Source organism: Mytilus trossulus, chromosome 5 (assembly GCF_036588685.1).
Source record: "Mytilus trossulus isolate FHL-02 chromosome 5, PNRI_Mtr1.1.1.hap1, whole genome shotgun sequence".
Classification (NCBI taxonomy): domain Eukaryota; kingdom Metazoa; phylum Mollusca; class Bivalvia; order Mytilida; family Mytilidae; genus Mytilus; species Mytilus trossulus.
The window spans coordinates 7,588,560-7,660,648 of record NC_086377.1 but is presented as its reverse complement, the minus strand read 5'-3'; the positions used below and the strand labels follow the sequence as shown (position 1 = coordinate 7,660,648).

At 32.5% G+C, this 72,089-nt stretch overlaps 3 protein-coding genes across 3 annotated transcripts; all 3 read right to left on the bottom strand.

Annotated features, from left to right (window-relative positions):
• Positions 1 to 11,103: 11,103 nt before the first annotated feature.
• Positions 11,104 to 16,617, bottom strand: LOC134719383 (putative inhibitor of apoptosis). The gene is made up of 4 exons (XM_063582389.1): positions 16,080 to 16,617; positions 14,958 to 15,142; positions 14,435 to 14,450; positions 11,104 to 11,617 (listed from the first exon to the last, which is right to left on the bottom strand). The coding sequence occupies exons 1-4, from the start codon at positions 16,558 to 16,560 to the stop codon at positions 11,376 to 11,378; spliced, it is 924 nt and encodes a 307-aa protein (XP_063438459.1). The 5' UTR covers positions 16,561 to 16,617; the 3' UTR covers positions 11,104 to 11,375.
• A 14,476-nt stretch (positions 16,618 to 31,093) lies between these two features.
• On the bottom strand, positions 31,094 to 44,965 carry LOC134717550 (uncharacterized). Its single transcript, XM_063580040.1, has 6 exons — positions 44,828 to 44,965; positions 44,211 to 44,345; positions 43,393 to 43,443; positions 34,576 to 34,710; positions 32,436 to 32,750; positions 31,094 to 31,221 (listed from the first exon to the last, which is right to left on the bottom strand). The coding sequence occupies exons 1-6, from the start codon at positions 44,853 to 44,855 to the stop codon at positions 31,094 to 31,096; spliced, it is 792 nt and encodes a 263-aa protein (XP_063436110.1). The 5' UTR covers positions 44,856 to 44,965.
• A 256-nt stretch (positions 44,966 to 45,221) lies between these two features.
• Positions 45,222 to 56,626, bottom strand: LOC134717549 (cell death abnormality protein 1-like). The gene is made up of 8 exons (XM_063580039.1): positions 56,506 to 56,626; positions 54,221 to 54,292; positions 53,644 to 53,679; positions 53,098 to 53,244; positions 52,590 to 52,718; positions 48,535 to 48,681; positions 47,419 to 47,565; positions 45,222 to 45,292 (listed from the first exon to the last, which is right to left on the bottom strand). Exons 1-8 carry the CDS (start codon positions 56,624 to 56,626, stop codon positions 45,222 to 45,224), a joined length of 870 nt encoding a protein of 289 aa, XP_063436109.1.
• Between the last annotated feature and the right edge of the window lie 15,463 nt (positions 56,627 to 72,089).

Below are 72,089 nucleotides of genomic sequence, written 5' to 3'. Positions count from 1 at the left end.
ACTACATGCCTGAATCTTTGTTTATATTGAAATATGTGAACGTAAGCTAAGAAAATATTTAATCGACCCCTACCTCCTATTTGGATTGCCAGACGCCAATATTGACCATACCTACCCCGGATCTTTTAACCCTAGAGACAAAACTGAGCATGCCATTGGTCCATACAAGGTGTCATTTTTATCGTAAAGGCCTTGGCTAACTTTAACATGTGTTTTCCAACATAAATAGGTGCCTCATTAAGCGGAAAAGACGAAAAACCATCATAAAAACCAAGAAAACCAACATAAAGGCAAATGTCAATTATAGTGAAAATCTTCCCCCAGCACCGCCCAGACATGCCATTGAGGTATTCTATAGCTCAAACTAATGCTTAGGGTGTCTACTACATGCCTGAATCTTTGTTTATATTGAAATATGTGAACGTAAGCCAAGAAAATATTTAATCGATCCCTACCTCCTATTTGGATTGCCAGACGCCAATATTGACCATACCTACCCCGGATCTTTTCACCCTAGAGACAAAACTGAGCATGCCATTGGTCCATACAAGGTGTCATTTTTATCGTAAAGGCCTTGGCTAACTTTAACATGTGTTTACCAACATAAATAGGTTCCTCATTAAGCGGAAAACTCGAAAAAACATCATCAAAATCAAGAAAACCAACATAAAGGCAAATGTCAATTATAGTGGAAATCTTCCCTCAGCACCGCCCAGACATGCCATTGAGGTATTTTATAGCTCAAACTAATGCTTAGGGTGTCTACTACATGCCTGAATCTTTATTTATAGTGAAATATGTGAACGTAAGCCAAGAAAATATTTAATCGACCCCTACCCCCTATTTGGATCGCCAGATGCCAATATTGACCATACCTACCCAGGATCTTTTCACCGTAGAGACAAAACTGAGCATGGCATTGGTCCATACAAGGTGTCATTTTTACCGTAAAGGCCTTGGCTAACTTTAACATGTGTTTTCCAACATAAATAGGTGCCTCATTAAGCGAAAAACACGAAAAACCATCATAAAAATCAAGAAAACCAACATAAAGGCAAATGTCAATTATAGTGGAAATCTTCCCCCAGCACCGCCCAGACATGCCATTGAGGTATTTTATAGCTCAAACTAATGCTTAGGGTGTCTACTACATGCCTGAATCTTTATTTATAGTGAAATATGTGAACGTAAGCCAAGAAAATATTTAATCGACCCCTACCCCCTATTTGGATCGCCAGACGCCAATATTGACCATACCTACCCCGGATCTTTTCACCGTAGAGACAAAACTGAGCATGGCATTGGTCCATACAAGGTGTCATTTTTGCCGTAAAGGCCTTGGCTAACTTTAACATGTGTTTTCCAACACAAATAGGTGCCTCATTAAGCGAAAAACACGAAAAACCATCATAAAAACCAAGAAAACCAACATAAAGGCAAATGTCATTATAGTGAAAATCTTCCCCCAGCACCGCCCAGACATGCCATTGAGGTATTTTATAGCTCAAACTAATGCTTAGGGTGTCTACTACATGCCTGAATCTTTGTTTATATTGAAATATGTGAACGTAAGCCAAGAAAATATGTAATCGACCCCTACCTCCTATTTGGATTGCCAGACGCCAATATTGACCATACCTACCCAGGATCTTTTCACCCTAGAGACAAAACTGAGCATGCCATTGGTCCATACAAGGTGTCATTTTTATCGTAAAGGCCTTGGCTAACTTTAACATGTGTTTACCAACATAAATAGGTTCCTCATTAAGCGGAAAACTCGAAAAACCATCATAAAAATCAAGAAAACCAACATAAAGGCAAATGTCAATTATAGTGGAAATCTTCCCCCAGCACCGCCCAGACATGCCATTGAGGTATTTTATAGCTCAAACTAATGCTTAGGGTGTCTACTACATGCCTGAATCTTTATTTATAGTGAAATATGTGAACGTAAGCCAAGAAAATATTTAATCGACCCCTACCCCCTATTTGGATCGCCAGACGCCAAAATTGACCATACCTACCCCGGATCTTTTCACCCTAGAGACAAAACTGAGCATGCCATTGGTCCATACAAGGTGTCATTTTTATCGTAAAGGCTTTGGCTAACTTTAACATGTGTTTACCAACATAAATAGGTGCCTCATTAAGCGGAAAACTCGAAAAACCATCATAAAAATCAAGAAAACCAACATAAAGGCAAATGTCAATTATAGTGGAAATCTTCCCCCAGCACCGCCCAGACATGCCATTGAGGTATTTTATAGCTCAAACTAATGCTTAGGGTGTCTACTACATGCCTGAATCTTTATTTATAGTGAAATATGTGAACGTAAGCCAAGAAAATATTTAATCGACCCCTACCCCCTATTTGGATCGCCAGACGCCAAAATTGACCATACCTACCCCGGATCTTTTCACCGTAGAGACAAAACTAAGCATGCCATTGGTCCATACAAGGTGTCATTTTTACCGTAAAGGCCTTGGCTAACTTTAACATGTGTTTTCCAACATAAATAGGTGCCTCATTAAGCGAAAAACACGAAAAACCATCATAAAAACCAAGAAAACCAACATAAAGGCAAATGTCAATTATAGTGAAAATCTTCCCCCAGCACCGCCCAGACATGCCATTGAGGTATTTTATAGCTCAAACTAATGCTTAGGGTGTCTACTACATGCCTGAATCTTTATTCATACTGAATTATGTGAACGTAAGCCAAGAAAATATTTAATCGACCCCTACCCCCAATTTGGATCGTCAGACGCCAATATTGACCATACCTACCCCGGATCTTTTCACCCTAGAGACAAAACTAAGCATACCATTGGTCCATACAAGGTGTCATTTTTACCGTTAAGGCCTTGGCTAACTTTAACATTTTTTTCTAACATAAATAGGCGTCTCATTAGGGGGAAAACACGAAAAACCATCATAAAAACCAAGAAAACCAACATAAAGACAAATATCAATTATAGTGAAAATCTTCCCCCAGCACCGCCCAGACATGCCATTGAGGTATTTTATAGCTCAAACTAATGCTTAGGGTGTCTACTACATGCCTGAATCTTTATTTATACTGAAATATGTGAACGTAAGACAAGAAAATATTTAATCGACCCCTACATCCAAATTGGATCGCCAGACGCCAATATTGACCATTCCTACCCCGGATCTTTTCACCGTAGAGACAAAACTGAGCATGGCATTTGTCCATACAAGGTGTCATTTTTACCGTAAAGGCCTTGGCTAACTTTAACATGTGTTTTCAAACATATATAGGTGCCCCATTAAGCGGAAAACACGAAAAACCATCATAAAAGCCAAGAAAACCAACATAAAGGCAAATATCAATTATAGTGAAAATCTTCCCCCAGCACCGCCCAGACATGCTATTAAGGTATTTTATAGCTCAAAATAATGCTTAGGGTGTCTACTACATGCCTGAATCTTTATTTATACTGAAATATGTGAACGTAAGACAAGAAAATATTTAATCGACCCCTACCCCCAAATTGGATCGCCAGACGCCAATATTGAACATACCTACCCCGGATCTTTTCACCCTAGAGACAAAACTGAGCATGCCATTTGTCCATACAAGGTGTCATTTTTACCGTAAAGGCCTTGGCTAACTTTAACATGTGTTTTCAAACATATATAGGTGCCCCATTAAGCGGAAAACACGAAAAACCATCATAAAAGCCAAGAAACCCAACATAAAGGCAAATATCAATTATAGTGAAAATCTTCCCCCAGCACCGCCCAGACATGCCATTAAGATATTTTATAGCTCAAAATAATGCTTAGGGTGTCTACTACATGCCTGAATCTTTATTTATACTGAAATATGTGAACGTAAGCCAAGAAAATATTTAATCGACCCCTACCCCAAATTTGGATCGCCAGACGCCAATATTGACCATACCTACCCCGGATCTTTTCACCCAAGAGACAAAACTGAGCATGCCATTGGTCTATACAAGGTGTCATTTTCACCGTAAAGGCCTTGGCTAACTTTAACATGTGTTTTCCAACATATATAGGTGCCCCATTAAGCGGAAAACACGAAAAACCATCATAAAAACCAAGAAAACCAACATAAAGGCAAATATCAATTATAGTGAAAATCTTCCCCCAGCACCGCCCAGACATGCCATTAAGGTATTTTATAGCTCAAACTAATGCTTAGGGTGTCTACTACATGCCTGAATCTTTATTTATACTGAAATATGTGAACGTAAGCCAAGAAAATATTTAATCGACCCCTACCCCCAAATTGGATCGCCAGACGCCAATATTGAACATACCTACCCCGGATCTTTTCACCCTAGAGACAAAACTGAGCATGCCATTTGTCCATACAAGGTGTCATTTTTACCGTAAAGGCCTTGGCTAACTTTAACATGTGTTTTCAAACATATATAGGTGCCCCATTAAGCGGAAAACACGAAAAACCATCATAAAAGCCAAGAAACCCAACATAAAGGCAAATATCAATTATAGTGAAAATCTTCCCCCAGCACCGCCCAGACATGCCATTAAGATATTTTATAGCTCAAAATAATGCTTAGGGTGTCTACTACATGCCTGAATCTTTATTTATACTGAAATATGTGAACGTAAGCCAAGAAAATATTTAATCGACCCCTACCCCAAATTTGGATCGCCAGACGCCAATATTGACCATACCTACCCCGGATCTTTTCACCCAAGAGACAAAACTGAGCATGCCATTGGTCTATACAAGGTGTCATTTTCACCGTAAAGGCCTTGGCTAACTTTAACATGTGTTTTCCAACATATATAGGTGCCCCATTAAGCGGAAAACACGAAAAACCATCATAAAAACCAAGAAAACCAACATAAAGGCAAATATCAATTATAGTGAAAATCTTCCCCCAGCACCGCCCAGACATGCCATTAAGGTATTTTATAGCTCAAACTAATGCTTAGGGTGTCTACTACATGCCTGAATCTTTATTCATACTGAAATATGTGAACGTAAGCCAAGAAAATATTTTATCGACCCCTACCCCAAATTTGGATCGCCAGACGCCAATATTGACCATACCTACCCCGGATCTTTTCACCATAGAGACAAAACTGAGCATGTCATTGGTCCATACAAGCTGTCATTTTTACCGTTAAGGTCTTGGCTAACTTTAACATGTGTTTTCCAACTTAAATAGGTGCCTCATTAAGCGGAAAACACGAAAAACCATCATAAAAGCCTAGAAAATCAACATTAAGGCAAATATCTATTAGAGTGAAATTCTTCCTCAGCTATAAAATCGAGTGGGTTGTAACAACTGATCAATGTTTTTTGGTTTTATGGTAGCATATTGATAACCCTCAGAATAAAACATCATTTTTCCGATATATTCAACATGATTATAAAAATAAGAAGATTTTAGGTGCCCTTTTTTTGATAATTTCTCAATCAGTCCGGAATTTTCCGGAGTGTATTTTTTTGTAAATGTTTGATAATACATTTTGTCAATTTGTATTCAATTATTGAGGAAAAACTAATTGTTTCCTAACAAACAATACATAATATATCATAAACGCTTGAATAAATACAGTTATAACAGCTAAATAGACAAAAAAATGTATTTGTGTATGGCCATATGTAAGCAAAATCAAAATCCCAAAATATCAAAATATGAAACTAATTTGTTTTACCTTATAAATCGAGTGGGTTATGACAACTGATTGATGGGTTTTTGATTTTATGGTAGTATATTGATTGCCCCTAATGACAAGTATCGTTATTCCGATATATATCACGTTGTTAAAAAAATTAGAAGCTTTTTATGTGTCCTTTTTTTCTAATTTCTCATTCAGTCCGGAATTTTCCGGAGTGTATTTTTTTGTAAATTTTTGATATTACATTTCTGCAATTTGTATTCATTTTTTCAGGGAAAACTAATTGTTTCCTAACAAACAATATATAATATATCACAAACGCTTGAAGAAATACAGTTATAACAGCTAAATAGACAAAAAAAATGTATTTGTGTATGGCCATATGTAAGCAAAATCAAAATCCCAAAATGTCAAAATATGACACTAACTTATGAACCTTAAAAATCGAGTGGGTTGGTGAAATAAATCAATGGGTTCTATTTCGGTCATTCATATATATCCATATGTAAGTGATTGGCCTTGAATGTTCTGTTTATTTTGCACAGTAAAAAAAATAAAGCATATTTTTAAATGAGGTGTATATCCGGCGAGCGGGAATCCAATTCTGAATAGGGTTCATAAAATATAATCCTTTTTTCCTCAAATACCAAAGAATGAGCAGTTATCGGCGAATGATCAATGGAAAGCAACATATTAAGAGTTTACAAAAAATGTAAGAATGGTTAGTCTAAGTGATAAATTATTGAAATAATGACGATTTTATTTTTTGGGTCCGGACCCGGTCGGAGGGAATCCGGATTCGCTCGGTCGGAGGGAGGATATGGGGGTATCTACACGTCTCAATCTTCAAAATCGGTTATCTAAAAATACTACCATCGCTAACATTTTTAACAATAAAAATCGTGGTTACCCTTCTATCGATAAGTGTCATGCCAAAAAAAAACTTACATGTCCCCGTCTTTCCACCAACAATACGGTAAGGTCCACGTTTAATGGTCGCACATTTTCTTTAAATTTTGAAACTGATATTACTTGAAAAACCAACAGTATTATTTATTTACTCACATGGAACAAACCGGGGTGTGGTATTCAGTACGTAGGAGAAACTGGACGATATTTATTTAAACGCACTTAAGAACATCTATATCGTTTTAAAAGACCAAATAAATTCAAAAGTATCATTTACCAACACCTTAAGAAGCACAACCATCCTTTAAATATGTAGCAGTTCAACCTTTAGAAGTAGTAAATAAGCAGCCTGGTGAATCGCATTCAAAGTTTGTACGATCACGGAAAATAATTGAATTAAATTGGATTAAAAAATTACAGACAGTTTACCCTCTCGGTCTAAATGATAATATCATGGGAATTGGTAATATATCAAGAACCAATTCCGTTAACATTTTGGATATAGTTTCTGAAAAACGTTCTCACGGTCGTAGAACAAATCGCAATCAAAGAAAATTTCGGTCCAGTCATACCAATATTTCGGACCTAATTTCTATTTCTAAAAACAACGACAGACATTATCTGTTAACTAAACTCTGTTCATTACCGGTTTATAAGTTAAATAAAATTTTGGAGGATTGCAACACAATTTCATATAGCAGTCCTAAGTATGAAATTGTTCAAATTATTATGGCATATTGTTATTCTAAATTATTTCCCAAAATTGATCGCCCTGAAGATCATAAAAAACATTTTATAAAAATTAAGTATGTCAATAAAGGCTTAGATTTTGTAAATATTGCCGGTATATTTAACGACAATTCTGTTAAAGAACAAATTCCTGGATATTTTGACAATACTGAGCTACCTCTTATTTGTTATATTTACAAGAAATCTATCCGGAAATTTGTCTTTAATTATAGTCAATTGTGTAAAGATGTTAATATCAGTGAAAATACACCTACTTCATGTAATTGCAGTAATTCCGAATATATTTTCGGACCCATTTCCCATGTTATAACAGGAGATCTTAACATCGTTCAAGACCGAGAGTTAAAATCATTCCTCAGTAAAGGACCTAAATATCGTCCCCCGTCAATTATTAATTGAAGTGAGTGTCGTAATATCATCCACGACTCACTCCATACTTACTGTATGAAATGGATAAAACGGGAAAAAGCTGACAAAAAATCTTTGGACTCTTTTTTTAATTCAGTAATGAAGATAGTTGATATACGTATTCAAATTTTAAAGAACATTTTACTATTAACAATAACCACAATAAACCTATTTCTCGTATCAAACATAAACTAAAAGAACTAGCCAAGGAATTTGTTATTGTCCCGGCCGATAAAGCTGCTAATAATATTATTATTGTTTGACGTAAATTTTACATTGAGGTTCTGAAAAAGGAAATCACCAATTCACCAACATTCCAACTGACTCCATTTTCAGAAAACGAAATCTGTAACAAACATATACTTTTGACCACCGCTTTACACGCAGAGCCAAATACAATGAAAGTCCCAACTATGTATTGGCTTCCGAAGCTACACAAAACCCCTTACAAATATAGATTTATTTCGTCGTCAAGCCATTGTTCAACTACTAAATTGTCTATTCTTCTTACCAGCACACTTGGTACTATTAAAAACCTTATAATAAATTGTTCAAATAAGGCCTTCGAAAATAGTGAAATAAATTACTTTTGGAGTGTCAAGAACTCGTTGGAAGTACTTGATAAATTGCATGCTTATATTGGAGATTTTGAATCTGTTCAAAGTTTTGATTTTTCTACCCTGTATACCACATTGCCTCACATTCTCATTAGGAAAAAAATTACACACCTAATTAAATGGGCATTCAAAAAATCAGAATGTGAATATATATGTTCAAACTCTTTTAGGTCATTTTTTAGTAGCAATAAACAAAAAAACTATGTTAATTGGACATGCTTTGATACTATATATGCCCTTGATTTTTTACTAGATAACATTTTTGTTCGCTTTGGGGATTCCGTATATCGTCAGATTATCGGAATTCCAATGGGGACTAACTGTGCACCACTTATTGCGGACCTCTTTTTGTATTGTTATAAGTTACAATTTATGACAAAAATAAGCAAAGACCCATCAAAAAAACATCTGATAAACAAATTTAATAATACTTTTAGATATTTGGATGATATTTTGGCTCTCAATAATTACGACTTCATTATGTATATTAATGAAATTTATCCTGGTGAACTTACTTTAAATAAAGCTAATACTAACAATGACCACTGTCCTTTCCTCGATTTTGATATCTATATTACTAACGGAAAGCTGAATACTAAAATTTATGATAAAAGGAATGATTTTTCATTTCATATCGTTAAGTATCCGTTTTTAGATGGTGACTAAAGTCAAAACATTTACTAAATTTTATCATCGGTATAAAGACATCATTCGTAAATATAGCTCAACATGCAGACTTCTTATACGTTCAGGTATTTCACATCCATTTTTTTATGGAAATATTCTTTATAAAGCACAAAGGTGTCAGTATTCACCTCAGAAACTTACAAAACCTTTGAATAGGCTTATTAAGAAGGGATATAATTACGATACTGTTGTCAAGTCATTAAAGATTGCATATTTTGGCGTTAATATTGAGTCACTGATAAGGTCTTAGCGTCGGAACTAAACACATTTATTCTAAAAACAGTTGTTGGCATGACACAGGTTATGTTATTCTCATATATGTTATGAGGGTATGATACTAAACTCCTAACGGGAAGGATTGTGCCTGATGTTCATATGATGAAATCATAATCTTTCAGTCAGTTTAATTGAAGTCTGGAGCTGGCATGTCAGTTAGCTGCTAGTAGTCTGTTGTTATTTATGTATTATTGTCATTTTGTTTATTTTCTTTGGTTACATCTTCTGACATCAGACTCGGACTTTTCTTGAACTGAATTTTAATGTGCGTATTGTTATGCGTTTACTTTTCTACATTGGTTAGAGGTATAGGGGGAGGGTTGAGATCTCACAAACATGTTTAACCCCGCCGCGTTTTTGCGCCTGTCCTAAATCAGGAGCATTTGGCCTTTGTTAGTCTTGTATTATTTTAATTTTAGTTTCTTGTGTACAATTTGGAAATTAGTATGGCGTTCATTATCACTGAACTAGTATATATTTGTTTAGGGGCCAGCTGAAGGACGCCTCCGGGTTCGGGAATTTCTCGCTACATTGAAGACCTGTTGGTGACCTTCTGCTGTTGGTTTTTTTATTTGGTCGGCTTGTTGTCTCTTTGACACATTCCCCATTTCCATTCTCAATTTTATTGTAATAAAACATTTGATTTTTCTGCACGTTACTCAAGTATTCCTCATTCCAAACTAAACGACTCTACTTTGTAAAGAATCACCCAAACCAATCTGATTCAAACAAAAAATCTTTGAAACTGACATTATCAAGATGCTTGATTTTTTTATTGACAACATATTTATTACATTCGGAGGACGTGTTTTTCAACAGACTGTCGGCATTCCAATTGGAATCCATTGTGCTCCTCTTCTTGCCAACTTGTTTCTTTAGTATTATGAGACTGACTTTATACAGGAACTTCTTAGGAAGAAAGATAAGAAGTTAAGTAATATCCTTTAACTTTACTTCCCCATATATAGATGATGTTCCCTCACGCTGTAATTCAAAATTTGATGACTATGTGAACAGCATCTACCCCATCAAACTTGATTGAGATAAAGTATCAAACAGTCACAATTGAGTCTGCCTCATATCTTGACATACACATAAAAACTGATAATGAGGGTCAGTTGAAAACAAAAGAAATGAGCTCAGTTTCCAAATTGTGATCTTTCTATTTTTATGAAGCAACATGCCAGCAGCGTCTGAATAACGAGTATATATATATTCGTACTTCCCATCTCTTCTTAAATATAGGCAACAGTAGTATACCGCTGTTCGAAATTCATAAGTCGATAGGGAAAAAGAAATCCGAGGCACAAACTAAAAGTGAGGAAAACTTTGGGATGCCATCACGAGTTTGTTGACCGTTATGGAATATCCGTTTCACAGATGATATGATATTGGATATGTTCAATATGTCGTCACTACAATCCCGTCCCTTTTCACGAAAGCAACCTACCGAATAAGACTATTTACTGGTTTGTTATAACATGAGCAGCAGATATATGCCACATGTGCAGCACGCTCTGCCTACCTTTTCGGAGCTCTTGAGATCATCCCCAGTTTTTGAGGGTTCGATTTGCTTGTTAACTATTGTCTGTTAATTTGTCTTTTTTTTTATCCTTGGCGTTGTTAATTTTTGTTTCTATGAGTTCGACAGTCACTATGGTATCATTCGCCCATCTTCAATGATTCAGGTCTCTACGTTGAGTACTACATGTATGTCAACAAAACAGGTATATAGGCGAACACTTGGGTATGATTACCCATTAAATAAAACGCTAACAAAAATGATTTTGTGGCTGATTGTATTTCTACTCTTTAAAAAATTGTGTTATGACATATATAAGATCCTACTTTAACAAACAAACAGTTTATTAGACAGAACCCACAAATCAATCTTTTAGTTGTTATGTTTTAAACATTGCTAATAGTATAGTTCATTTACAAATATATTGTTTTGGCACACCAGACATACAAATCATTTTCGACATAAGCGTTTAAAAGCTCAGTATACGATTTACTGTTTCTGTTTGCTTTTATCTTGCAATGAAGTTTTAAAATATCTTCCATTTGCTGAAATGTTCTTATGGAACGAATGTTCGAATGGTACTTTTGATTGAACATCTGCAAATAGGACATCGGTTGTTTTCATATCTAATACGAGTATAACAGGATTCACACATGGCGAAATGCCCACATGGTTGATTTGTTATCTGCAATGGATTCGTCAGGCAAATTTTGCACAAAAGTCTTTCATCGGTTGTTGAGTCTTGTGAACTAATAGATGCAGTCGCTGTAACTACTTTATTTCTTCCTGTACATTCATCTAAAGAAAAGAAATATATATGACCAAGGAATTTCCCAACGTAATAGTTTTAGTCAACGTGTGTTAAATTTGTATGACACAACAAAACAATTGTTTGATCAGTTGTTTTGCAAGAAAAGGATGTGGCGATATTGTGCATATAGTTGAAAAAGTTGTATTTGTTTCAACCAGTGATTTAGCTATGAACGACTGTCAATATCAAGGAGTGTGGTATAGTCCTTTATCAATCAACCTCTCTGACATTTATCTTTTGAGCCATAACAGAGATTTTTTTCTTTTTTCAAAAAGACCAATCACTAAAAGCAAAAAAGCAAAAACCATAGCGCGGAGGTAACAATTTGCTGTCAACATAATGTTTACAGACTTTTTATTTCCATACTTATGTTATGAAATCATACCGTTAATAATATTATGGTTTAAAACCTTTTTGAAAAAAAAGCAAATCCCAACGTATATTCTGTACCTGGGAGTTGATGGCAGCAGGATTTAAACTTGTCGGTTTAACTTTTCACAATAAGTATAAGCTGTAAGAATATCGCTAATTATCATGATTATTAGTTACTAAAACATAAAAAAAAACATTACCATCGATCAAACTTCGTTAGCAAATCTTATCGAGCTACTCGTAAGTATTTGTTTGTATTCAAGTTGTATACTAGTAGTCAATGTTAGGAAATGTATTTGCTATTTGAATCGTGTCGCTTTTTACGGTTGTATTCAACAAAGCGTTATTAACTAAAATGTCTGTGATAATTCAAACGGCAGTTCCAACGACACATCTTCTAAGGTGTTTCATAGTTTATGTCAGCTCAGTAGTCGTTAAGTTAGTACTGACATGATTTAATTAACTTTTCTAAAATTTTCCGTTTATAAATTTTAAAATTATTAAAAAAACTAAGGTCTCAAATCCCTGAGGCAAAGTTGACTTAAGATGAATTTGGCTATCAATTTTATGGTTTTTATTTGTCATATAGCTCTTACACGATGTCGGGACTTAAACATCCTCGAATTTCAAATGTTTCGCTTTGAGCGTTCCTGATGAAGGTAAATCAAGAAAAGCGCTTCGGACGCATTGAAATTATTAAACGTGTTGTTTTCATTTTTTTATGAACAGCTTTCAAAATGACAGTTTGTACACAATGACACCTACCAAGAGACAAGAGAAACAGGTGCATTTGGAAAAGGAAAGTGGTTTTTATTTTAATTGATTGCAAGTGGAGAAGTTGATAAAGCAAGGCTATAACTGGTTAGCAGATACTTCTAAACAATTAAAATAATAAAATTGAGAATGGAAATATAAGAATGTGTCAAAGAGATAACAACACGATCAAAGAGCAGAGAATAACCGAAGGCCATCAATGTGTCTTCAATGCAGCGAGAAACTTCAATAGCCGAGGCTAGGTTCAGCTAGGCCCTTTATAAAAATGTATACTAGTATAGTGATGATGGACGTCTTACTAAACTCCGAATTACACACCAAAAAATAAAAGTAGATCTCATACAAGACTATCAAAGGCAAGAGGCGCCTTATTTTGGACAGATGCAACAATGCTGTGATATAAAACATATTTTTAGTGATCTTCAACCCTCTTCCTTTATATCTAGCCAATATAAAAATAAACAGTTTTGTATCGTTGCCTAAAATATCGGGGAAAGAGGAAAGATTGTGGTTACGACGATTTCGACACAGCCATCGTCATCTTTAAAATAGAAATTCCATAACAACCAACCATGCACTGATTGAAGGAAATCATCATTGATTGAGGTCATCTAAACTTAAATAAATGTCAAAATACCTTTGGAAAATTAATATAATTTCAATTTCTTGTCAAACATAATATTTGTACTCTATCTTTAGACAATTATGTAATTGCTCATGAGACCACTCACTACCAGGGATCACGTGACATAAATGTTAACAGCAATAGGTCACATTTCGGCCATGAAAACGAGCAAAGTCTATAAGGCATAGTGCTTTATGAAACGATGCTGTTCTTTTGTTAAATGTTTATTTATTTGTATCCATATGCAGTTAAAGATTTTACAACTGTGTTTTATAATTTAATATACTTTGTACTGTTACACTACTGAGACGAGTAGGAGGTGGTTGTGTGCCTGCTAACATCTTAAAACCTATCACATTATATGTATAGGCCTGTCCTGAGTAAGGAGCCTGCAATTCGTTCATTATTTGTCCATGAATTTGTCAATTATTGTTCTCGTTTGAATTGGTTTACATTTGTCATTTTAAAGCTTTTTACAGCTCACTAAGTGGTATTGTCTTTGTTCATTGTCGGAAGCCATACAATGACAAATAGTCAATCAATGTCTCATTTTGTAACTTGTAAAGAGTTGTTGAATTGTCTAGAATACCATATATTTGTTTTTGTATATTCCAAATATAAACACAAACAAGGTTACATTCATACGTGTGTACACACCAATAATCGAAATACTATTAATATATTCGGCAACAAACGAAGGCCCATACATTAAAGAATGTCACAGCAATACATATATAGATTAATTAATTTTCATACCAGATCATGCGGGCAACAGTTATCATGATTTACACGTTTCGACATTTATCGATAAACTTCCTAACAAATACACAAGATATCAGATTAAAGAAACAAAACTAACAACATCTAAAAAAAGGAAAGACTAAGGTATTAATACTTCGGGGTATCCATGCAACAAATTTGTTCGACATATGTTCTTGGAGTAGAAAAGACACAAACAATGATCACCGACTTTCTTCTTCCAGAAAACTTATTAATTAGAACAATAATTGTAAAACAGTTGTGTAATACTTACCATTCATTTCCATATCCTAAAAATAGAATACGTCACATCGATAAATTTATCCACATAAACATATTATTTAGGTTATGGTGTTATGCTGCGTCCTGAAAAGACGTACTCTTTCATTGTATTTATTTCTAATTGCAAAAGACAAAATTAATGCTGTTGAGTAGGGAACGCCTTTTTTTAAAATTATGAATGATAATCGGGTCGTACATAGCTACAGCTTCGTGTCGTTAATTTTTTTTTATCTTTACTAGTTTATAACATGTGTACGATCCCAACAGCTAGCCACACACATGGAAATTGTGAACAGTAAACTATTACCATTCCAGATCAATTAAACCGCCATAAGTTTCTAAGTATACAAATTGCCAGAAAAAGTGTATTTCTGTATCTAATTGCACATGTTTGTTTCTACAATATGTGTATGCTTCATACTGCTCATGCTCGAATATGGCATTGTAGTTGTTTGGTCCCCAAAGTGATTCTATTTATGGATATTCTATTTGGGTTGTTAATTGTGAAAACCTACCTCTTCACAACTATTTGATTCAAAACTTGTAAGGTCTTCACATGACTGAATACCTTCTGCTACCAGATCCATTATATATGGACAGTCAGGTTGCAACTGAATATGTATTTTGACAGGATCATCGTCTTTCTGCCATTGTCTATGTACAAGACCACACTCAAAACAAGCCACGATGTCAGCAAATCCTGTAAAAAAAAAGTTGTTTGTATATTGTTGTCGACTGGGTTGTTCTCGTGACATGCTTGATGCATCAATGTAAGTTTGGTCTGTTTTTGTTGTCTAATTGATGTATCTATCACATCTTTTTTTTAAAAGCCAATATCATTGCAAATTTCAAATGTGTATTCGGGAACTACGATAATTGACAATGTGCAATGATGAGGCCACGCATGTTTGATTATTTTTTGTGGACATCAACCTTTCAGAGAAAATATAAACAATATTTCGGTCACTTTTTATGAGTTTTTTTTCTTGAATATGAGTTTTTTTTTTACCTGCGAGTAATATTCAAACAAAATTAGCAAAACTCTAATTATGGGATTTGGCTTTTGCCGGTGCAGTTTTCTTATTAAACTAAATGGTTGAAAATCAACAACAGAAAACAATAACTTCAGATCATATTTTTATATCATAGAAATATGTTTGGGACAGTTGTACACATAATATATATTTATTCAAAATATGTCAACTTCCTACGAAATATATTTCCGTACCTTGGAGTTACTTACCTTTTACCAGTTGTTGTTCAGAATTAATAAGTTATAATTTTACAACCTTGTTTATTACGACAGTTATCAGATAATCTTAAAATAAACAAATTTTTGACGACAGTTTTGAAAAAAATAAAGTTGTCTTTTTTAAAATTTGAAAGAGAAACAGTAATTCGAGTAAGGTGTAACATCTTACTGAAAAATATCTTGCAGTTTTACAGTTCTAGATTTTTTTGGAAAAATTGAGATTTTATGAATATGACAGATCTTGTTAAAGAATACTTTAACAAATCATATACATTGTATATTTGCACAATTAAACTTGATAAATGCAATAAACCATTGCTGTTGCGGATAATAACTTGTAAATGCAGTTGGTTTTATAATCATAGATTTGCTATAAGATATTTACCTTTGTAAAAGAAACCAGCCATCGCAAACTGCCTTATTTGTAACATACATTCTGATGTCCAACCAATAAAAGATTGTTTCCGAATTGTCAATTTCGAGTAAGATCTAAATTTTGCACGTGTACTTCTCCTTTCGTTCCTGTCACCAATTTGTTTTTTTGTGAACATAAATGGTTGTTTTTCTTCAGTTCGTTCATTTGTATGTTCATTAGTATGCGCGAATAATCCTCGATTACCGACCATCCCTGTTTGATGCTGTTGTCCTTGGTTTTGTATACCCGACTCAATATCTCCATTTTTGGAAATGTTTGTTTTACTTTCATAATTGAAAACGCCTCGCTTTTCTTCCAAACCTCGTACATGTAGCTTCTCACTACGATTAAAACTGGACTTTAAACCAAAATCAGCCAGACTTTTGTTCGTTGTAAATGTATACGTCTCACTATTTGATTCCTGAGAACTACACTGAACGATTCGATTCATGTTTTGACCTACTAAACGTTATAACTAGTTTTATTTTCTTCCTGATTTGTACGTATTCCCATGTCCTATAAGTAGTACGAGTGTATATTTACATTTTATTGATAGTAGTAGTTATCTATACAATATAACGATTATGAAGCCAATCAGAATTATCAGCACCTATTATATATGTGATATGGTCATATACTAGATTTTTGATTTACATGGGGTATTGGGACTTTAAAGGGATATTAAATGTTTTTGAAATTTTTTAAAGAAATAAATCCGAAACTGAAACTAAGTGTTTCGTTCATATCTGTTTGTGTATTTTAACAGGAAATACATACCATACATTTTGTACTCTAATGAATAAAATACGAAATAGGTGTGATACTGATAAAAATTATTATTGACACCTCATCAAACGCGATCCAATATTGATAGGGAATACGCATTGAAAGAGATATAAAATCAATGTTATTAGCATGTTGCATTGTTACTCAATAGTCTTATCAATGGTATTTTTTTCGAAAAGAGAAACATAGACAAAGAAATGAATTAAAAACAAGATACCAGAGCTTAACCCGTTACAGAAATACAGGAATTAAGTGTATGTCTTAAAAAATTTCTAAATGGTACACTTGACTTTTCTACAAAAATACCTACTCTCACCCATGTCTATATGAACGACAAAATCATCATGTACGAGTAACTTATATGTGACTTTGTATCTCTGTTTTTTCTCCAGACTTTTGTAAACAATTCACGCACGAATCCACTTAACTTGTTGACGATAATCAAACGGTTAATATGTGTCTAATATTAATTGTATCATTGGTTTATGAAAAGTCCATTTTAACTTGATTAAAATATAACAATTTGCCTGGCCTTATTTCAGTTTCTACAAAAACTGATACGAACGCCTGGATAAGTATTTATGTACAGTATTACGGTTAAAATAACAATGAGTGTTTAATTTTAATGGTGTAAATGTTTTGTCTGATCGTTCACTGATTTTGAAAAGCTCTAGATCGCCCCTAACCTTAAATGGCTTTCCATCATCATAACAAAATTCCGCATATGAGAAAAGCAAACTGTATTGAATCAAAATTGGCAGAAACTGACGATGTTCAAGACTTTGGAAAAAATTATGACCAGTGAGTTTCATCCACACCACACGACTGTTTCAAAACAGAAAATCAGCGAATACCTTGATATATTGAAACAGCTACACATAATACTGATGTCACCCTATACCGTATGCATTACTATCATAATTGAATCACAATGTCTATGTATTGCTATCAACAACATAGATTTTATTATGATATATAATCGCAAATGTTGTACACAATAAATATATACGTGTATATTTAAAATAAAATCAATAAGATAGCTACTTACTCTTTGTTACCTACATCTGGTTTTCTATCTAAACTTTACTTAGTAATCTTGCATATATAAAATAACAAATTGTGTAATTTGTATTTGTTCATATGCACTGCATATCTTTAAATATTTTACACCTACAATATAAAGAATTAATGAGGCGTTTAAATTTTGAATGGATGTTTAAAAGGATATACATTTCAATCCATATTTAAATATGTTAAACGTAAAGAATAGTAAAACGTAGACCTATAATAGTTGTTGTTTTTATATTTCATCTGTAAGACTATTTTAACTATTTCTGTTATAATTATGTTGATGTCTGTGATTAATTCTTCTTTTTTTTAATTCTTATCCAAATTGTTTGCTCATAGTTTGCTTTTAGTCGCATGTCAATTATGTTTTTTTGAAAGAGATAAATCAAGCATCATCTCTCTCCATGTTTTTTATAACCAATTCTACCAAGGGCATAGAGTGCAACAACGCATGAACATCAAAAGACCATTGTAAAACAGATACCTTTGATTAGACAAAAGGTACAGAAGTCACCTATAAGTGCAGATTGTAGTGCGGTTCTTTTTTACTAACTTAGTACATGTATAATATATGTTTACATTTGTTTTTTTAGTGTTTTGTGTTGTTTTTACTTTTACTTTTATTTTTAACATTTAATTTGAAATTCGTTGTCATAGTCAGGACTGAAGTTACCTGCTGTTCATTTGTGATGTATAGAATACACATCTTTTTATTTATTTTGAGGTCTGAAGGATAACTTAATCATATAAATGAAAATTATATTTTTTATAATTCAACTTGTAAAATAGCAAAGTTTCTATAATTTTTCACTTATTACCACTACGTGTTGATTTGACGTCTTTCAATAGAATAATTATTTTCTTTTGTATCATTTAACTTTAACATGTTTAACTGCAACAAAACAGAACATACTTCACAAACAATGTTTGAGTTATCTAACGTTGTTCACGATGAAAACTATTCCTTGATAAAACGTAGTTTATATATATAAACATTAAAATATACATTAACAAGATGTTTTCTCTCATTAACGTACATTTCAGAAGGTAGATTGTAAATTTATAATTGAAATCCTGAACAATTCTCATTCGAAACAAAAGTCGATTTTATTGTTTTGTACTTTTCGCGAGGGTCCTTGTATAGCCGATTATACGATATGTTATTCGATACTGTAACAGAAGTTTGCTTTGGATTTTAACTAAGAGTAGTCATACCACATTTGCTTATTGTTCATGTTGTTATATTGTATAATCGATGTCATGAAAACATTTTGAATTCTAAATTGCAATTGAGCCAACGTGGAATTAGATATGTATACAGCCAAGGGGCTTTTTTTTTTAGACATGTTCGAATTCTAAGTTTTAATGTAACCCCTCTCTCTCTACCTCTCTCTCTCTATCTCACTCTCTTTCTGCACTTTCATGTTTTTACTGCATTTTCATTTTTTTTAATGGAGTGACCCTCTTTTTGACACATTTGAATATGTCGTTTTTTATTGGATTGTTTGGTATTTGTTGCAGTCTCAAAGTATCTTTTTTTTATTTTTCCACAAATGTGTATAGTAAGAGAAAGAGTGATTCTGAGCCAGACATACTGCACACAAAACCATTGTTGATGACGGAAAGTTGCCATGATTGCAGACTTTAGGCTGCATTTTACATGTTTGTTTTTTTTTTTGTTTTTTTTTAAGATTAGGCTCAGTATCACATTCTCGTATACATATATATATATATATGAAGTTATGAACATGTTTATCAATAATAAGACCAGTCAATAAATTTTACTTACATGTGATAACTTTATACATTAAGTTATTATATTTATAATTTCATTCGTTTAAACGGTCAGTGCATTAGAGTGAAATTAATTTCTCCTGGGTGTTTCATCATATGCAGCATAGAGGGCGTAATGTTTTCCCGCTTAAAATTATTTTCGCGGTATTTTATTGCCTATGTAATCATTCAGCACGACATCGTCAATCTGAGCAGTCGAATTTTCTTGGTACGATGCCTATCTTGAATTTGACAATGAACCTAGAATCTCTATTACTTGAGGAATTTACTGCATGGTGTTTCACAACAGGACATTTTCAGCATTAGTAAACAACAATTAAAATTTCAACAGCAGCCCTTTTGAGAACCTCATCCCGATGGTATATGCCGTTTTCCGGTTATATTGCAACATGTCCAGCACGAGCGGAAGTCAGTCTAAGTTTCAGAAAGGAGCCTACTATGGTTGTGGATAACCAATGTTTCAGGAATAGATGCCTATTCAACCCGAAAGCAGTCGATAGGCCAAAAACGGAATTATTTATATAAGATGAGTATTTAAAACATTTCTATTGGTAGTCAATCGAGTGCACACTTTATCACACACGACTATTTTGAATAAAACAAGGTCAGTCTAAAATTATCGTCAGAGATAGATTATAGAGACATATTGACTTTTGGTATAACATTTGTTGTCATGATTTCATTACCGACAATTACCGATACCATTTTACACGCTTATGAAATACATTTTTATACTTAACGGCTGTCCATTTGTTTTAAAACAATTGTTCTGCTATTACATACAGTTATTTTGTTTAAGAAGCTATCGAAGATTTTTTTGTTTAGATGACTTATTATTTAATGTACAGATGATAAACCATTGATTTGCTAATTCACTGGCTTTCACTTGCTACCTCTATTCTAAACAACGGTAATGAAAGTTTTAATTTTAGATATAGGTCATGTCAATTTACATCTATGGAGAATACCTTTGTGCAATTTGAAGATATCTTGGTAGCTATGCAATCTAATTAAACAGATTTTTATTGTTTTAAGTTTGACATTCAGGTTCCTCCTTTTTGGATTAAGTTCTGCTTATTATATATTTACTAAAGTTACTTGACCAATAATTAAATTGAGGTGAATGAAAAGAAATTTTCATGTATATAGATTATGGATTTGGCACCGATTCTGATATTAGCGTGAGTATAGATATTGCTAGCTGAGTTAAATAAGACCTTATTGATCAAAGTGGTTGTGTCCATATGGTCTCCCAGTTATACATTGATATATTTGGTTATTTCATTGCTACAGACAAGATATCCTAAGCATACCAGTTGAGAGACTGTCATAACTGTTTGTTATCATAAAACCAGTTCAACTATCTTCGAAATATTTAGTTTAATTTTATGGGAGAACTGTAGCTTCCGTTTGCCAGATTATATCCATTTCGTATATATGTCATAGGAATGTGGCTTATATTATGGGTGAATCATCAGCATTAATGTTAAATCAGCCTATTCTTCAAATCTAACATGGGACTTTCAGTCCAAAGTGAAGAGCAGCTTATACTCTGGCTGGTAAATCTTAAATGTGTTAAATCTAACATGTTGTATCTAATTTTTCGTGCCATACTATGTTTATAGTGATGCCAGTGGAACTGGATATAGTGGATGTTCAGTAGAAAATCTTAAGAATATTGCTCATGGTATGTGTCATGAATACGAAGTACACCATAGTTCTATTTGGATAGAACTTACGACTGTTAAATGTATATGGCTTCTGTGGCAGATTTTATGAGAGATAAACGCATTATGGTATACGGATAACTAAAACTTTGTTTTTATTGTTCATATAAGGGCAGTAGGAAGACTTATTATCAAGATATTGCATAAGCCTTTTTTGTGACTTGTTTGAAGCACATTTGTTCTAAGAGGTTGAATAGATACCTAGGGCAAAGAATGAAATTACAGAATTATATAAGTCGTATCATAAATACTGATGACTGCCGTTATGCAGTACATATTTTTTAATATTTGGATTCCCTGTTTGGGTCCTCATGAAATTAATTGGTTTGTAAGTGATCAACACCATCAATTACCTGTATTTTACTCCAGGTATTGGAATGTATATTCAATGTGTATTGATGCGTTCACTGTCTATTGGCAACTTTTAAATGGGTGGTGTGCTCCCCCAGTTTGCCTATTTATATTGTAAGTCATTATGTATACATGCAGCAGTGTAAGGCATATTTTACTTTTATTTTACCTTTGAGGAGATCGGCGTATAACTAGCCGTTTTTTTTATACCAAAGGAGATAGATTTATTGATCAGAAGATATAAATGGTTGGTATGTTCCCCCAGTTTGCCTATTATTGTAAGTCCTTATGTATTCATGTACAAGGCATATAATACTATAATTTACCTTTGTGGAGATCGGCGTTTTACTGGCCTTTTTTATATACCAAAGGAGATATATGTATTGATCAGGTGTTGGGTTTACATTACCTACCTACTAACAAAGCTAATTTTTTACTTGGTAGAGGGAATAAATCGGCTTTTGGTATATTGATTTATTATTTAGGGTGTTGGCTATAAGAATGGAGTTTAGGGTGACATTAAATTAACCGTTGTTAATTTGGTGATATTTTTCATGTAGTGGGGACATTTTAATTGCATGTGCTATATTGTATTTTTTAATTTCATTGGTATATTATGTATTGTATTGATGAACTATGTCAAGATCTGTCAAAACTTGGAAGGAACCACATATCAATTTTAAAATATCTTATTTAATATGTTTTTTCCAGGTGTTCAGAAACGATATTGATGATCATTCAGCACGACATCGTCAATCTGAGCAGTCGAATTTTCTTGGTAAATTTTATTCTGGTTAAAGTTTATTAAGCTTAATATTTGGAGAGGTTTTCGTTTGGTACTGATGTTTGAATTATATAGGATATTTGTAAATATATGTGTATTAATTGTGTTTATTTCTAATTAAATATAGAGCATCGGCGTTGTCGTGCGACTGTCCACTTTGCAAAGTCTTTGGTATTTATTAAAGCCTTTTATTGGGTGTGTATTCAGAGTATTTATGTATACTTGGATATTTGGTACAAGTATTTGTTATACTTAAATATTTAGTACAATTATTGGTTATACTTGTTTATTTGGTGCAGTATTTGTTTTATGTCTACATTGATGGGTGGTTTAAACCAGGAGAAAAAATATGTATGTTTTATTTTGTATCTCTGTTTTAGACGTTTGTGGCAGAAAAGTGACAAGAGTATTTAATTTGCAGCATCAAGGGTATTTTAAATATCGGATTTAAACCTTGAAATGCCTTCCAAGTTATCATATTAGAATAATGAGAAAGCTAATAGGATTTTTGAGACACTTTTTTTTATTTCATTTCTTTATTTCTTTTTTGTTCTTTTTTTTTATTAACATGGAATATAACAAAAAAGAACCATGGAAACGATTGTTACTCTTCAATTGGAATTAGGAATACAAAATAAACAAATGTTTTTAAAATCGATCAAAGATAGGGACATACAATCATGCATCTTCATTTACATTCTTTCCTTACCCTGTACATCTCATGTTTTACATTTTTTAGATCATGCTCTTCAACTTTGTACTCGTTTGGCGAACATAACTATTTTGACATGAGCGTCACTAATGAGTCTTATGTAGACGAAACGCGCGTTCGACGTACTAAATTATAATCACGGTACCGTTGATAACTATTTGCAATCAGTGGTATTGTTATATCATCAAATTTTATTTGTCAAACCTTTTAAATCTTGACTTTTCAAGCATCGAGCGTTCCCGAAGAGGGTTTGCATAATATTTCTACAGTTTTATTCGTTTTATCATTACTGTTGATTCATGGGATACCAATTTTAGTGAATTTTGTTACATTAGGCAAATCATGAAATTAAATGTTCAACGAATGAACTATTGATTGTATGAAGGCTTGTATGCAGACTTTGGGAATACTACGAAATAAAATATCCAAGAATATGTACGTTTCCCTTGATCCACGAACGATTGGTATTGACGACTGGATCGATATCGCATTTAGTGGAAAAAGTATAAAAAATAATTACGAGCGTAGTATTCAGTGATTCTTCTTAAATGTTAACATATGTTTGTCAACTGTCCGTGTGGATATGTTTAAAGTATAAAGAAACTAAGGTTTGAATTTCCTCAAGGCTTAGATGACGTTACATATAATTATCTTTTATTCACAATTCACTCTTTGTCATCAACCGTTTTTTCAAGTTTCATACAAATGGTACTGTCATACAAGTCCTCCTAGCTATACAACCATCCTTAAAGGACACATTATTTCTTTAACAGAAAATGCCTGTATCAAGTCAGGAGTATGACAGTTGTTATCAATTCGTTTGATGCATTCTTGATTTTGCCATGTTTTTTGTGATGTTCCGTTAAAAGTTTCCTCGGAGTCCTGTATGTTTGTTATTTTACTTTTTTCGGTACATCACTGGCTTGCATTTGTTTCGTACACGTGTTCGGAGTGCTTAAAAGGGGAACGAAACATTCCAGAGGGATAGTCATAAATTGAACATAAACTGACAACGCCATAACTAAAAATGAAAAAGACAAAAAGACAAACAATTGTACACATGGCACAACATCGAAAACTATAAAATAAGCAAAACGGACCCCACCAAAAATTAGGGTTGATCTCAGGTGCTACTAAATGGCAAGCAGATCCTGCACAACTTTATGCACCCGTCGTGATGCTTAAGTGATAACAAATCTGGTAAATAGTCTTAATCGGTTGATTACATTCATGAAAGGGAATTGATTGTAGCTCACGACGTAAGGAACGTATCCGATATCATTTGTGAAACGTTTATTCCATAATGGTCAACAAACTCGTGATGGCGTCCGTACAATTTACGAAGGGATGATTTCAACTTCACTATTTGGAACTCATAATAGCTCCCTTGTGATCGGCAATCCTCTATCAAGAAATTCATGATAGGAAATGAAAGCACGAGAATATCGTATCAATAGGGAAATATATAACCCGCATTCTGGTGCTGCTGAAATGTGGCCATATAAAAATGGAAAGCTGAAATCATCTCTTTTATTGTAAAGTTTAGTTTTCAACCTACCTTCATTGTCAATTTCTAGATGTTAGTCCAAATATGAGGCTGACTTCTGTATCTGTAGAATCCTTTATCTCTAGTTCGATGGGATAGATTCGTTCAACATAGTCACCAAATTTTGAACTTTTTGGTGAAAGAACATCATAAATATAATGAAAGGTAGAGTTAAAGGTTATTACTAACTTCTTATCTTTAAGACGATACAGTGTACGAAAGAGGGGCGAAAGATATCTAAGAAACAGTCAAACCCATAGAAAAAAAAACACACACTGACAACGCCATATTTTAAAAAGGTGCTCCGCAAGGGTAAGAATATCCGGTTCCATATATTGCAACCTTTTTATTGCTCATGTTATTACAAATCCGGTTAGTAGTCTTTTTTGGTAGGTCTTATTCGTGAAAAGGGAAGAGAATTGTAGTTACGACACAAGAAACATATCCGATATTATCTGCGGAGCGATAATTCCATAACGATCAACTTTCTCGTGACAATTACGATGAGATGATTTTAACTTCACCATTTTGAACTCTTGGTTTAAACAAATACTTGTGAGTAGCACCTTTTTATCACGGAAATCAGGATAGGAATTACAAGCCTGTGAATAGCATATATAGTGTTACTTTAAATTAACCATGTTTGTGAACATATGTACTAAGTTTTAAGTCAATAACACTTTAATGTTAATTAGGGATGTCAAAAGATTTTAAACTGAACACTAGGATACTCGGTCATGAAACTCAAGAACTTGCGAGTACTCAAATGAATCGTTAGCGTCTATCAAAAAAAGTTTAAGGTGGGATGCAGTGTTTTTGTTATTATCTTTTATAAATATAAGACAAACGTACCACAAACGTAGCTTGTTTCAATAAATCAATGAATAACGGGTGCCGTTTCTACAAATAACCTAGCATAATAACAATTAATGTTTGTGTACATGTTTATGAAACAAATTCCAATGAAATCAAAAATATTTGCATATTAAATCAGTAAAAGTAGACTTTATATGCATTTAAGTTTCAAATACAGAGTAATTAAATTAATTAAGATAAACATTTCATTCCAATCACTTAACATAGAAGTCTTGATTAACACTCCAAGGAAAATTTTACGGCTTGTGATTAGTTAATTATTAATCTATGAAAGTGATGACCAGTGAACAAACACCGTTAAAATGTCTCTATTCAGTTGCGTACACTGTTTGACTTTATGTTTTTGTTACAAGCAGTGCAAATGAAAACAAATAATAGCCTCAGGATATACATATTTATGGTGTTATTGACTTTATTTAGATTAACGAAGGGGTTATTTCAACGGAACTAAAGTGAGTGGAAATGGGAAGAGAAATCATCAAGATATACAACAGACAAACGAGTATCCGAGTACTAAAACTGTACTCGAGTACTCATCCTTCCGATCGAGTACTCGAGTACTAGTTGTCATCCTTTATTTTAATGTTTACTTATTTGAATTTAAAAAAAAAGCAAATTTGTCAAACGATACATGAACTTACAGCCTGATTGACGCACATCTATAAAAGTAATACGACTCGCTATGATAGGTTAGTAATACAATGATGTCATTGTAATTCCGTATGCCATTAGCATTGACATTCATTAAACAGAAAAATTAAAAGAGTAGGACTTCAACACACCAACAAATATAAAATTTTGTGACAACTTGATCATCTGAAACAATAGATACTAACTCTAAAATTAACTTAAATTATTTTAAGATGTGTAAGAGAACTAATCCCAAGTTTATGAATGAAATCTATTTTTTTCTTTTCACTGCAGATTTTTCATAACAAATGCCATACCTTTATAACAGATTACGATCATTCTGAACTCAAAAAACACATCCGGACTTTTAGAAGTATATGTAAGTTGAAATTCTTAATTTAGATATACACTATTTCAATGATTTTCAATTGGTTAGAATTGTAAAAGACATTCTCTTTGACCTTGGAATTATCAACTCCAATTGAGTTCGAGAAAAAACAAGGCATGGTGTGTTAAATTCAATATTTTCGTGTTATTCTTTCATTTATTTTTTCCAACATGTAAATATTTGAAAGTTTTTTAACAAACGTTACGCTTTAAAATAACTTACAACTTAAAACATATGTTTTAATATTTTATTAACAATAGAATACATTAAATTCGAATATTTATTTAATATGCTTCGTTTAATTCTTATTAAGGTTGTAAAGTATAAATGAGTTTTATTATAAACACCTTCCAATTCAAAACTCTTGATAATCTTTTACTACAAATACGTTTCAAATAGTAAGTACGAAACAAGATAAAGATGAAGCCCTTGATACGACCATAACGATAATGCCAAACATTGGATTACGATAATAATGATGTTGATGTACACTCTGCAATTAAAAGCATTATTTGAAACCGACGCCATAAAAGGTTCTCTAAATGAAGTCATTTGAATGCATTTCCCATAGGGACCTAAACTAAGTCCCTCTGCTGGCGACCATCTTGGATGTTGGATCTGCTACAAATTAACAACACTTGATCAGCACCTCATAGGGAACATTCATGCTAGGTTTGATTTCATTCCATTCAGTGGTTCTCTAACAGAAGTCATTTGTATGCATTTCCCATAGGGTCCTATGTTAAACTAAGTCCCCCGCTGGCGGCAATCTTGGATGAGGGATCGGCTACAAAGTAACAACACTTGGTCAGCACCTCATAAGGAACATTCATGCTATGTTTGAATTCATTCCATTCAGTGGTTCTCTTAAAGAAGTCATTTGTATGCATTTCCCTTTGGGTCCTATGTTAAACTAAGTCCCCCGCTGGCCATCTTGGATTAGGGATCGGCTACAAAGTAACAACACTTGGTCAGCACCTCATAAGGAACATTAATGCTATGTTTTGTTTCATTCCATTCAGTGTTTTTCTAACAGAAGTCATTTATATGCATTTCCCATAGGGTCCTATGTTAAACTAAGTCCCCCGCTGGCGGCAATCTTGGATGATGGATCGGCTACAAAGTAACAACACTTGGTCAGCACCTCATAAGGAACATTCATGCCATGTGTGGTTTCATTCCATTCAGTGGCTCTCTAAAAGAAATCATTTGTAAGCATTTCCCATAGGGTCATATGCTAAACTAAGTCCCCTGGTGGCAGCCATCGTGGATGATGGATCGGCTACAAAGTTACAACACTTGGTCAGCACCTCATAAGGAATATTCATTTCATGTTTAGTTTTATTCCATTCAGTGGTTCTCTAGAAGAAGTTCAAAATGTAAAAAGTAAACGACGACGACGACAGACGACGACGGACGACGGACGACAAGTGGTGAGAAAAGCTCACTTGGCCCTCCGGGTCAGGTGAGCTAATAAAAAGCAGATAAAACCTGACAATACAGACACTGTTAATCTATGTCTTACACCTTCATAATAATTCCATGTTCAAACGTAAAACACAGGGAGGAGAAACGATTTAATCCACACTACATTATTCTTTAGGGTAAACATATGATGGGGAAGTCGTATTTATTTTATTAGTCCATTGAGAAAAATGAAACTATTCGGGATAATAATGAATACAGGGTATGTATGCACAGAAAATCAATTTCCCTCATAAAACTTCTCGCGAAAAACATTAAACATGTTTAAAGAAGATTATAAGAGGAACAACAAGAGAGCAATTAAAACATTAGGGGTTTAACAGAATAGCAGAACAGTATAAAGTCAACGTCGGCTTTGTTTAGGTGAATGGTATAGTTTCCCTCTATGTGCATTTTTCAATTATTGTTGTCAATATAATTCATTTGTATGACACTTTCATACGTGTGAGTGCTTTAAAATATTACTATAAAACCAGTGTCAACCAAAATTTCATTCATAATAAGATTTGATTTTTCTTTGGAGTTCGTTATTTTGTTATTTTACTTTCTATGATCGGGCATAAATGCATATTTTAAATACACGACAATAACCATGTCGAGTGCATCGCTTCATTAAATTGATTGAGCTACCATGTTTTCTAAGCTAAGCTGTTCATTACCTGAATTATGAAAATAAAAAAAAATATAATTTCTTGTTGATAATGCTCCGCAAAGAAAGAGTGTCATGCAATTTGAAGCAAACAAGAAATGACTACACAGCAGATGTCAACAATTTGATGAAACACTACAACTAAAAAATATCTAGCTGATTTGTAAAGTTCGTTCTAAAAAGTAAAATCACAAAAATACTGAACTCAGAGGAAAATCAATATGGAAAGTCCATAATCACATGGCAAAACCAAAAAACAAAACGCATCAAAAACGAATGGACAAGAACTGTCATATTCCTGACTTGGTACAGGCATTTTCAAATGTAGAAAATGGTGGATTAAACCTGGTTCTATAGCGCTAACCCTGTCACTTTAATAACAGTCTCATCAAATTCCGCTACATTTACATGATGCGTTAAATAAACAGTCACAATTAATAAAATGGTCAAAATATGGGTACATCAGTCATCATCGTATAACATTTTTAAAAGGAACAATTTAACAGGACACAAAAACATCTAATATCTACGAACACATGGATTGATTTGAGTGTCTGACGTCAGAAAAAATTATATAAGTCACACAAATTTGTCGTTCAATGTGCATACAAACAATTTTAAAATTTACATAGGCAATGTACACATACAGGGTTAAAAAATCAAAAGTATGTAAGAATAAATTACAGAAATAGACCGAGAATTTATGAGAATCCAAAAATTGTTAATTCCACTATGCCATTGATTGATTTTGACGTTTGTGGTTCAACGTATATAGTAATTCATAATAGAAATATATCATAATGACATATTACAGACAAATGTCATACTGACGGGATCTTTTAAAGAACAGAGTCACGTTATAAGCACAAAAGAAATACAAAGAGTCACATATACAAAACAAATCACCAAAAAAAGAAAGCCAATACAAACACATTGACGAGATGTATAAGTACCGAGCCACGTCAAACGGATATCACATAAAACCATTCAACAGTAAAAGTAGTCTTAATAATAGAACAAAAACAAATAAAAGAACAATAAAACATGTTGTTAAGATGATACACAACATCAGTACGCAGAATCTATACATCAAGACCATCGTGTATTATTTGAGAAGTTGATACGGAACATTATCAACAAGGTCTTTGTACCTTTCGATGAACTTTTTAGAAAAAGGACGAGACTACATTGCCACTGAAAAAGGACGAGACTACTTTGCCACTGAGACACTTCTAAACAGAGACAGAATTTTCTACTGTTACACCACTGTCCACGGTTAGGTGGAGGGTTGGGATCCCGCTAATATGTCTACCCCGCCGCATTCTGTATGCATGTGACTGTTCTTTGCCAGGTGCCTGTAATTTAGTGGTTGTCGCTTGTTAATGTGTAACATACTTATTTTTCTTTCTTTCTTTTTGTACATAAATTAGACCGTTACTATTCTTGTTTGATTTTTTTTTAAGTTTGACATTTCGGGGCCTTTTATAGCTGACAATACAATATTGGCATTGTTCATTGTTTGAGGCTGTACAGTGAACTGTAGTTGTTCATTTGTGTGTAATGTTGTCTCATAATCAATCATACTACATATTCTTTTTTAATATAATGCGATATTATTTATTCGGAGTTAAGGAAAATGTTCATTTTTTATTATCATGATTATATGGATCCTTATCATAATTCTACTTTTTGTTAATGTAATACCCATTGAGTTTATTGTTCGCATTGATGTAAATCTCGCAATAAGTTCTGAATTTACAATATCAACTTTAAATAAAACATGTTCAAATTATCATAAACAATGTCATGGACTATTTACACAGTCGTGCTAAGATTCAAAAGATAAGTATCTAACAATGCATAGAATACGCAACACTCTCAAATGGCCTGACATACAAATTATTCACATGAAAGTGGTACCTCATCTATATCATCATGTATATAATGTGATTTCGTTGTAATTCATCACGTTTAAAACAAAAACTACTTCCTACAACCGATCCAAATAATCATTGAGTTGATTGCAATATCTGTATTATTATAAAGTTAAGATAATTCGGTATGGTTGCCACTGAGACACTCCTAAACAGAGACAGAACAATGTAGAATTTAATCACCGGAACTTTGTTTACGATATTATGATAAGGCTAATACAGGCAAACACGAATTTCAAAGAAGATATTTTTTTTTATTTAAGACATGTACAAGAGGGACAACCGTCCGATCCTTTGATACCAAGTTTATATCCGTGTTTACATTCCACTACACAAGTCAATATATCATCACACCGACTAGATTGGATCTGGGCCGTCCTTCCTGTAAATATAATGAATATTGTTTATTAAGGTAGCATAACAGAAATATTGTTTGACTTGCAATTAATGGAAAAATCTTGGTCAGTTCTCTTGAATGAATTACTCTCTTCCATCTCTATAGCTTTACATGACATTTTGAAGAAATCGTAATCAACACAGCAAGAGCTGCAAAAGAGTGTCTAAAATTGTCTCTTTGTAATTCCATTCTCTCATAAATCTCAAATAAGTGTAAACATCCTTGATACAAAAGTAGATACTATTTCATTAAGTATAAAATTTGATCTGTACATTCTATTCAAAATCTGAGACAAACTTTTCATGCTTTTGTAGATAATGATTCTATGAACAACTTATAATAAAATCAAACCCTTCGGGATATTCATGAAGAGGCCTATTTCAATTGAAATTGGGAACTTCTTGTAAAATGTTGTAGACACAGTTAACATTATAATTGATTACATAACTGTTTTAAATACTAACAGTACGGTGAGTTAAAAGAGTAATCTTGTAGCTATCCATGCATAACACCTTTATACATTTAAAAGCATTATACAGAAAGGTACAGTATTTTAAAACTGGGTGATGTAAGGTATAAAATCTTTATATCGTGCTACTTTAAATGTATTCCAAATTGTTATTAAGTCTTGGTTTGCTAAACAGAATTTCAATAAGAACAACATTAAACGTTTTCACTAATTTTGGAAAATTAAAAATACGATACAAGATGTATATTCAAACTTAAAAAAATAACTGCCAATGCCGTGGCAATACAAGATGGGCGAAAGATACCAAAGGGACAGTCAAACTCATAAATCTAAAACAAACTGACAACGCCAAAAATTAAAAAGACAATCAAATAAGTGACAGCCGACTAAACCAAAAAGCACTGCATAAAACAACAGCAAATTCATTACCCATTTGAATGGAAATAATTATAAAGTCTTGAGATTGTTTTGGTTTACTTATTACAGTTTATAATCTCTTCCTCTTGTCATAGTAGTTAATGTGTTTACAAAATTAATTTCAATTTCGTGTGTTCTTGAATATGTAATACGTGCATTTCATTATGTTGGTGTGTTATACTTTTAATTTTTCCCAAACATATTGCTGTTAATTTCAACGAAATTGGTTTGAATTGAAATAGAATTTTCACAGTTTAAGATAGATATAAAAATGTATTCAACATGGAAAAGAGATTGTATCTGTATATTGTACCTGTATGCATTCCATTTTTGGCAGAACATGTAGGACCTATACAGTTCCTGTCAGTTAAATCTCCAGCTAATGGTAAATTGTGAGATAGTGATTGATGTAAATAGTCCCCATTGATAGTCCCAGCTAATGGCACATGACCTGTTAATGACTCGTGCAAGAACATGCTTCTTGAAGGTCCATTCATTATTGTACTTCCGCCGGAACTATGTGTTCTCACATTACCACTGACTATAGTACTATTGGATGATTTGCTACTAGTTATAACGTTCTTTCCTTCAATAGATGCTGATTGACTTTTCGCCATAGTTATTCTATCTGCGAATAAAATGAACTAATGCAGTTATGAAAAACACATGCTTATCATGGACAATTTACAGTTTAAATAAAACATCTTTAAAGTTCAACACTGGTGCATTTTGTCATTTATTCCCATAGAAATATATTTGCCTTCAAATTAAATACTACCATGAAATTATTCTAAATTTGACGATGATTTACATTAAGAAAAATAGAATTAACATTTCAGAATAATATGTACATGGTAAAATGCATTGGTGCAATCAATTGATATCACTTTATAGTCATTCAATTTATAAAATGAGAAGAGAGACATGTCTAATTCGTTTGGTAATCATCTTTATATAACGGTTCGTTGTCTGTGCAGACTGGTTGATAAATTAAACGATTTACGTTAAAAACTGGATTAACATGTTCTATAAATCTGCAAGTTTTATTGCTAGACAAACATCTGACCTAGATTGTATGTCATTAGCTGACACGGTTAGTCATGAGATAACTTAACCTTAAACCCGAACACGTAATCCTTAAGAATAGATATAGGAAGACATGGGGTGAGTGCCAATGAGACAATTTAAAAAAAGTAAACCATTACAGGTCAATATACGGCCTTCAACACGGAAAATTGGCTCGCACAGAGCAACATGCTATAAAGTGCCCCAAAATTATTAGTGTTAAAACATTCAAACGGGAAAACCAAAATCTATATAAAAAAAGAGACGTATAAATTACATAAACCAACGACAACTACTGTACTTCAGATTCCTGCATGACTTTGGACAGGTGCAAAGTGAACATTTTAAAAACACTCATATCAGCGAGGTTGTGATCGATCAGTTATGAAAAGCACGCGTATCAGTCCACAAATGCATTTCGATATCACTCGTCTTACAGTTGCAAGGTAAGGTAATATTTTTCTGCTCCGTGTAGAAGACCTCATTGTTTGAGATGAGGGATAGCGATATATGCGTTGTTCATGCGTGCCTTTTAATTGCTGTTGTTGTGCATTTACTGATTCTTTGGTATTGAAAGATATTCTATCTTTTGTGTTCTTGTATTATGAGAGCGTTCAAAAAAAGTTGTTCGGAAAAGCATTTCATATGTACAAATAATAGGTAAAATACAAATGAAAGAATGAACTACTGCTCACTGATGATACATGTACCCCCGTTTAACAATTTCAGTAACCAGAAGTTGTTGAGTGATAAATCTGAAAACTCATCACACAGTTAAGCTGATTTTTATAAACCCTGATACTAATATTCTAGTACCTTGGGAAGATGTGACAACAATGTTCATCTTGGCTCTCACGTGTAAATGATACAAGTGTTCGATAAATATAAATTGTTGAGGGATGAAAATGAAAACACATCACATGGTAAAGCTTACTAAAATAAATCTTGAAACCAAATTCCAGAAATATGTGTACTACCGTTCATGAGAGATCAAACTTGGCTAGCATGTGATAAAAGTGTTCGATAACCAGGATGTTGGTATGTGATGAATATAAACACGTATTACACGATGTAGCTGACTAATATAAAACATGAAATCAAATTTCATAAATCCTTATGACATAGATCCTGAAAAAAGATGCGACAAATAATATTGATTGGACAGACGGACAGAGAATTGGATGGGCGGACTGACAGACGGATGGATGGTCAGGCAGAGGCCAAACAGTATACCGCCTATAAAAACAGTTTTTTTAATAAGAATACAAATTATTTAATTTAGATATAAATATCACACGAATATAAGCTTCCAAAAAAAATTATCAACCTAATTTGAAACTGTACAGGCTAGGCCACAATTGTTTTATAGCATGCATTATACAATTTACCTGTAACAACAGCACACTGACACACGGGACATTCTTGGCCAGTCACTGTTCGCAAGGAAAACCCATGATTGCATATTTCATCACATCTAAAAGTATCAGGACACCTTTCTTTCATTGTTGCATGATGAATTGAACCTTTTAAAAAGGAAAAAAGAAATCAACTTAAATATGTTTAATAGAGCTACATGTATGTGTTTGAATCAAATGTCCAGTTATAATTAATTTACATCCACTATGAATCTTGAATAAGCTATGTTTCTTTCACCTGAGTGTGCAGTTTGTGTTCCCTTGTATTATTAATAAATGTTTCGTATAGTCATCGTTTTTCGAGTCAAATTTCACAGGAAAGACAACTATCAATGTATAATAATATTTCTATTAAAAGTTTAAGTAAAAAATAATGTATTGTATAAATCATGTACTTAAAAGAGGTGCAAAAGATACAAGAGGGACAGCGAAAATAAACTAACATCGTCATGGTTTAAAAAGAAAAAAAACCATACAGACAAATAAGTACACAATACTAACATAGGTTTAACTACTGTTTACAAATAGTGTTCAAGTAGAAAAGGATTACACAAATTTAAGATAATTTCTACACTATGAAAAAAATAAAACTTTTTCAGTATGACGATTGATTGAATAAATCATGCAGGAGTCTGTCATTACTACAGTAGACTTTATGTATGTGAATGACAGAAAAGAAAAACTCACACGCTAGGACAATTGTAAAAGGGAAAGTCCTGCACAAATGAAAAATTTAAAGCACAAACACATCATAGTGGGAAAACAATTGTCTTATTCCTTTTAGAAACAGACATTTCCTTTTGTAGTAAATTGATAAACCATGGATGAATAGCAGGCTTCAAATCAAACGTATATGACGGTCACATTAAATACCATACATTGGTCACTATGAAATAGAACATCAAGATGGCTACTCAAATATAATATGTTAATGCAAGAAAAATATTTGTTGGTAGTTTAAAGTTATATTTGTTGATATATACTTGTACATATACTAATTAGACAACTTCAGTGTTGAGTCGTGATGGTGTATTTGTGGAGACGTGACAAAATGCACAACACTGTTTTCATACAAACATCATACACTGTTCAAACATTATAATGGATGAGTGGACTATACTCAATTTATTAACAGACGATAGTATGCTTTGATCATTTCCGTTCTCAATTTTATTTGTTGGAATCGTTTAAAATATCATATCTGCGATTATGAGTTATTCCTATGTTATAAAACTGAGAATGGAACAAGTGGAGATGGGGACCGTTTCACAAAGACAACCAAATTCTCTACAACATAATTATTACCTAACATTTGTATCAAGTTAAAAATGCGCATCCTTAATGAAAAGGTATTCGACGTGTCTATCGAAACATCTGTCGACATATAATTCAATAAATTCGGTTTGTTGACCTATCCAATTTTAAAAAGATTTTATGTCTAATCGTGATAAATTTGACAAGAAGACGCATTATGTCACGATATAATTCTTACTTTGTGACTCTAACAAATTTTGAGTTTTTTCGAAAAAACATAGGATTTGTTTTTCCCCATACATAGATTACCTTAGCTGTATTTGGCACAACTTTTTGGAATTTTGGATCCTCAGTGCTCTTCAACTTTGTACTTGTTTGACTTTATTAATATTTTGATATGAGTTATTGATGAGTCTTATGTGAACGAAACGCGCGTCTGGCGTACTACTTTATAATCCTGGTACCTTTGATAACTATTTGCAAATAAAACTCATAATTGTTAAAACAAATCTGATCATAGTATCCCCTATAGTTTTCTACATTTTTTTTTCATAGAGGACAGTTATACTGGCAATGTACCGACTAGCTTATTAAAACGTGTAAAAAGTTCTACGTGATACGAATAACCTCCAGTCGCTTAATATAGGCTAAACATATTCATAAATACAATGTAATAAAGTTTGTGCATACATTGCTCCTACAAGCAATGTACTTGTTATCCAGCTGCTAATATTCTATAATTATCATCATCAAATTCAATCCTATACAGACTAAACTAATTGACCATGTTTACATATGTCAAAGTAACATCAAGAAATTAACGACAAATTATTTAAAGTCATCTAAGCTGTATAGATTTAATCACTTTACTCGTCAATTTGAATATGTCGGTTACATTTCCCATTTGACTTGTCAATATTAGTGCACTTAGGTAAAATGTCATATCAGGCGTTAGCATTACATACAAAATAATAGGGTAACATTATGTATGGATGGATGCATAACCAATTTTATGCCCATGATTAGATTATCTGTGTCGGTGAGAAATCGAACGCATGCAATGAATATCAATATCTTACTTGTAAATATGCTATGCTAAGTCTATAATGCTCTTCAATATTGTACGTGCTTGGCTTTATAACTTTTTTTTATCTGAGCGTCACTGATTAGTCTTATGTAGATGAAACGAGCGTCTGGCGTACTAAATTATACATGTTGTTATAATTCAAGTACCTTTGATAACTATAACTCAAGTTATATAGAATTGATGACTACTGGGCTGGTGATATTCAAAGTTTTCTTTACAATTTTTATTTTATAAATATGTACATATCAATGATAACTCAATTCAACATAGAAATGCGTACTACTGAGCAGGTAAAACCCTCGGGGATTTAAAACTCCACCAGCAGTGGCATCGACGCAGTGGTGGTAAATTTACTCATCACAAAGAGACATGAAATTTATCAACTGACTATTATTACCATATCATTAACACAAAACCAACACAGAAATTTAATAAAATGCAGTTCCGTCTGTTACTTCTGAATAAAAATACCATGACATTTGCGTTAATTAATTTTTACAATAAGTTGGATAGATATCAAAAGTACCATGTTTATAATTTAGTACGCCAGACGCCCGTTTCATCAACATAAGATTCATCAGTGACGCTCAAATCGAAATATTTATAAAGTTAAACAAGTACAAAGTTGAACAGCATTAAGAATCCAAAATTCCAATAAGTTGTGCAAAATACGGCTAACGTAATCTTTACCTGGAATAAGAAAATCCTTAGTTTTTCGAAAAATTCTGAAAACAGGAAATTTATAAAAATGACCACATGACTGATATTTAAGTCAACACCGAAATGTTTACTACTGGGCTGGTGATACCCTCGGGAACGAAACGTTCACCAGCAGTGGCATCCCCCCAGTGTTTTTCAATAAGTTGGAATCAGACCATCGTGCGTACTTTCAAATCAAAAATAAATCTGAATAGATAACCATATTCGTTCTTTATAATAATAAAAAACCCAAAATAATCAGTCTATGGAAGAAGCGTATCGATAAAAACTTTTCTTATATCACATAGCGATATTGTATAATATCAAGACATTCCATGCGGAAATTGTTCTTTTCGGCAACAAAAATTAAGAAAATACTAACTTTAAAACTTATTGTTCAAATATAAACAACAATTGAGTCTAAATATACATCCAGAATTTAGTTTGGCGCAAACGGTTGTGTCCGTGTAAAATTTGGAGTGCTGTGTTTTTCTTATATACATAAATATACAAATGCTATTTTATTAAATATCAATGCTATACTTTTAAAATATCATAGCGGTGTTTTTTTTTATTATTATTACTTATTAGTATTAATATTTGACTGCAGTACCCATATTTTGATAATTTTATCTATTATGTATCTTTTGTTAACGCATCGTTGTAAATATGACATAATTTGATATGACTGTCATTCACGTAAGAGGTTTAGCACTATAAAATCAGGTTCAATCTAATATTTTCAAAATTTGAAATGCCAGTACCGATGGGGTTTAATAAAAAATTTCGTAATTAAATAGCTAAGTATTAAAGTTATTGTTCACATATGTAATATTTAGCAAATTTTATAATGAATGCAATGTTATAATAAATATCGGATATGCTCGCAACGCACGCATGGAAGTCTTTCTTTATTGATAACAATGAAACTAACTTGTGACAAAGACGAAAAATACTGTACTCGTTTAGATTGATTCAATAAAATCTTACCTGTAATTTTGAAGACTGTCATACAAGTAAGGGGTTTAGCGCTATAAAACCAAGTTCAACCCACCATTTTCAAAATTTGAAAATGCCAGTACCGATGGGGTTTAATAAACAATGTCGTAATCAAATAGCTAAGTATCAAAATTATTGTTCACATATGTAACATTTAGCAAATTTTATAATGAATGCACCGAAATAGTATATGTTGGATATGCTCGCAACGCACGCATGGAAGACTTTCTTTATTGATAACAATGAAACTAACTTGTGACAAAGACGAATCATACTGTACTCGTTTAGATTGATTCAATAAAATCTTACCTGTAATTTTGAAGACTGTCATACAAGTAAGGGGTTTAGCGCTATAAAACCAAGTTCAACCCACCATTTTCAAAATTTGAAAATGCCAGTACCGATGGGGTTTAATAAACAATGTCGTAATCAAATAGCTAAGTATCAAAGTTATTGTTCACATATGTAACATTTAGCAAATTTTATAATGAATGCACCGAAATAGTATATGTTGGATATGCTCGCAACGCACGCATGGAAGACTTTCTTTATTGATAACAATGAAACTGACTTGTGACAAAGATGAATCATACTGTCCTCGCTTAGATTGATTCAATAAAATCGTACCTGTACTTTTGAATCTCCTTTTTTATACAAATTAGACCGTTGGTTTTCCTGTTTGAATGGTTTAACACTAGTATTTTTTTGGTTCCTATATAGTGTGGTGTTCGCTGTGAGCCAATGTTCCGTGCTTAAGGCCCTTCTTTGATCAATAATGGTTAACTTGAAACATATTATTACTTTGATAGAAAGTTGTCTCATTCGAACTCATGCACGATCTTCTTATATCTATAAATCTTCAAAGTTTTCCCTTGTAAATAACTGCTTTCCATTCGTTCAAAAACGTCATTTGGGTGCTGAATCTTTTGTACAGTGCAATATAAACTAGGACACTTCTAACGCTTTAACGGTAACGACAATTATGATGGTACACGAACGATTACGTCAATAAAAATACCAAATAAACAGCACTGGACGATCTTAATTAATAAATATAGAAAAAATATATACAAATTTCTAAAGTCAAGAGACTTTTACATCTGATTTATTTGTTTTCTAAACATTTTTTTAGTATTCATTGAAGAAATGAATTTATAACAAGCGATACTTTTTGTTATTTTGGACTAAGAAATGTTCACGTATTTAAACGATTGGTAACTAGTCAAATAGAAAGTCAAATCTCTGTGGAAACAATACATCGGAATGCCCTCACGGTCATCGCGATGTAAAAGAGCGTTCTTGCGGCGAGCTGATTATGCTCATAGGGATATCGATTTACCAACGGGGAAAGTCTTTGATATCCAAAAAGAACTGTTTTTCTTCTCAATATTGTTTTCTATGTTAATAATGAATAAATTTTCTGTTTGACAAGATTTTTTATTTTCGTTGTATCTGAAGTTGTTCAATTTGTAGTCTGAGGCTACTCAGTTGGTATCTTCAAAGTCCAGGACATCAGCATTTGTACATTTGAATTTGTTTGGAATAATTATTTTACCATTTGAATATTCATTGTTATATGGAGCTGTATTGAATTGGATTGTTTGAATGAATGTTTTCTTTTTCTTTTAAGTAATTAATGATAGTTTTTATTTTGATATTACCCATGTGGATAGGCTAAAGCAGCGCGACCTCAAGGGCGCATCCAGCCGTTTTCAAAAAGGGGGTTCCAAACCCAAGATAAAGGGGGGTCAAACCATATGTTCCCATTCAAATGCATTGATCGGCCAAAAAAAAAGGTGTTCCAACCCCTAGACCCCACTGGACCTATATTATAATCTAATAGGCCGGTAGACTATTTACAACCGCATTTAAATTCCGCCATTGCATCATCACTTCAAATAGAATTAGTCGGTTAAACCATATGATTGAAAACAAAAGACTAAACAGGTTGTTAACACTTTCAACTAGCAATAGGGTCAAGCAACATTTTCCAAATGATAGGTTCATGTAAGCGTTAATTTTGTTACAGATACGAAATTTTAGTGAAATTGATCCTCAAACATTAAGCCGTTCATGAACCAAGTTTGTAAATTATGTTTGCGGTTTTCTTGACATGCATTGTGACCTGTCATCGTGTTCATTTGATATTAGAAAACTATAGCAATTATATAAGAAAAGTATCGCATTCATATTTTTTTATATTAAAAAAACTTCGCTATGATATAAGACAAACGTCGCATTGATATAAGACAATATAGCATTGACTTATAGGTAATTTTGGCTTAGCAAACAATTGAATTCATCTTAATTGCATTCTACTGTATTTGCTACATGATATTTATTGAATGTATACATCTACAAATGATAAATCGTGCATTTATGTTTCATTTATTCAACAATTCAATTTTCTTGTTTACATACACCTTTCTTGTTATTACATAAAATAATTGATAGAAATTTTACAGCAGACGTATGTCGTGTCAAATGTCATCCTGTTTTAAGAAAAGAGTATTTACTTGATACCGAGAAATCTGCCTTTCTTCATACAGTCAGGAACATTACTTAAACAAGTAACAATTAAAATTACCTATACAAGTGATGTTGAAAACGAGGCTAATTTAAATATAACTTATATAAGTTATTTTCTGAATATTATTTTTATAGGTGTCCAAGAATACAGATTTTACTAGCTTTAGATAATGTTCACAGTTATCTGGTTATTTGTCCCTTGATATGTAAAAAACTAATTCTTCAGAAACACAAATTAACTTTCCAACGCACTTATCTTTCATACCGACGCTTCTGGGTCAAAGATAAGTCTCTTGGGACTATTAAATTCTCATTTTCCTCCAAAATCTTGAAGGTAGACTGATATTTTTTTTCAAAAGTGTTTAAAATAACTTATTCAAGTAATATTTTTGTCATTATTTTCAAAGTTACCCTTTATCTCTATACTCCTCTCAAATCTGATAAATTCTTTATTTTATGATATAAAATGTTGTTTAAAATCATGAAAACTATATTTAGTCTATGTTTCTATTGAAAATTAAAATAACTCTATTCAGTAATTTCATTATTTTTAAAATAAAAAAATACTTATGTAAGTAATAAAAAAAAAATTTGTTTAAGTAACGGCCCTAACTGTCGTACAAATGCTAACATTTGTCTGAAATTTCCCATAACGCAACTCGTTGATATAAGACAATATCGCTCGTTGATATAAGTGAAGTTTTTTTTTTTTATCGAAACGCTTCTTCCATAGACTGTTAATACTCATTCATTTGAATCTACTTCAAACAATACACATTATACCTATAAACAATAACAAATGTTTAAAGAGACAGAAAAATATGCACATTTGGTTAAATATTGGAGGCATAAAAGTGAGATCGATGTTAAGAAAACAAATCAAGTAGTGACCATATTAAAGCTTTATATTTCTTTGAAAAGTACACTAGTCTATTGAATAATTAAGCTAAATATTAGTGAGGAATGAATAAATTATTGATGATCTAAACCTTATTGCAATTTTTTACGAGCTTGTTGTACTTCCTGTTGCCAATGTAGGGATTGAAAGTTCATGAAAAGATTACAATAGCTATGTGAACAATATAAGAGAAAACTTATAATCTTATCTACAGGAAAAACAGGAAATTATATTTAGACGAGTGTTTTATCCTTTTGATAAATAGAATTAGCATGCTTCACGAATCCAAAACACCAATAAAGAACTTCTTTTTTACCAACTGATTAAATAAACAGAACTGAATTCAAAGCGAACGTAATAATCTCCAAAGAATTTCTCATAAATTCCTCGTTATCAAATTTTGTAGCATTGTCACTAATTTTCTTTTGTTTAAAATTTTGTTGAAAGGCATATTTACTTTCTGCTACAGGCGTTCTTGTTTTAGTTTCTTCAGAAACCACAGGAAGTCATTTCCCTTGCGTGGTGTAAGGGAGATAATTTGAGTATCTAACGATGCAACTTTTATTTATCGCTAGAAGTGTTCTATAACGTACTCCTTGCCTTAATTGAACAGTATTTTTTTGATTTCAATTATGATTATTTAATATTTGAAAAAAAATATCAAAACCCAATTCACTATATAGCAACTAGCTAACGATTCATTCATATTCGTAGGTAGCAATTTTCGAGGTTTTAGATACAATTGTATTTAGTCCATACTGAATTCAAACAAATTGCAAAATTAATCTGCATTCATGAACAAACCTACATATTACTTCTTATTGATTGAACATCTAGATAAGCGTTAAACTTATTTTTCAAAATAAAAAAATAGTATCGCATGAAATATAATGAATCCACAGTAGCATATGTTCATATGAAGTACGAAACATAAAAACAAAGACAAACAATTATCAAAAGATATTAAAGATTGATAATATTAATAATTATAGACTGAAACTGTTTACGATGGTATCACCAGCCCAGTAGTCAACATTTCGGTGTTAACATGAATATCAATAATGTGATCATTTTTATAAATTTCCTGTTTACAAACTGTTTTCGAAAAACTAAGGATTTTCTTATTCCAGTCATAGTTTACCTTAGCCGTATTTGACACAACCTTTTAGAATTTTGGATCCTCAATGCTCTTCAACTTTGTATTTGTTTGGCTTTTTGATATTTCGATATGAGCGTCACTGATGAGTCTTATGTAGACGAAACGCGCGTCTGGAGTACTAAATTATAATCCTGGTACTTTTGACAACTGTTTACACCTTCATACCTGATGAACATTCTGGACCAGTACAACTTCCCAATTGACTTTGTACACTCTCTGTGGTATAAACAGAATAGTATTAAACAAAATAATGACATTGTTGCTGTAAATGATACAAATAGAGGTGGCACTGGAATTTCCTAGATTAAAGGTTCAATGTATTTCATATAAAAACATTTTAAGCGTCTCTAAACACATTATTTTTCTGTATTTGATGATACATTAGGCAATCGTTTTAATGTGATCATAATAAAAAAAAATGGTTTGGTACATTGTAAAAGCTCATTTACTAGCATACGTTTTTTAACTTAAACATTGGACTAATACCAGGTAACATTATCATATATTTCAAGTTTTTAATGTACTAATCAAGTAAAATTTGTAACAAAGTAACAAAGAGTCTACTGCTATGCAAGCATCACCCGTCTCAAATCTAAACTCGGTCGATTGCTCACTTTAAGGAATAATACAAAATCTACATAAGCAATCGATTAATCGATTACATTTTACTTCAACAACCCGTGATTGGTAACATTTCCTTAAAAAAAACAATGTATTATCTGTCACAATTTAATATCCATATCTTCATGTACCCACAGGGAAAAGAATTGCTAAGCATGCTAACAAATACTGAATGTAGTTTGTGAGACATACATAGTTATAAGAAGCTGTGGTATGATAGCCAATGAGACGACTCTCCATCCGAATAACAATTTATAAAAGTAAACCATTATAGGTCAAGGTACGGCCTTCAACACATACTGGGATCACACCGAACAGCAAGCTATGAAGGGCCCCAAAAAAAAGAAATGCAAAACCATTACCTGTTATAATTCTGACACATTGACATATAGGGCATTCTCTTCCGACTACAGTCTTCAATGTATATCCCTCTGGACACATCTCACTGCATCTTGTTGCTTCTGGGCATCTATCGGCTACAGTTAAATGCTGTTTTTCTGTAAGAAAAGGATAAGTTGAAAAGTGAGATGTTTTTAACTATTTTTATTAAATTAATGCAAACAATAAGATTGCCACGTTTTTGTATGTGATGCAAAATTTAATGCCGTACGGTATCAATTATGTGCTTAAAGAAAAAAAACGTAGTGAACGATATTTTTTTAATAATTAATGATTCCATTTGTTTAAATTCCATTATTCTTTTTCTAGATTAATGAGTTTTTAAGAAGTTATATTATAAAAAACATTCTTAAAAGCAAATTAAAATACAAAATAACCCTTTTGGGGACTTTGGGTCAGCAATGCTCTTGAACTTTGTACTTGTTTTGCTTCGTAACAATTTTGATCTGAGAGTCACTGATATTCTTATGTGGACAAATTATAAGCCTGGTACCTTTGACAACTATTTTTAACATTTGAAATAGTTATACATGCCATGCAATAATTTCACTATATAGTGTTTGTTTTTATTGAACTTTACCTGAAATATGTTGCAAACATCTGCACATTGGACAGCCATTTTCTCCCGTTTTGTATCCAAACGGGCATTTACTCACACAACTAAACTGTGCACTACATGTTAACGAGGACTGAATGTAGGTGTCTGTGTATGTAACTCCAATTTCTAAAAAAAAATGCAACATTTATGGAATTTATTTCTAGAATTAACAGTTTTGGCCTACTTTGACGAATCATATTATCATTACGGACGGGACAAGTAAATAGTATCTATGCCATACCAACACATCGGAGTTTTGTGTCTCAAATCTATCGTGTAATGACCTCTGTAGTTTTAGGCATAAAGGCAACCCTTCATATAAAAAAAGCAATACCTTTAGCTTCAACACATAAACACGTTGGACAGCCATCATTTCTTATTTGTATCCGAGCTGACACCCTCTAAGACAGGAAAGAGCCGATGTACACATAAGTGTAACAACATGAGCTGAAAAAAAACATATAACATCAGAAACTTTAAAAGGGGTTCACCATTAGGTACACTCTTATTTAAGGTGGTTCCTAACACTACAGGGAGATAACTCTGTAAAGTCAGCTAAACGTTTTAATTACGTTGTGTTGTAAAGGGAATATTAAGCTTCTCAATGATCAAAATTTGTGTTTGTCAAATTGCTATATAACCAGTGTAATTTTTCTGACAAAACGGTTGGTTCAAAATTTTTTAAATTTTAATAGTTTTGTTTAAGGGTCAAAGTAAATACATTGTCCAAATTTTATGAAATTCAAACGAGCCAAATTAATTTTAGTGAAAGTGTTGGGTACCACCTTAAAGAGTTATATTTAGTACATACACGTATTTCGGTACTTATACATCTTCGGATTTCACATTTATGGCTTAAAACGTAACTGATGATGCGAAATCCAGAAAAGCGCCTCGGACGCAACAAGTTGTTTTCAATTTTTTGATAATAAAAGTAGTTATCATAATAATGTAGACATAATCAGGAAACTTGTCATTATATATGCATGGTATAATACGTTTAAAAGTAATCCGTTTTACTGCAAGAGATTCGAACGCCACTTATGAGTGTAATGTAGAGGTATTGAATTGCAAACCTGTTATCTATCAAGCGTTTTCCAAACAAATGCGTTTATAAAGTTAATAAATATTTAAAAAGGATTTTGAGAATATATTTAACATTAATATAATAGCTTTTGCATGTGTGTAATGAACAGAAGTTCACAAGTCATAATTTTCCTCCGGGTTGATAACCCATATACGAGGCCTGTCGTGAGAAAAACTCATTACAGTGCCTCTCGTGCAAGTTACTAGCGGTATTATCAGTATCGTCTGTTTGCTTTTGAATTGTGACGTTAAACATTTTTATTATGACGTCAGCATTTTACTTGAACCTTTGTGATGTCAAGTATAAGCGGACAAATAGCGATAAAGTGTGTTGGATCCAGTTGTAAAATTAATATGTTTGTACAGAACCAGCTGTTATTGAAAAACAGATGTTAACATGTCTAAATTCAAGGATATAGATGATAGTTAAGTACTTGCTAACAAATGAAATTGACAATTATGAATCATCGTATATTACAACATGTAGTAGTATTGATCATTAAACTGTAAATACTTTTATGCTTCCAGCTTCCACGTTTTCAATGTTTCAAAATGCCTCTATAGGAAATTGTACCATACGTATTTATCGAGGAAGTGGTGCTATTGTTGTACAATTATAGTGTATTTGTTGGATTCCTAATTTAATTTCTTTATAAAGTCTTTAACTGTTCTTGACTGTTTTAGTTATTCAACTTCTTAACTTGCATTACATAAAACAATTATCTGCAGTATATAATAGAGGGATTACTACATAATAATAGTTTTAGATTTAACAAATCGTTCCATGTATTCTTTTTTGTTTCACGCCCGTATGTACCTTGATTACATGAACACTTAGGTCAGCCGGACGATCCGCCGTCTAATGAGTATCCTTTACTACGCATGTATAACTATGTTTACCTTGATTACATGAACACTTTGGACAGCCGGACGATCCGCCGTCTAATGAGTATCCTTTACTACGCATGTATAACTATGTTCACCTTGATTACATGTACACTTTGGACAGCCGGACGATCCGCCTTCTAATGAGTATCCTTTACTACGCATGTATAACTATGTTTACCTTGATTACATGAACACTTTGGACAGCCGAACGATCCGCCATCTAATGAGTATCCTTTACTACGCATGTATAACTATGTTTACCTTGATTACATGTACACTTTGGACACCCGGAAGATCCGCCTTCTAATGAGTATCCTTTGCTACGCATGTATAACTATGTTTACCTTGATTACATGAACACTTTTGACAGCCGGATGATCCGCCGTCTAATGAGTATCCTTTACTACGCATGTATAACTATGTTTACCTTGATTACATGTACACTTTGGACAGCTGGACGATCCGCCTTCTAATGAGTATCCTTTACTACGCAAGTATACATGTAACTATGTTTACCTTGATTACATGTACACTTTGGACAGCCGGACGATCCGCCGTCAAATGAGTATCCTTTACTACGCATGTATAACTATGTTTACCTTGATTACATGTACACTTTGGACAGCCGAACGATCCGCCTTCTAATGAGTATCCGTTACTACAACTCGTCATACAATGTAATGTCTCCGGACATTGTCTAAGTACAGAATATATACCAGGTGTAGGACTTGGTGCTGATGTCGGAGCTATGCAAAATGGAAAATTGAAAATATTTGAGTCGTAGGTATAAAATGTATAATGTACACAACTTTTGTTAATTTTTGTTCTTTGTTTCGCTGTTAACCATGACTAAAACATAAAAGAGGGACGAAAGATACCAAAGGGACAGTCAAACTCGTAAATCTAAAACAAACTGACAATGCCATGGCCAAAAATGAAAAAGACAAACAGAAAAACAATAGCACACATGACACAACATAGAAAACTAAAGAATAAACAACACGAATCCCACCAAAAACTAGGGGTGATCTTAGGTGCTCCGGAAGGGTAAGCAGATTCTGCTCCACATGTGGCACCCGTCGTGTTGCTTATGTGATTACAAATCCGGTAAATAGTCTAATTCGGTAGGTCAAATTCATGAAAGGGAAGGGGATTGTAGTTACGACATAAGGAACATATCCGATATCATTTGTAAAAGGGTTATTCCATAACGGTCATCCAACTCGTGATGGCGTCCGTAAAATTTACGAAGGGATGATTTCAACTTCACCATTTGGAACTCTTGGTTTTATAGCTTCCTTGTGAGCAGTAACCCTCTACACATGATAGGAAACGCAAGCACGGGAATATCATAACCAGTGTGAATTTGTTAAAAAGAAATATGTCAAAGTTAAATCATCCTTGAAACAGTACATGTAAACATCAATTGTTTTAGACAAAACAACACAATTTGTAAAATCAGCTACATGTTTCGCTACCACGAAAATATACAGAAAAAAAGGAGTGTCGGTTAAAGTCTTTACTTCTTGGAGAAATGCAGTAAATATTTATGTTATATGAAATTGATGAAACGCCAATTAAGTTTTCTTTACATCTTTTTTGTGCATATAACTTTAAATTCAAAACTAATTATTTACTTTCGTGTGCAGATATCATAATATACTATATTCATTTTGATTTTATTGTTTGTACTTGATTTTTGTATGATGACTTACGTGGTAAACAGTTACATCGTGGACAGTCGCTGTTTATAGAACTCAACATGTGGTATCCATGTTTACAAGACTTCATGCAGTGAACGGTTCTCTCTGTACACGACAGAATATTCTGCATTGTTGCTACTGTAGGGGCTGGTGTTGGAGCTGATAATTTTAAATTAGAAACAATACAGTAAAAATATCTAGTAGAGAAGCATTTAGAGCTACCGATCCTAGCAATTATTTATAAGATTCAGAAGAAAAAAAAATGGAAAAACGTGTATATTAAGTTGACAACAGATAATGAAAATAGAACATTTTGCAAAGAAATTATCTGAAAATGTAAAGAGTACAAAAATGAAATGCCCCATCAAAACCCTCATCCTCTCTCTTGTTTTTGAAATGGAAGACTTATATAAAGGGAAATAACTCTTAAAAGCACTGCTAGCTCACTGCTTATGTTCATCTAAAAGCTTCATATCAATACTTATTATTGAAATCTGAATAACACGATTTGTTTGATAATTGGCTTCTATAAACACATTAATGTTTTTAAAGTGTAATCTGCCTAAACCTAGGCCTACTCCTGTAAGTATTTCAGGAATTTTAAATATAAAATTTAAAATCTTATTTTTATATTTGCGGACATTGGTGGTAACCATTATCTGCTTAAACTTGTGGTTTTACTGGATAAATTGCCTAGTTTGCTACAAGGCACATATATAGATATAGGAAGATGTGGTGTGAGTGCCAATGAGACAACTCTCCATCCAAATAACAATTCAAAAAGTAAACCATTATAGGTTAAAGTACGGCCTTCAACATGGAGCCTTGGCTCACACCGAACAACAAGCTATAAAGGGCCCCAAAATTACTAGTGTAAAACCATTCAAACGGGTAAACCAACGGTCTAATCTATATAAACAAAACGAGAAACGAGAAACACGTATATATTACATAAACAAACGACAACTACTGTACATCAGATTCCTGACTTAGGACAGGTGCAAACATTTGCAGCGGGATTAAACGTTTTAATGGATCAAAACCTTCTCCTTTTTTCTGAAACAATAGCATAACATCACAACATAGAAAAACATACAATAAAATATCAATTGGCAGACTTAACTCAATCAAAAAACGTATGATTACACAATGAACGAATAAATTTGATCTGCTATATCTGAATACAAATGCACAGTAAATTAAATATTTGAGACAAACATTCATGACCAAAAAGCTAACAAACAAATTCAAACACACTGAGAAATATTTAACCAATCAATGTTCACTTTAGAAAAAAAACCGCTTTTTTATAATCTTGAAGTTTATACAAATGTTGTAAGAATAAGTGAAAAATTGAAGATATTACAAATAATCAAAGCTGGTGTACAGACAAGATCCATATAAATAAAAAAATAAGAAAAAAGCATTATAAACAGTATCAACAGGTCGAATTAACAAGAAAATACGATATGAGAGTACTCGCAGTTACTGACAGCTAGTTAAAAGCCAAAACCAATTAATAGTAAAAAATCGTGCATCAGAGACTAAAATCGACTAAAACACATCACAGGGATTTAGTATTTTAACGTCATTAATATTCAAAGAAGACATGACTTGTGCAATGCCAAAAATAAATGTATCGACAGGTAGTAGTATAGTGAAGAGCGACTTCTATAGAAATAAAAGTTAACGTGTCTGTGTCTCTATACATATGCTTGTTTAAACAACAAAATTACTTATATTTATATTCTATGTTAATCAGTATTGCATTCAAACAAACATTTTCATTTTTAGCTCACCTGGCCTAAAAGGTCAAGTGAGCTTTTCCAATCACTTGGCGTCCGTCGTCCGTCGTCGTCGTCGTCCTGCGTCCGTCGTCGTTAACTTTTACAAAAATCTTTTCCTCTGAAACTACCGGGCCACATTAATCCAAACCTGGCCACAATCATCATTGATGTATTTAATTTGAAAAATTGAGTTTTTTGACCCGGCCAACCAACCAAAATGGCCGCCACGGCTAAAAATAGAACAGAGGAGTAAAATGCAGTTCTTGGCCTATAACTCAAAAACCAAAGCATTTAGAGCAAATCTGACATGGATAAAATTGTTTATCAGGTCAAGATCTATCTGCCCTGAAATTTTCAGATGAATCAGACAACCCATTGTTGGGTTGCTGCCCCTAAATTGGTAATTTTAAGGAAATTTTACTGTTTTTGGTGATTATCTTGAATATTATTATAGATGGAGATAAACTGTAAACAGCAATAATGTTCAGCAAAGTAAGATTTACAAATAAGTCAACATGACCAAAATGGTTAGTTGACCCCTTTAGGAGTTCTTGCCCTTTATAGTCAATTTTTAACCATTTTTCGTTAATATCCATTATCTTTTACAAAAATCTTCTTCTCTGAAACTACCAGGCCAAATTAATCCAAACTTGGCCACAATCATCATTGATGTATCTAATTTAAAGTTTGTGTTTTATTACCCGGCCAACCAACCAAGATGGCCGCCATGGCTAAAAATAGAACATAGGGGTAAAATGCAGTTTTTGGCTTATAACTCAAAAGCCAAAGCATTTAGAGCAAATCTGACATGGGTAAAATTGTTTATCAGGTCAAAATCTATCTGCCCTGAAATTTTCAGATGATTTCAGACAACCCATTGTTGGGTTGCTGCCCCTAAATTGGTAATTTTAAGGAAATTTTACTGTTTTTGGTTATTATCTTGAATATTATTATAGATGGAGATAAACTGAAAACAGCAATAATGTGTAGCAAAGTAAGATTTACAAATAAGTCAACATGACGAAAATGGTCAGTTGACCCCTTTAGGAGTTATTGCCCTTTATAGTCAATTTTTAACCATTTTTCGTAAATATCCATGATCTTTTACACAAATCCTCTCCTCTGAAACTACCGGCCCAAATTAATCCAAACCTGGCCACAATCATCATTGATGTATCTAGTTTGAAAAATTGTGTTTTTTGACCCGGCCAACCAATCAAGATGACCGCCACGGCTAAAAATAGAACATGGAGGTTAAATGCAGTTTTGGTTATTACTCAAAAACCAAAGCATTTAGAGCAAATCTGACAAGGGTAAAATTGTTTATATCTGTCAAGATCTATCTGCCCTGAAATTTTAAGATGAATGGAACAACTCGTTGTTAGGGTGCTGCCCCTAAATTTGTTATTTTAAGGAAATTTTGCTGTTTATTATCTTGAATATTATTATAGATAGAGATAAACTGTAAACAGCAATAATGAGCAGCAATAAAAGACTCAAAAATAAGTCAAAATGACCAAAATGGTCAATTGACCCCCTAAGAAGTTATTGTCCTTTATAATCAATTTCTAACAATTTTCATAAAATTTGTAAATTTTTACTAACATTTTCCACTGAAACTACATGGATATGTTCATTATAGGTAGAGATAATTGTAAGCAGCAAGAATGTTTAGTAAAGTAAGATGTACAAACACATCACAATCACCTAAACACAATTTTGTCATGAACTGTGTGCTTCCTTTGTTTTATTCACATATACCAAGGTGAGCGACACAGGCTCTTTAGAGCCTCTAGTTGTTTCAAGACCCTTACACTACGATGTAATTACTTGATAACTAGACAAAAGAAAGAATGTGAGTAAAAGCAGACTCGAGATAAATATTAGATAACCTAGAACTTCCGATCACAAAACTCGATAACATTAGCATGCATTAATTTGCAATTTCTATGATTTTAGTAAACAAATTTAAAGATAAAATCACTTATATCAAGTAAGGCTATATTTAAGATAACAACTTCAAATGTTTTCAACTTTGGACATAGCATGAATATATAAATGGGTCCAGGTAGCATCTAATTTACATGAGGTCAAATAAATATATACTTATTCTTCTTCTTCCAAATCCATTATAACCCAACTATTATACATTTCTGTTAATGGGTGATTTTTTTTGTATTGAAAATCCATTGTTGGCCTTCGGCAGTTTTCTTCTCTTTGGTCGGGTTGTCCATTTGATACATTCCCAATTTCCATTCTCAATTTTACATTTGTACTTACGTTGCTGGCAACTACAGATTGGACATCCTCCTTCCCTACCAGATTGCAGTTTATAACCTTCTGTACATGACATCATACATTTTACTACCTCATCACATAAAGTCTGCTTTGGAGTCTTTTCCGTTGACACTTTCGAAAAGACAGAAACAGAAAGAATAAAGTATACAGAATGAAGATACATATTGATAAAAACAAGTCTTTAATTTAGGGATTAGTCATTATGTTTTTGCTGGAACATTATGTTTTAGAATAGATTATTTTATAAAATCTTTATCAAATATGCACATCTTTTTAGATGTGTTTGGTGTGTATTCTAACTTAAGCAATATCTTTATGCAATAACGTGCAGTACAAAAATTGGAATACACAATTCATATATTAACCATGCGATGTTTTTGTTTGCATTTTTTAAATCACATTGTGTGGTATCCATCAAAAAAGGGTTCTCTATTGTATAAATTAACAATTGAGAGAGAACAGTGTATCACTCAAAAAAAGTCATACATACATTGAGTTTTTTCGCAAGCACATGAGGGGCATCCGTCAGCCATCTTTGATCCTAACTTGACAGTATATTTACAGGTTTTCGCACACAGATCTGTCGAGGGACATGATGATTGACCACTACTTTTACCAATAGTTCCAGGATTATGATCTAAAAAGTATATACAATTAATAATTGATGATTTACAATGAGTGTCACTAATTTATAGGAAACTTCTCACTCGAAAATAAAGGTTTCAGTGGTATGTTTTTTGATCTTGTATAATTTTTCACTTGTGTCTTCACGTTTTTGTCTCAGTAAATTTTCTGTTCGAATTCGGCTGATTGTTTTTGCGTGACATTTTAGAATATGAATGAAAGAACCTTTGACAGCATGCTCAAATTTCACCAGATTCATCAGTACAAAGACTTTCAAATCCTATAAAAGTTAAGTAAACATTTGTTTTTATATACCGTCGAACATATAGTTTTCCTTGTAACTACAAAATGTATCCTCGAACGATACAACTTAGATAAAGTATACGTGCCACTAATACCATACAATACTTACTTCCGGGTGCTGAACACGATGGACCAGTGCACTTATCTGTAAAAATTATGCATACATTAGGGAAAATATAGCAAAACTTAAACATCAGAATTGGTAATAAGCAAAATAAACAAGATTGGTGTTTTTCATACATGACTAGGAAATAATTATGATACAAAGATACAAAAAAATGGTTTATGCTGTTAAGTAAACTTTCCTTCAGAGGCCAAATGACAAAGAAGTTAACAAAGTCACCATACAGCCTTCAACAATAAAATTCCACATAGTATATTCAGCAATAAAAGCCTTGAGATGACAAATGTAAAACAATTAAGAAAAATATCCTAACGCTCTGTTTTATTAAAATTAACTCTTTGATTTCTTTTCTGCAGTTCCTGTAATATTAGGTCATCGAACAGGTGAAAGTATAGGCAAAAGCAATATCTTCCATTTTGTGAATGTTGTCATTTATTAACGATTAACACCTATCAATATGGTTTCTAGTATATCGTCTTCTCTGATTTTCTCTTTCTTTCTTCCTCTTTCAAATTTGTATTATGTTTGAATATACAACGATTGTAATGTAACGTGTATTTACCACCATTGCCACCGTCAGTACCGCTGCCTTGTCCCGAGCCTGTAAAAGGTCCAGTCATTGATTTACCACCAGCTATAACAGAACATACAATATATGGTAGGATTCATTGTTTGGTGACAAATTAACGTCTAGTGTTGAAGGTGTCATGAATATTCAGGTATATTAAACGTTAAATGATAGATGCATTTGGCACATAGGGTACGGACTGATTTTTTTTTATAGTAGGTACGAAATGGTAATTTTGGAAACGAAATGACTTGCTACCAGAAAAGACAAAACCCTAACCATTTATCGGAAATCAATATATGTTACCATTTGTCTTTGTGCTTTACTATACAAATTGGACCTCTGTGTAGTACCTATATTACTACTGGCAGAGAATGTAAGTACGCATAGTTAAACATGATTTAGTCTTAGATGCATGATTTTTTTTATTAGTTGTTAGTGGCTTTGAATTTATTGTCAGATAATTGTGAGTACTCTCAGATCTGTTCATTGTGTCTTTTTGTGTCGGGATGTATAAGTACCCGGTCACGTCCACTTATATTTTTGTCCATCTGATGATTTAAGCCTTTTTCAACTGATTTTTATAGTTCGTTCTTATGTTGTACTGTTATACCACTGTCCCAGGTTAGGCGGAGGGTTGGGATCCCGCTAACATGTTTAACCCCGCCACATTACTTGTGTATGTACCTGTCCCAAGTCAGGAGCCTGTAATTCAGTGGTTGTCGTTTTTTTATGTGTTACATATTTGGTTTTCGTTCATTTTTTTACATAAATAAGGCCATTAGTTTTCTTGTTTGAATTGTTTTACATTGTCTTATCGGGGCCTTTTATAGCTGACTATGCGGTATTGGCTTTGCTCATTGTTGAAGGCCGTACGGTGACCTATAGTTGTTAATGTCTGTTTCGTTTTTGGTGTTTTGTGGATAATAGTCTCATTGGCAATCATACCACATCTTCTTTTTTATAATTAGATTAATTAATACTTTTATCTATGTTAATATAAAATATTCAACAAAATATTGAAATAGTTAAATTAGCACAATTTTGTTTATCTTATGTCTGCTTTTATTACGTGTTGCTTTATCTTTTTCTTTCTCTGTTTAGATCAATCAATTACATTGATAAGTACTATATGAAATGTCATTCGATTGCACTGGTGAAGAGTTTAAAAGAGTGAACAGTTATATCCCGCTAACTGATCTGTCTTATCATACCACTTCCGGTTGATGCGCACCACAGGTATCAGATCATTTATATATAATCATTAATAAACCGCAATTGCATATTGTAAAAATTAAAGAGGTGATTGTTGGTTACTTAATGTCGTGTCATACATGCTTAGGACAATTATAATAAAGATTAATTGACAAAAGAATAAAGTGAAATGTTAGAAAAAAACCCGATAGAGAACTATAGAAATGATGATCTGACATCTGTGATTTAAAATATTAAGTAGACCAATTTCAAAGAAACAAGACCATTTAAAAAAGTTAACGAAATTATTGTAATATAGCGTAATCAATTAAATTCTTATAATGAATAAAATATTACCAGAGACATATAATACAATTTGTATTATATGTCTCTGATATTACTATTACCCCCCCCCCCCCTTCTGACTTCCAGGTTCTTGATACGCCCTTGTTATTTTTTCGGTATATTTTTTATACGTGTTAATCGGTATTCTTTCTCATTTTCATGTTTTAAGATAACTGTTCCAGACCGTATGAGGATTTGGACCGTACACGTACGGTCTGGACCGTATGCGTACTTTTTCAAAATACTCATACGGTCGGACCGTACGCATACGGTCGGACCGTACGCGTAAGGTCTGGCTAATTATAAGAAGTTGGTCAAGTTCATAAGATACAAATGCATATACCATGTAGACAAGACAAGACAAGACAAATACTTTATTAGAGTCTCACCTCAAAATTGACATACATTTATACATTTATAAAATTACAGTAATATTTAAAACAACATGAGCCACTCTAAAAAGAGTTATGAGAGACTATAAAATTTCTACAAAACACATTATTATCTACAATTATATAAAATACCTTTTCTTTTTAATAATACATCATAGCAGATTTTGGCTAAAAAGTAACACACATTTTCATCAGTGAATAAAAATTTGAATTTATCATCATCAGACAAATTAACAAAATCACAATTAAAAGAGCTAGCATGTCTAAATAAAATAGCTCGTAAATCTGCATATACTGGGCAGTTAAGTAAGACATGTTTCTCATCTTCAATAATGTTATTTTTCTTACATTGCTCATTAAAACATAGTCTATTGTCAACCATAATGCCTTCATATCGGCCAGTTTCTATTCTCAGAGGTGCAACACCACATCTAAATTTAGCATATGCACTCTTATATTTTCCAGGCATATTAATACATAAATATTTTTCTCTATTAAAACATTGCTTAAACATTCTATACGTTCGCAATTTACTTCTTTCATTGTACATTAAGTCAGAGTACCACTTCTCTTTATATCTACAAAAATTTTCCTTTTCAATTTGTTTAATTGTATTTTTATCAATAGAAAAATCAGTATTACATAAAAACTCCATATCCATTTCTTTAAATTTCACATTGACTCTATAATTCCAATTTTTAAATTTACTATTACAGCATCTGTTGCCCCATAAGAAAACCTTTTTATTAACTCTACAATGAGACATTTTAGTAAGTCTCGACCATAATCTAAAATACATGTCCACTGAGATATAATACTGGGCATCCAACCCATATCTCCATATAAGGCTAAGTTAGGGGTGTATTTACCCACACCCATAAAAAATCTCATTGCTCTATTTTTTACAGCATTAATACAAGAAAAATCCTGGTGACCCCAAATTGAGGCAACAAATGTATAACAGATCAACATAACTTAACTTAATTGTAATTGAAGTAAAAAATATATTTTAACTATCTTAAAAAATTACGCTAATTAATTCCGTTAATCTCGTGTATTTAGCATGCGATCTGTAATACATTAATTAAATCATGATCACTGAAATCGAAGATATAGGAAATAAACATAATGTGGGAGGATATTTTTAAAAATATTTTAGCAACTTTACAAAAATGCAAATGCAACGGAACATGCATGAACTGCAAACGTGTAAATAAAAAATAATAGTACGTTATACCTGTGGTAGCAAGTGTCACCTTGGGCGAGAGTACCAAAATAGGATTCAGATACAATTAAACAAATATTGGATTTCAATTACTCGTTAATTCATTTTATTTATCTTATTGAAGTAATATTAATTTGTAAAACGAAAAAGAAAGAATGTGATATGTATTTGTTTAGATTAAACCCATATGATCAAATGACACTATTGTTTGCTCGTACTGGACCATACGCGTATACTCATACGGTCCGACCGTACGCGTATGGTCGGACCGTACGAGTATACGTATACGGTCCGGACCATACGCGTACGGTCCAAATACTCATATGGTCTGGAACATGACCACTTAAACATTTACCGGCTTTCTTGTATATGTAGAATTGATCTATACTATAGTGTACTACTTTCCAGATACCTCGAATCGGACGGCATAACAGTTACTAAGTGGTTACTCTATTTTGTAAAAAAGAAAGACTTCCTTAATTGGATTGGATGTTGAACAGAAAAAGAAGCATGCATAAAAATATATTACATATCTAAAACTTGCAAAACGCAAAAAAATATACTTCCTTTAATATTCGAACGACCAAAAGACGAGATATATATATATATATGTCACAGTATGGCCTTTAACGATGTACAAAACCAATACCATTTAGTAAGCTTTAAAGAAATAGCATTCTATGCGGCCCTTACTATGAAGGGCGTTTAAAAATAAATTTAGTGGCAAAGAACGTATTTGAAGAAGAAGAAAAACGTGTCCGCTTTCATACTCCAAATCTCTCATAAAAAGGAAAAAAGATCGTACCTAAACATAATTTCTTTCGAAAGATTACAGGTAAATGTTAAATTCGATTACACAGTGTCCGTGTAATTTTGTTTGTTACCAGACTTTACCTGACATTATACAATCTTACATAATAATACCTATGTGATAATAGTATTAATGAGGATATTTGTCAATTGCAATATACAGTAATAAATAACAACCATGTCAAAACTTATTTTGTTAAAGAGTTAATGAAATGATTGTTACATAACATAATTAATCAAATCGTTAGAATGAATTATATATTAGACTTAATCGAAAATTAGAAAAAGTTCCCTTATAACTTAAATGAGGACCCAAAAAACTAGAAAGTAAAGCAGAAAGTCACAGGACAAAAAGTCACAATTCATTTTTTCTGATATTTTCTTTGAATAAAAAACGCCTATTTCTACAAAAATATTTTAGTATTTTTCTTGAACTATTGTAAATAAACCAACTTATTAACAAAATTTATCAAAAGCATATCAAACATGATGAAATGATATTTAAAAAAAACAAAATGTCAAAGTGGCTTCAGTTGGCACTTAAATGGCTTCGTGGTGCCCAGAAATCTTTCTTTTGCATTAATAAATTTAAAATAAATTAAATAATTTTTCAAGTATAATGACACATTTTCTAAACTTTATTATGAATATATGTATTAAAAAGTAATCATTTCAAGATAATTCTCTTACATATTCAAACAATTGTCAACAGATTATTTGTGACTTTTGTCCTGTGACTGTTAGGTGATTTTTTGTCCTGTGACTTTCTGTCCGTTTACCAAAAAAATAGATAGGGCTCTCTGATCTGTTTTTGGGATTGTAATCTATTATAGATAAGAACTGTCACAAACGGCTCAAAAAGGGTATACTCAATTCAAGTAAATGATAGCTAAAATACATATATGTATAGGAACATAGTCCCCTATGACTTTTTTCAAAGCGCTCTTAGGACTATAGGACATGATTTTTTTACTAAGAACATGTATGTGCCTTTAGCCTTTTTCAAACAATCGTATATTCGGAAAGTCATAGGAATCGTCTCATTAATCAAATCGACTCTTAGATGTAATTTCAATTTAACAAAGATGAAAACTTAATCGTTCTATTCTATAACATCAAATAAAAGATGAAAAAGGGTTTCAGTCAAGAGTGAGACTCCTTCCTAAAAATGGGAACTCTATATACTTCATACAATGCTATTCTTAAATCTGTCCCGAAGTCAAACTATTATTTGTTTTAAATTTCTTACGAAATTGATCTTTAATTAAAATATATTTTTTTATTTTGATCAATTATAACTGTTAAAACAAAAACAACTTGAAGAACCAAAATATAAGTACCGTATTCTATCTTTGTTTTCTCGTTGACGATATTCCATTACCAATCTTCTTTTTGCTGGATGAAAGAAATACTGTCGCTCTGTCGAAGTTCAATTGCAAAACTACATATGACAGTACTTTTTTAACCAAAGCATTTTGATTAAACCAATCAAAATACCTACATTGAAAGACTTGTTCCCTGTCCTTTAAAGGATATTTGAGATACCCGGTACGGTATATTAGAGATAGAGGACCAGCCTATTGTATTTCTGCATGGTTTTGAATTCTAGATATCATGTGTTATTATATTATTTCTCACTGAACCTACATTTACTAGAAGTATTTCAAAATTATAAGCGAATTAAAACTGAAAAATACCGTATTCTGTCATAATAAATAAATTGAAGTGCAATCAGCAAAAGGTTCTGTTTGCAACATGTTTGTCGCGTTCATGTTACATTATTTATCAAATAGCACTAACGATATTTTTTCTATTATTTATTTATGCTTCATAGGTTTGAAGGCTGTACAGATATGATATACATGTATATACAAGTTTAAACAACGTTCGAACCTATGATATTGCTTTGGATTTTGTTTTACACATGTGCATGCAAAACAAATTTCTTGGTAGAGGTGTCTAAATACAGCACAAATAACGTTTTAAAAGACCGAACAGTGAACAAGTATATTTTGACAAAACGCATTTGACTGACAGGTCGAACAAAGGATGTTAATCCTATGTTCAGTATTTTAGTACTTGATTCAATATAGTAACACTTTTTTCGTAATTTTTTGTTGTAAAACTTGTACTTTATTTTATCAAGATTTGTTTGCTTTTGTTTTTGTGAGGGCGAGAAAAAGTAAACTTGAAGTAGTTGAAAACCATACAGGTACATACACATGTCCGACTTTTTTTTAATATGTTGGAATTATATGCCATAATATAGAAAGCAAAAAATAACCAATTAATCAACTGCCATGGACATAGTTTTGTTTTGTAATTCCAAAATGTTTTTAATCAAAATATAAATAAAATAGATAATTTGCTTCGGTTTAAAACATATGCGGCATGGGCTTTGCTCATTGTTGGGCGCCGTACGGTGACCTATAGTTGTTAATTTCTGTGTCATGTTTGTCTCTTGTGGACAGTTGTCTCATTGGCAATCATACCACATCGTCTTTTTTATATGTGTCTGTGTGTGGAACAAAAATACAGGAACCAAAACAATTTGGAAAGTGGAACTTCTTATTGTCCTTTTATTTAGCTGATCATCAAACGTCTTTAAATTTTGCTCATAGGAATCTTTACCCTACAATCATTTACGGTACCAACGAAACAAACACAGAAATAGGACAAGTAGCCCTCATAACATATCATTTCCCTTGTGTAACTCTGTTAACTTATATAATAAATATTTGTTCAGATTTCTCATGCCTCATGCGTAGGCCTCAAAATATTTATGTACGATACATTGACCACTGTTATACTACTAGTTCCAATCTATATAGAATTCTTATAAATAGCAAACGGCGAAAATCCAATTTCAAACAAAAAGAAATATATATTAATATCAAATGGAATGAAGTTAGGTGATATCTAATCGCCATCGTGGCGGGTTGAGCATACGTTTATGACTTTTCCTTCCATAGACATGTAGGTTGAAAAATCACAAATGTTCATGTAAAATTGTAACCAATTAGATAATTGGTTATTTTGATACATTTCCATGTCTTCATATGAATTGGTAAAACAGTTAACAGTAATTAAGTAATTTTTATTATAGTGACATGTGTAATATATCAGTTCAGTAAAGTTCAAAATATATATTACATACACAACAAGTGTGGACACAGATTAGTGTGGATAGTATGTTTGGAGGTGTGACAGTGTTTTATATGACAAAAGGAGTTCTGCGATTTTCCTATATGGTGTTATTAATAATGTTAACTGAGACACTAATTGCATTAATTACCAAATGATTTTTATGATAGAATATGGCCGTGTTCACACCAAACGCCGTGTACAGTAAGCATGTTTACACTTGGTTTAATGTAATCTACACTAGTTTCACATAAGATTTGTCCAAATCTATACACCTTGTTTAGTTACCTGTACATAAGATTTGTTCACACTTGTAAACTATATGTCATTTAAATGTCATTACGTAGAACCGAACTCAAATTTTCGAACAACTTTTCTAGCAGTAAGGGAACGACCATTTGACCAAAAAAAAAAGGGGGAGGATGGATTTTCCCACAATTTGATTAAAAAAAACGGGTCATACAGATGATAAAAATGAAAATATAGTCTGATTCCAAAGTTTCCCCATACATTATGGTGTTAAATATTGAATTGGTACCATCGAACAAAATTGAATATTAACTTTCGCGCGAGAAAAAATTCAGACTAAGACCCCCCCCCCCCCTTTTTAGGTAAAGTGGTCGCTCCTTTAAAAAGTCATTTTGGATGATTTGCAGAAGTTTAAAGATGCCTCGACTACGCATTAAAAATATAGGCTGCATCAGCGTGCTTAAAGACAAAAAAACAGAATTGCGATGTTAAGGATCACTACATTTCTATCTTTTCTGTTTGTTTCAAATTATATTTTTTCTCCAATGAGTATTTAGCAAAAAAGGAAGGGGTGATGTTTTTTGTTTTTGTTATTTCTTACTATCTAACGGATCTGAGATACTAAACCTCACCCTTTTTCAGTAATGCATTTTTGAGTGAATCATTGTTTGAGTAAAAGCCAGTGGCAAATATTTCTGTCAGTGTGTACGTCCAGTCGATTCGGGAAGACCTTTTCAAATGGATTATGTGTTCGGCAATAATGGTGAATGAGTCTTGTCTGTCTTGATATGGGGTTAATAAGGCTACGTAAAGTGTTTGTATAACAAATAAATATATCAAGTATAAAAAAATATTTTTGTAAATAACTTTATTCATAAGTGTTATAAGTATCAATTTTATATAAAAATTGCTTCTTTTTTTAAATATACATGGGGAAATCAGAGTTCTGAATGCTTATTTTTGTGTACACTTAACATACACAAGGCCTACATCGACTATCGACTGCATGTATACAAAACATGATTTACACTACATGTAAACATTGAGTTTTATCAATGGGAACGTAATTATGTTTAGTTTATGTGTGAGTTACACGAACACAACACCAAATTTAGGTCAATGTGAACACGGCCTATGTTCCACATCTTTGATTTTGGATACATTTTGTAGCTATGAGAGCAACACATAAAATTTTAGTTTACATTTGTTTATATAATAACAATCATTGAGGTTTCTGTAATCAACATCAATGTGAAATCATAATGCAGAGACTCTAAAGACACATGCAGCGCTTATGTGAACCCTTGTTCGGTTGCTTTCTGTCAAATTAGTTTTTTTCTAACCGGGTTTTAAAAACCATTATTTAAGAATTGAATGCTTCTTTTTGTAACTCCATCGGGATGTAAAAGCGTTGAACAAAGTACATTTTGTACGAAGCGCGGAAGCGCTCTATTTAAAAAAATGTGCACACGGTCAACGCTATTACAACCTTACGAAGTTACAAAATGAAGCATTCAATACTTATAATTACATTTCTTTTAGCTAGGATCATGAAAACACGGTTTTTATCAAGTTTTCATTTAACTTACTTGTGCACTTTATTGTGGAACCTCGGCGTGTCATTATGCATGAGAAATTTTATTGTGTTATGAAGTTGATTAAGGAATAACGCGAGATTGCAATGTAGCCAATCAAAATAACGTGTTATAATGAAACATACATCTACTGTAATTATATCTTCATGGCAATGGTTTAAACTTTGTTATATATTATGTAAGATGTTGTAAGATTGCCAATGACTAAATGTTATCCTCTGTATGTTGTCGCAAGGCCCTCAACAATGAGTCAGATTCATGTTTTGTTTCATAGTGGACATTTACGACACCCTTATTTGAAAGAGAGACATTGTAAAACCGATCCCAGAATTATTTTGCGATTTAAAAAAAGTAAAAAAAAATTCAGACATCATTTTTGTACCAGAAACAAAAGGAACCACGAAATGTTTAATTTTAATCTTTGACCAACCTGATGTTCCAAGTTTAATTTCCATAATCATGACGACCTCTATACTCCACAAAGAATTTATATTAAATGTGAAATAAGTGAAGAAAGTGTTTCGTGATAAATGTACTGACCCATTAAAGGGCATTTGAAGTATACAAATACAAGAAAGATATATTTGATTTGAATACCAAATATTCACCTCTCTTTCATTTATCTCTTTCTTATTCGTGTTACTTTTTATATATATCATCACAGAAACAAGCTATTGGAACCATATTTAACGTATAACTCTTATGAAAAAACTACACCTATTTGTCACTGCACGAACTCATTATTAAACTGAATTTTAATTTCAAGCACTGAGAAGGACTTCAATCTGTTATTTTTACGAATGTTTACTTGATTTTGATTTAAACGTTCTCCTGAAACACAAAAAGGCCATAAAAATGTGCTCCGGAATATTCCGGACTGGATTGCAATTTCAAAATTGGGCATGGTAAGTGAGTCCGGAATATTCCGGAGTGGTCGGAGTCCGGAGCCAAGGTGACTCCGGAATATTCCGTACCAGTCCGGAATATTCCGGAGTAAGGGAATCGGGATTCACGTCCAGGTCCGGAATATTCCGGAGTGGTCCGGAATATTCCGGAGTGAGGGAATCGGGATTCACCTGGGTCCGGAATATTCCGGAGTGGTCCGGACAGATCCGGAGTGAGGGAACGGGGATTCAGGCGGAGGGAATCGGGATTCGGGCGGAGGGAGGATCCCCTTTGAACATGTTTAGTATTTAGTATTTTTCCATTTCTAAGCTTCATAATTGTTTTGTTAGTGAATTACATAATAAAGGAGCGAAGATTGGCGTCCAGAATATGAACCAGCATACAATAATTTAAGTTTTGTAAAATTGATAAATTTGTTAGGCTGAAAATGTCAAACGCTATCAGTATTAATTACCCGAAAAAGATAGTGTATATCAGGGTAGGACTGATGGCTGACTAAATAGAATGGGGCTGAATATTGAAATACTACTTTTTGATGAACATTTCTAAAGTAATGAACTAGAGCAGTTCTCGCTCGGACACACACTCCATAATCTAGTATATTATAAGATCATAAACCTGAAGCACGGGGAGTCACTATTAAAAGTCAGGAAAATTGACGAAACAAAATGCTGACCGTGTACATGAATAGTTTTTTTTTATATAAAAAATCCAAATCCATGAAAGGTCAAACGCCTACAACCAATTCGAGATTAAAGATTGCTATTTTCCCAGTGTAGTACAATAAGTAGTGTTCCAGAACCCCGGTTCAGCGGAAACGGAACAATTTTAAAAAGGTGGACTTTTTACATTTTTTTGGACCCCATTTCATGTAGTTTATTTGTTTGTGTAGAATTTTGTATCATACTAAATGAATTTCAGTCTGCGTATATTAAACTGAAGTTGCCAAAATTAAACTGCTAGTATCATTGGCTTATATTTCCTTTATTTGGAAACACAACAATTGGCTAACAGTGTGAGTGTGTTAAAAGCTGTAATCTGGTAGATAATATCAAATTTTATTGTTATGACATGTATAATAAACAATTGTCCTAATTTTCCGTTTAGTGGGACAATCTATCGATTCTAATTGTTTTTCGTTCACATGACTTCTTTGTTTAAATTGAACAACGATCTTGTTTGGGAATCACCTTCAAATTTTATAAAATTGTGAACGAACATTGTACAGAATTTTTTTTTTTTAATTTCCGCATTTGTCAAATTTTCTTGATATTAGTTTTACGTTGTTTGAATCGGTGCGATGTACAGATTTTTACATTGTAATACTGTTTCATATATTTGGTTTTGTTATTTGTGTCGTTTTGTTGCTGTCTATTCAAGTAATCATACTCTGATTATCATGTTTGTCATTAAGTATATTCAAGGGATTTTTAATTATATGAGCTAGTTATAAAATAAAAATTATAAATGTATTAAACATAAATATAATCTAAATCTGTACATGAGTATGCCTAGTTTTTAGAAATTTCGTCTGCTCTGTAAATTTTATATGAAAATATTCTAGCATCTTAATATATTGATTCTAACATCCTTCGAATCAAACAGTTTTTATCTATTCCATTATCCCAATAATCTTTCATAAAATTTGTATTATCAATACTGAAAAACAGAATTTTCATAGAATCTGAATACCACATCATACATTTACAATGTTGATATCTCAGAGACGATAAAGTTGCCCTTACACTCATTACCAGTCTATAAATGTATAACATATTTATCAAATATATCGCAATTAAACCGAGAATTAAGGAATCGAGTACGACTACAGCCTTATAATATATACCACATATAACTTATAGAAAATAATTCATGATTCAGAATCAATAAATGTACATAAAAAGACACACAAAAATATACTAAAAAACGCCGGTAACAATTCAGGAGTATGACAATTTTTAACCATTTGTTTGAAGTATTTAAGCTTACGGTTTGATTTTATCTTGATTATGTTTTAAAGCACTTTCTATTTTGTATTTGTCTAGATGTATGGTATTTTTGCTATTTTACCTTTCATTGCAGTTCATGTATGTTTACTAGAAAGGTAAGTGTATGTCCTCTTGTTATTCTACAAGTCTAGCGAAGTGTGTTTGTTCCCTTTCTTTCAATGGTTATCTACGGGAAGGTGTACTCAATATGTATATTCCATAATAATTATAGCTTCCATACAAATACTTTATTTCAATAAGTGTGCTTATTCAAAATCGTTAAACATAATCAGTTAAAATGTTTAAAAAAGCCTTATATTTCTTTGATAGAGATGAATAGAGTATGCCATTGATGTATACTCTATTGATCACGGGTTTTCATCATAACAAAGATCGCGAATGTCGTATGTGTTTACGTGATTTTTTCAGAATGATATAACAATTCCAACTTGACTTATAAAAATAATGTTCCCATAGCTATTTGAGCGTTATGAACATTTCATAAAGATAATAGTCGTATAGTACTAAGTTTAACATGCTTATTGTAGATAATCATAAAAATAAAAGTTTTTCGCATACAATAAAATGATAGTTTTGACATTTTGAATTTGTTGTCCATGAAAACAAATGAACTTTAAATTTATGAACATAATAATTTGATAAAGTTCAAGGTTTATGATAACAATGTTTATTTTGATGACTTAAGTTCATAATCATAAAATTAGCCGGATACAAAACATAGAATTTTTAGGTACAATAAAATGAAATGACGAGAAAGAACGCCCGCATTGCTTGATAAGTTTTTATGTTTAGATTGTTGTTTTTTTCACGTCTGTCTATTGGATCAATGTCTTGATGACGGTTTTTACTAAAATGACTTTCTATGTGTGTTACATTTTAATGTTGTGTCGTTGTTCTCCACTTATATTTAATGCGTTTCCTTCAGTGTAAGTTGGTTACCCCGATTTTTTTTGTCCCTGGATTTATGAGTTTTAACAGCGGTATACTACTGTTGCCTTATCTATGTACTCAAAAATGAAAATATTAAAGAATAAAACAAGGCATTGGAATCTGATGTACAGTAGTAACCCTCCGTTTATGTAGTGTTTCTCGTGTCTCGTTTTTATATAGATAAGACTGTTGGTTTTCACGTTTGAAGGTACAAAATGTATACACAAATGGTCGGGTTATTGTCTTCTATGGTCAGCAAATAGTCAAAGGACATAAGAGCTACGGTTCCGCAGCTACCAATGACTTTGATAGTATCCGTCATAGTGTTTTTCGTATGAAATTATTCAAATCTTACCCAACAGTAACCTTATTTCATACAAAGCTATACTTATTTAAGAATTATACGAAGATCTCAAGCATTCCATCTTATGTAATACAGATATTATGAAATAGTTATATCAATTCAATTTTGCTACAATTCGAAGTTGTCTTCATAGGGTACAGGTAGTTTTTCACGTATATCTATAATACTAAAATAACGAGGTCTTATCTATCAGCCGTCATGGAGTAAAAACGACAAATCAAAGAATTCAACTTTATATATATATAGCTAATATAGGACAATGGTGCTGATTAAAAACTCCAGGCCCTTTTGTTTTTTACATAATTGATATTGCCAATAATGAACAAGTTCCGGGTCAAATCCGATACCGATACCAATATTATATTCACCTGTTACCTATTACCTTACTTGTAAGTTCCTCATCTTACAGGTGCACCACCAAACGGTGTTTTTAGGATTTTGCTAATTACACAGGTAATAATCACAGCGTTGACGCTACTTAATTCAATTATTGTCATATTGTTCCCTGTTGTAGTATTTTAAATACTATGACTTTCTAAGATGACAATACGAATACTAAAATCTGGACTTAAGATAAGGCGTTTATGTATGAAATTGAGATTGGAAATAGGTATTGAATCAAGGAGACAACAACCCGACCATAGAAAAAACAACAGCAGAAGGTCACCAACAGGTCTTCAATGTAACGAGAAAATTCCTGCACCCGAAGGAGTCCTTCAGCTGGCCCCTAAACAAATATATACTAGTTCAGTGATAATTACGAGAAAAAGGAATGTATGTTGATGAGCATGCATGATTTAATATTATTATGTTTGGTAGAGTAAGACTTTTTTTTGTTTCCCCAATTTCAATATTACGAGTAACAGTTATGTCTTAGTCTGCTTCACATGGAAAAAAAACCACAATCACAATGAAGAACTTAAGAGTCACCAAGTTCATTTTCGCTTTTTCATTATTCAAATATGATAAAATGAAAATCATTTTTAGTAATGAATCTGTTTTTGAATATTTTGTGTAATATTTCTGGCTCAGAATCAACCCTTCTCTAACACAGCTGATAGAAAAGCAGTAACAATCAAAGAACCAAACATGTCTCATAAGATAAACCATAACTCCTGTACCTACAAAAGAAACATGTACAGTGAAACCTGTTTAAACCGAACTTCTTCGGGACTTAGGATTTTGTAAGTTGTTGGTCGATGTTCGGTTTTATCAGGTTCACAACGCATATTATTTGATATTCGATGATTAAAAACATGTTTGGTTTAGACAGGTTTTCGGTTTATGCAGTATTTGGTTTAGTCAGGTTTCATACTATATATGAACTAGTTATATCAATTCAATTTTGCTACAATTCGAAGTTGTCTTCATAGGGTACAGGTAGTTTTTCACGTATATCTATAATACTAAAATAACGAGGTCTTATCTATCAGCCGTCATGGAGTAAAAACGACAAATCAAAGAATTCAACTTTATATATATATAGCTAATATAGGACAATGGTGCTGATTAAAACTCCAGGCCCTTTTGTTTTTTACATAATTGATATTGCCAATAATGAACAAGTTCCGGGTCAAATCCGATACCGATACCAATATTATATTCACCTGTTACCTATTACCTTACTTGTAAGTTCCTCATCTTACAGGCGCACCACCAAACGGTGTTTTTCTGATTTTGCTAATTACACAGGTAATAATCACAGCGTTGACGCTACTTAATTCAATTATTGTCATATTGTTCCCTGTTGTAGTATTTAAAATACTATGACTTTCTAAGATGACAATACGAATACTAAAATCTGGACTTAAGATAAGGCGTTTATGTATGAAATTGAGATTGGAAATGGGTAATGAATCAAGGAGACAACAACCCGACCATAGAAAAAACAACAGCAGAAGGTCACCAACAGGTCTTCAATGTAACGAGAAATTCCTGCACCCGAAGGAGTCCTTCAGCTGGCCCCTAAACAAATATATACTAGTTCAGTGATAATTACGAGAAAAAGGAATGTATGTTGATGAGCATGCATGATTTAATATTATTATGTTTGGTAGAGTAAGGCTTTTTTTTGTTTCCCCAATTTCAATATTACGAGTAACAGTTATGTCTTAGTCTGCTTCACATGGAAAAAAAACCACAATCACAATGAAGAACTTAAGAGTCACCAAGTTCATTTTCGCTTTTTCATTATTCAAATATGATAAAATGAAAATCATTTTTAGTAATGAATATGATTTTGAATATTTTGTGTAATATTTCTGGCTCAGAATCAACCCTTCTCTAACACAGCTGATAGAAAAGCAGTAACAATCAAAGAACCAAACATGTCTCATAAGATAAACGATAACTCCTGTACCTACAAAAGAAACATGTACAGTGAAACCTGTTTAAACCGAACTTCTTCGGGACTTAGGATTTTGTAAGTTGTTGGTCGATGTTCGGTTTTATCAGGTTCACAACGCATATTATTTGATATTCGATGATCAAAAACATGTTCGTTTTATACAGGTTTTCGGTTTATGCAGGATTTGGTTTAGTCAGGTTTCACTGTACTATATACTAATACGAAAAAAAGAACTTTGATAAAACGAAACGGAATAACAAATTGCAGTAACACAAAATATAGGCCTATTTACAGAGTGCTGGAAGTGACTAAAGTTTGGTCAAAAAAACTTCTTTCAATAAAATAACAAGATGTAGTATGATTGCCAATGAGAGAACTCTCTACAAGAGACCAAATGACACATATTTAAATCACTATAGGTCACATTCAATAATGAGTAAAACCCATAACAGATTTGTATTAGGGTTTCGGTTTTCGAATGCTTTGGATTCTAGCATCATTTACAAAAAATGTAAGGACTGTAATTGTTGACCTATGCATTTGATACAATGCAATAGGCAGAGTTATTATAGTTGTTAACACTATACATCAGGCAAAATGAAATATATTAAGAAAAACCAAGTAACACAGTGATGGGACAACTATATTATAAAAAATGTATATACTATGTACCCCCTTTTTTATTCAAAGACATATAATTGTCTAGGAACAATGCATAAAAGACAAAAACAAAAATGGGAAATATGAACCTCTCTTAGCGCGGAGGTGATATCAAGTCCGCTGAAACGTTGATAATATCCTATTCTACATGTAATTTTCGTCGTCTTACAACTCTATGATATGTTGATAAGCTATATTAGAGGTTGGTAATTTAAAAAACGTATCTGCCATATCATTTACGTTGACGTATAAGCAGCTGCATATTCATAACAAAAATATTATGTGAATAAATAAACTCATCATAGTTATCAGGACTAAATCCCGAGCTTAAGACTATTACACAAAATGGTTGCTCTTTAATTTTTATTTGTCTAATTGGATTCTACTACAAAAAGTCGAGCACCAACTTTAAATATTTGAGACGATGCTGATTTGCAAAGAACTCCTGCATGCTCTCGAAAAAGTGAGGAAGTGAGACGAATTTCGTACAAAATCGTTTGATAAAACTCATAAAAAAATGAACACAAAAAATGTTCTACTAATCATGTAAAAGCTATGAATATTGTGTATTTGGAATTTTGTAAAAAAAAAAAAAAAAAAAAATGAGTAATAAATAAATGCATTGCTTTCATATGTAATATGAATACATTAATTTGTATTCAAGATTTACACTGAGCATCGCTTTATTCATTAAACAATAACTGGGGTTTTCGAGCGCCCATGATAGCACACAAACTAACGAGTCTACCTCATTCACTACTATCAAGCCTGTAAACTGTACTAATCTTAATATCAAAAGTCGGAAAACGTGTTCTAAAAAAATAGATATTTCCTTATTGGTTTCATGTGAATTTCACGTTAAACAAATATAACATACACCGGAGATTCACGTGAAAATTATATGAAATCATTGTATGTGAACTTAACGTATTCATAAGCTAATTTTACCTGAAAGTGATACAATTCCGAAAAAAAATAATACATGGGTATTATTAAGGAAAACAAATGTTTGCACAACGAAATGGGAGAAAACCTGATAACCAATAATATTTACCCTGTTTCTAAAGCCCAAAAAGATAAAATATGTAGATTCCGCATCGAAAGTATACCATACATCGAAACACACTTTTATAGATCTTCTTGAGAAGTTAACGAGTTATAACAAGACTTTATTCCACACTGTCATATAATCCTGACAAAAGATGCTTGTCTCTGATTTATAGTTAAACATGTTTAATATATCTTCAAAAATATGTTGGTCAATAACATTTTTTCAAATTGTGAAGCAATATCTATCACCTACATGTGCATGTGTACACATCGTAAGTGCATGCGTTTTATATCCATCTTCCCATGTAGTAAACGGAATTTAAATCATATAAAATTGCAGCAAACACATTCAAGACGTTTTCTAAAAATCAAGCCAGATACACTATATAAATAACACATAGCTCAGAGGGTGATAGAGCAGATTGGTACCCCGAGAAAACATTGTCAACTGCGGCGAAGCCAAGGTAGACAATGCTTTTTCAAGGGGTACCAATCTGCTCTATCACCCTCTCAGCTATGTGTTATTTAATTTATTATACTGAACATCCTACCATTTTTGTGTTTTTCAGATTAATTTTATTTCAAAAGTATTTTCTATGACGTCACGTACATAACAACGTTACGAGTGTTAGAAATAAACAAC

What these genes read in the sequence shown, in the direction of transcription:
- LOC134719383 (XM_063582389.1), bottom strand. Translation starts at nt 16,560, where the DNA reads ATGAATCGAATCGTTCAGTGTAGTTCTCAGGAATCAAATAGTGAGACG. An exon ending in GGCTGGTTTCTTTTACAAAG is followed by an intron (nt 15,143 to 16,079) that starts GTAAATATCTTA and finishes TTTTTTTTACAG; the next exon opens with GATTTGCTGACATCGTGGCT.
- LOC134717550 (XM_063580040.1), bottom strand. Translation starts at nt 44,855, where the DNA reads ATGTGCAGATGTTTGCAACATATTTCAG. An exon ending in TCAGTGTGCTGTTGTTACAG is followed by an intron (nt 32,751 to 34,575) that starts GTAAATTGTATA and finishes TTTTATTCGCAG; the next exon opens with ATAGAATAACTATGGCGAAA. An exon ending in CAAAAATGGAATGCATACAG is followed by an intron (nt 31,222 to 32,435) that starts GTACAATATACA and finishes TTATATTTACAG; the next exon opens with GAAGGACGGCCCAGATCCAA.
- LOC134717549 (XM_063580039.1), bottom strand. Translation starts at nt 56,626, where the DNA reads ATGCCTGGAAAATATAAGAGTGCATATGCTAAATTTAGATGTGGTGTT. An exon ending in TGCTTGCGAAAAAACTCAAT is followed by an intron (nt 52,719 to 53,097) that starts GTATGTATGACT and finishes TCTTTTCGAAAG; the next exon opens with TGTCAACGGAAAAGACTCCA. An exon ending in AATCTGTAGTTGCCAGCAAC is followed by an intron (nt 48,682 to 52,589) that starts GTAAGTACAAAT and finishes TAAAATTATCAG; the next exon opens with CTCCAACACCAGCCCCTACA.